General features: G+C 41.5%; 2 protein-coding genes and 1 long non-coding RNA gene across 4 annotated transcripts; 1 reads left to right on the forward strand and 2 right to left on the reverse strand.

Annotated features, from left to right (window-relative positions):
• The first annotated feature begins 14,166 nt into the window (after positions 1-14,166).
• Positions 14,167-23,850, forward strand: LOC117510223. The gene is made up of 3 exons (XR_004560649.1): positions 14,167-14,351; positions 21,767-21,910; positions 21,982-23,850. It is a non-coding gene; the product is annotated as an uncharacterized LOC117510223 (long non-coding RNA).
• A 5,017-nt stretch (positions 23,851-28,867) lies between these two features.
• LOC117510222 lies at positions 28,868-38,225 on the reverse strand. Of its 2 annotated transcripts, none has more exons than XM_034169847.1 (12): positions 38,141-38,225; positions 33,025-33,246; positions 32,767-32,934; positions 32,529-32,676; positions 32,159-32,316; positions 31,892-32,032; positions 31,592-31,814; positions 31,378-31,497; positions 31,126-31,298; positions 30,799-30,996; positions 30,279-30,502; positions 28,868-30,157 (listed from the first exon to the last, which is right to left on the reverse strand). In XM_034169847.1, exons 1-12 carry the CDS (start codon positions 38,152-38,154, stop codon positions 29,994-29,996), a joined length of 1,953 nt encoding a protein of 650 aa, XP_034025738.1. In that variant the 5' UTR covers positions 38,155-38,225; the 3' UTR covers positions 28,868-29,993. The 2 variants fall into 2 exon arrangements, with proteins under 2 accessions (XP_034025738.1, XP_034025740.1); XM_034169849.1 differs by lacking the exon at positions 38,141-38,225 and adding an exon at positions 37,301-37,647.
• Positions 38,226-57,561: 19,336 nt separating this feature from the next.
• On the reverse strand, positions 57,562-58,895 carry LOC117509930 (N-lysine methyltransferase KMT5A). The gene is made up of 3 exons (XM_034169544.1): positions 58,831-58,895; positions 58,309-58,532; positions 57,562-58,187 (listed from the first exon to the last, which is right to left on the reverse strand). Exons 1-3 carry the CDS (start codon positions 58,893-58,895, stop codon positions 57,562-57,564), a joined length of 915 nt encoding a protein of 304 aa, XP_034025435.1.
• Between the last annotated feature and the right edge of the window lie 13,194 nt (positions 58,896-72,089).

Here is a 72,089-nt window from a genome sequence, read left to right on the forward strand (position 1 = left end):
AGGGACTTTGGAAAATACTTACTGGAGGACGTCGACAACGAGAACTACAAACAGGAGGAGTATTTCCATCACATGTTGAATGCCAAGACATAGCTATATTGCAATCAATTTTAGTTAGTCAAAAATGTTTTATGGCTTTTTTAACAAACTGCTTTAGTTTTTTTTTTGTTTACAATAAAAAGGTCACAAAGTCAGAGTGAGGGGAAAAAAAACTAAAGAGCAGGTCCCACTGTTATTCATAAATGTGTATCTAACACTTGTGTTTGTTCCGCAGGTGGAGAACGTGGCAAGGTTTCTGTTTTATATGGACCCAGCCGAACCTCTCTCCTGTTTGTGCGTGACAGAGAGAGGACAAGGAGTACCTGAGGAAGCTCAGTGAGGCCCAACTCACTAAGCAGACTCAGGTGAACTACCTGAAGAGCTTGAAGAGGTTGGAAACATTTGTTTTTTCCCCATGTGACCACAACATCAAACTTGGTTAAATGTTTTAATATTGGACTGACGTGTTTTCTTTTTTTTTTTTTCCAATTCTTTTTATTGAAGACACAGGTAATAAAGTACAGTACATTGTTAAATACAATGTCTTTCTCTTTTCTTCTTTTTTTTCCCCTCTTATTACAGCAATTGTACAAAGTTACACAAATGTAAAATATCACCTGCTATATGCATCCTTTTTTATGATGACTTAACTGAAACAGAACAAGTAGAACAAACCAAAACAAACCCACCCCATCTCAGCTCGTCAGTAATAACATTGATTGCTTTACATTACAAAATATATATAATATATACATCTATACAGAATAGGCTGTATATTTACATGTATACATGTGTCATGTCCAGGCATTGGCAGACGTTCAATCTGGTAGCACAAGCAGATCTGAAAAGTAACTAATAAAGCATTGCCATGTTTGGAAAATTTGTCAGTGCATCCTCTTAAAGTGTATTTTATCTTTTCAAGTTTTAAGAAACACATAACATCTTTTAGCCACTGAGAACAAGAAGGACATTTTGCAGATTTCCAAAATAGCAATATTAAACGTCTTGCAATTAGAGAGGTAAAGGCTATAATATCTTTCTGCTTGGAGGTCAATGCGATTGAAGAATCAGTGATACCAAATATGGCAATCAAAGGACTAGCCCTTATGTTTACACCCAGAATTGTTTTCATAGTAGTGAAATAACTAGACCAAAAACTATATAGAGAGGGACATTGAAAAAACATATAGCTAAGATGGCAAGGAGAGCCCTTACATCTATTACATTTGTCTTCGGTTTCGGGAAATATTTCAGATAGTCTTGACTTGGATAAATGTACCCTGTATAAAACTTGAGATGGTTCGTATTCTATCAATGGATTTGTCCCAAAGTTCCTCATTTATAATGATCCCCAACTCCTTTTTCCCATGTGCTCTTGATTTTCAGACTAGACTGACTCATTTTGAAGACAATATAAAATCATATATTTTTGAGATATGTCCTTTTTGGTGTATATTGTGCGATAGCACAATTTCCCAGGACTGTGTTGGAGGGAGCAGTAGGAAAATTAGGAAAAAGATTTGAAACAAAGCTACGCATTTGAAAGTAGCGAAATAAATGACTACCAGGCAAAGTATGTTAGCAGAAAGATAGCAAAGCTATCAAATATCCCAGATGTATATAGGTCTTTAATTTGCTTGATGCCCTTATCATGCCGAATTGAGTAACTCGAGTCAAATAGTGATGGAGAAATAAGTGATTATTGTTCAGTGGGCCCAGCGATGAGGCAGATACCCATCCAAAACAGCGTCTAAATTGATACCAAATCTTAAGTGTGCCGAGTACCACTTTGTTATCAGTATAGGAGGATAGTTTTATAGGAACAGAGGAAAGATCAAAGCTGAAAGAGATGAACCACTGCAGGATAAGTGTTCTAGTCTGCACCATAGGGATGTTGGAGATTTTAACAAGTAACAAAGTTTATAAATGTGGGCTGCCTAGTAGTACGATTGGAAACTGGGTAGTCCAAGACCACCACCAAGTCTACACCTTTGCAACAATGATTTCCGCACTCTAGGAGGTTTCCCATTCCAAATAAAATCACTAATTATCTTGTCCAATGTGTCAAAGAAATTCTTAGGCAGAAAACTTGGAATTGTCTGGAATAAGAAAAGAAATCTAGGCAAAACATTCATTTTGATCACATAATCTTGCCAATAAGGGATAATGGGAGATAATGCCATTTCTGAAAGTCAGACTTAACTTTTATAATAAGAGGGGTATAATTAACAGAGACTAAAGAAGAAAAAGAACGAGTAATGTTTATGCCTAAATACTTAACCATGAAGGGCTAAATTTAAAAGGAACATTGTTTTGTTGAAGGTTGCAAGCAGCATGGTTAATTGGAAAACATTCACTCTTTTCGAAATTTAATTTATACCCCGAAAAGGAGCTAAAATTATCCAGAATGCTCAAAACAGTTGGAATAGTGGTGGCATGGTCAGTTACATACAGTAGCAAGTCATCAGCATATAATGACAGTGTGTATTGGATATTATTTCGCATTATCCCTTTAAATAATGGGGAAGCCCTTAATGTGATTGACAGTGGCTCGATTGCAATGACAAAAAGCAGAGGCGAGAGAGGGCAACCCTGACGTGTTCCGCGACCAAGGGTGAAGTAATCAGAGTAAACGTTATTGGTATGTACACTAGCTTTGGGTGATGAATATAAGAGACGGATCCATGCGATTAATCTCTTACCGAACCCAAATTTAGACAAAGCTGCAAACAAGTACTCCCACTCCACCCTATCAAAAGCCTTCTCCGCATCGAGAGAAATGACCAACTCTGGATTATCTGATGTGTGTTTTGAGTATATGATATTTAATAATAAGCGAGTGTTGAAAAATAATTGACGCGACTTTATAAAACCGTTTTGCTCGGTGGAAATAATAGAGGGGAGTACATTTTTCATGCAGGATGCAATAACTTTAGCTAACACTTAACATCAGAATTTAACAATGATAAGGGCCTATAGGACCCACAGAGTGTGGGGTCTTTGTCCTTCTTATGGATTAACGTGATAGTGGCTTGCGTGAGCGTGGATGGTAAACAACCGTTCTCTAATGATTCATTAAACATGGCCAAGAGCAGTGGTCCCAATTTTTCAGCAAACTTTTTGTAAAATTCAGTTGGAATCCTGTCAGGTCCGGGTGACTTATTTGATTGTAATGCTTTGATTGAGTTTAAAATTTCAATGTTAGTGAGTGGGGAATCCATACTCTTAGCAATGTCAGGATCAACCACTGGATTATTAAGGTCTCTGAAAAATTCATCCATTTTGGTATTGGCAGGGGGGATTCTGATTTTTATAATGAAAAATAAAATGATTTAAAGGTGTTATTGATTTCAACAGGGTCAGAATCAACAGTGTCTTGGGCATTTCTTATACTAGATATACTACGAGAAGTAGTTTGTCGTTTTAGCTGATGAGCCAAAAGACGACTGGCCTTATCGCCATACTCATAATATGTACCGCGACTTTGTAATAGTAAGCGCTCTGCTTTGCTAGTGGTTAAAAGGTCAAACTCTGTTTGCAAATCCAAACGCTGTTTATAAAGTTCTGGAGACGGGTTCATGGGATATCTTTGATCAATATCGGCTATAGCAGTGGTTAATTCGTTTATTCTAAAATCAGATTTTTTCTTTGATAAGGCATTGTAGTAAATTATTTGGCCCCTAAGATAACATTTATTTATTTATTTATTTGTCTCCCATATCAGTGAATGCAAAGTAGAATTAGTTTGATTAAACAAAAGGAACTCATCGATCGAGTTAGAGATGAAATCACAAAATGCCTTATCTGCCAAAAGAAGTGAATTAAACCTCCATCAAGATGGAGTGTGCATTTGGGTGTTAAATTGAATGTCATGAATTGAATATTGTTATACTCAAATAATCTGATGAGAGTACAAATGGATTTAAAGTTCTATCAATAAAAAATAGTCGATTCTGGAGAAAGAATGATGCACTTGGGAAAAAAATGAATACTTCCGACCTGAAGGGTTAAGAGATCTCCATGGGTCGATAAGGCCATTGTGTTTCATGAAATTAGAAAATACTTGTGCCATAGCTGATAATGCTGTAGTGCGTGGGTTTGATCGGTCCAAATATGGATTAAAAACACAATTCAGGTCAGCAGCAAAGATAATAGAATGAGTATTCAAAAAGGAGAGGCTACTTAATCTATTGGCAAAGGCGGCGGTGTCAAAATTCGGAGCATATGCATTAACTAATAAAACATTTTTTCCCCATCAAAGTACCAGCAACTATTAGGAATCTACCTTCTGTTGGCTATAACCTTAGTGGAGAAGAATTGTACATTTTTATGAATCAAAATAGCACCTCCTCTCGCTTTTGAATTGAAGTCAGAATGAAAAATTTGACTCACCCAAGGACAGTGCAATCTGTGATGGTCATCATTTCTAAGATGCGTCTCCTGTAAGAACACTATAGAAGGTCTCTGACGTTTCAGATGAGAGAACACCTTTGATCTCTTGACAGGGTTGCCCATCCCTCTAACATTCCAACTTATAAATCTGCAAGGTGTACCAAGCCCAGTCATATTAGAATTTAAGGTGGTACTAGCCATTTGACCAAATAACAGAGCTGAGATGGTCCCCCTCCCCCCAATTCCCCTAAAAAACAAAAAACACTCAAAGTCCCCCAAAAACCTTTGAACTGTGGAGACAGCAGTGTAATTGACAAAGAAAAAACATGCTCACAGAGTGTGAGCACTTCGGAGTCAACCAAACTATTCCTAGAAGCCAAAATTAGAGCCAATTAGCTAAGAAACAAAGAGTGAAGGGACTCCCACCAAACACAGATCCTAAAAGTAAAATGCGCATTGTAAAAGCACCCTAATGTTACAAAGACTATGATTTAAAATTATATGAGCACCACAAATTGTACGTTTACATATGTGTCAATAATTGTGAAGAACAAAATTTCAATGTTAATGAAAGTCTGTATTGTTAATCAGTCTTGTATCGACTAACATTCAAAATAAAAAGAAGTGAAAAAGTGTCTGAAAGATGAGGCCATACCAATGTATTCCCAGATTACCCTGCTACCATGGTCTTCACATACCGTCCAGCATCCTCAGCAGAGGTGAACTCCTTCTCCACTCCCCTGTAGGTAATACGGAGTCGTGCTGGATAAAACAGACCATACCGGGCTCCCTCGATGTTCCGGAGTTGTCGCCTCACGTCGTTGAATGCAGCCCGCGCCCGAGCTACTCTGTCAGTGTAGTCAGGGAAAATAGAAATGGTCATATCACTGACCTTTATCTGCCCCCGCTCTCTCGCACGACGTAAAATGTCCACACAATCACTGTAGTAGTGAAACCGACATAATAGCTCGTGGGCGCGAGCGATCTCCTGGTGCTGTTTGACGAGGCGCCGTTCGGTGAGATCGGTCCAAGTGGGGCTCGCTCTCCAACCCGAGGGTCTCTTTGAGCAGGGCAGCGACAGCAGTGATATTGCAGGTGTTGGGACCCTCGTGGACTCCCACTATTCTTATGTTTTGGCGTCTCGATCTGGCCTCAAGATTCTCACATTTGCTTTCCAGTCTGGTTACAGTTGCAGCAAGATGTGCTATGGTTGTTCTCATAGTAGCTATGTCATCCGTACATTCAGACAGAGCCGTCTCCATGTCCTCAACTGTACCTTTCAATGCGGTCAACGTAGCATCAGTAGCGGCCTTATTAGCCGTTAGCTGCTCCTGCAAGGCCTGTAAATCAGACCTCACTGGCAATAGCGCTGGCACAAGGGCATCTTGGAGCTCTTTCTTGATGATTCCAGCAATGTCTTCTTTTAGTGATGACAAAATCTCAAGTTTTAAAGCAGCAGTGTCTGTTTCAGCCTCGGGTAGGGCAGGGACCGGCTCGATTGGTGCTAGCTGCACACCTGAAGCACCAGTGGTAGCCTGCATGCTAGGAGTTAGCTGCGTCTGAATGGTAGTCCGAGTCTTCTTAACTGTGCTCTTTCCAGACATTTTAAAGTGATTCTATTGTCCACTTCAATAATAATGTGCTTCGAAGAAGCAAAAATACAAGATTTAGTAATAAAAGCGCGAAGAAATATCACTTTTAATCGTATTTGGCAGGAGCCCGCAATCACACGTCTTACTCCATGAACAGCTTAGCCACACCTGACTGACGTGTTTTCAATTGCTTATTAATGTCCAACAAAACTGTTTTTACTTGTTTGAGCAGATTCCTCAAATACCACACCGTCTGCACCAACCTGGTGTTTGATGACCGAGATCTCCACATGGAGGCCAAACATTACATCGACTACATCGATGATCTTTGGACACAGTTGAGCAAGGGGGTCAGCGAGGAGATCATTGCGAAGCGGTACGTCTGTCTGTCCGTTGCACGTACACTATGGAACACCTTGAGCAGTTTGAGTAATGTATGTTGTACTGTCACAGGGATAGATTCCTCCGGAACGACGCTGCCATGACTCCCCGTGACTGCTGGGCAGTGCTGAGGGCAGCAAAGCAAGACTTCCTTGCTGTCATGGGGAAAATTGAGGCTGTGCCCTGCTACAGCCTCCAGCTGGAGACTTCAGAGTGCCTCCTGGTGCTGTACTACGTGGAGGCCATCGTGGTCCTGAAGCACCTTCAGAGGCCCAATGTGGTGGAGCACATGACTGTGAGTGTTGTCCTTTGGTTTTCATGAATGCTTTGGCACGTGCCAAAAACACTGACATTAACAATTAATGGACGGTCCCGTGTGTTTTCTGCAGGTGGAAAAGTGGAAGAATAGGATCCAGGTGGAGAGGGGCCACGTTGTCATCGCAGTGAAAGATCACAAGATGGCAAGTATATTGTCCATTGAAATGACTCCAGAACTGTGTAGTTTAAAACACTGCTGCTGCCAGGATTCATGCGTCAGACCGGCTTTGCTAATCTTGTGGTGTTTTTTTTTATTCTCCATCACAGCCCACTTCAACCGTTGCCTCCCCTCCACATCCAGAGTGGCTGCCGGGATTGCCAGACAGGGCACGCTGGACTTGGATGGAAATGAGATAAACGTCCTGCTCTTCCTGGCAGTGAGGGACATCAAGGATGGTGAAGAAATTCTTTTTGATTATGGAGTCAAGAGACATTCTTTCTGTGGGGAAGGCCTGCAGTTGGACTGGATTTGACATTCCTTCTCCCTCCTCTCAACACTGGGACGCCTGTTCCAGTGCAAGACCCTGATTTTTTTTTTCCATATGGACACTGATTGAGGTCAGTGTCCATATGGTGTGAGGTCAATTTATTACATAGTTTTTTTCTATTTTAATATGGACACTGATTTTAATGTTGCACATGATTGTGCAGAATAAGAACATATTTGTATACAGTGAGGTCATTTTTTGGGAATGTGCAATGCTTTTGTAACATGGCTTTAATAATATAACCTGTGCTGTAAAAATTCATACAATGTGGATGGTTTCCTGTAATCGGAGTCTTACTAAACTCTGTCAAAAAATGTGTATCCAACAGTAAAGACTGGAGGATAATTCCCAGAATGACAGTGACCAGTTTTCAGTCCTGTCAGGCAAAGGTAGTCAGCGGGTTTTTAGGGAGCCTTAGGACATATGGTGTTTCTGTAATTGTACACGCAGATGCTCAGGTCCTCTGTAGTGAAGCTCCACAGTTAAAACCCAACATATGGGAATTGCTCCATTCTCATGCCGACCAAACTGTGTAATAATTTTTTACTGAGTAACTGACTGTGACGGACAAACAGCTGTAGACAGAGACTGTAACACTGGTTCTTTTGGGATTGGTGTTATCACTGACGACTTTGACGAATGTACTGCGGATGTGTGTTGTTGTGCGTGTGTGCTCAGGGTGAAAAGCAAGGTTGATACAAAAAAACTCTTTAAATTTTTGGACACACAAAGCTCCTCTGGGCTGATTGTTTTCCTCAGAAAATTGTTGTGTGGGCCGCCAGAAGAGGAGGTACTGCTGGCCCACCACCAGAGGGCGCCCTGCCTGAAGTGCGGGCTTCAGGCACGAGAGGGCGCAGTCGCCTCACAGGAGCAGCCAGGGTGACAGCTGTCACGCATCACCTGCAACAGCTGTTACCCATCATCTGATCAGCAGGGGAATATCAGCAGGAAGACGCCTCCACCTCTTTGCCGAGATATCGTTCTACCTGGAAGGTAACGTGCTCAGCTGACTGGTTAACAGTGATCTTTTGTGACTTTTGTGAGTTGTTTAGCTGACTCCTTTTCCAACGAGTGGTGGAGGTAGTTTTCCTGCCGTGCGGATTCCTGGGTGCAGACGCACCCACATTTAATTGTTCTTTTGTTCCTCGCCAGCAGTACCAGGTCCGACACGCGAAGGCAGTGGCCACCTGGGAGTTCGGGACTTGGCGGCTCCAGTATTCCCGGGGTCTGGTGGCGGAGGAAATCGTGTGGTTCCGGTTCTGCTTTGGACAGACGTCTCCTATCTTCGAGCCTGCCCACACGACACCTTTTGTGATTTGGCTTTTGTCTGTTGTTGTAATCTGATTGTATTTGTTGTGCCCATTCACAACAGTAAAGTGTTGTTATTTGACCTCATCCATTGTCCGTTCATTTGCACCCCCTGTTGTGGGTCTGTGTACCTACACTTTCCCAACAAAAATAACCTATAAAATGATGAAATATGAGTTTTCTGGACCTGCAAGATGTTGCATCCATCCATCCATCCATCCATCCATTTTCTTCTGCTTTATCCGGAGTCGGGTCGAGGGGGCAGCAGCTCAAGCAAAGCCTCCTAGACCTGTTTAACCAAAATGTGTTGGGAACATTGTTTATACAAAATCAGATTCAGCGAGTCAAATGTGCATTAGGTGGCTCTTAGGTGCCCGGCCTTCATGGGAAATGTTAGAGGTCACGATCAGTCTGTGGCAGTTTATAAGAGACATGCCCACAGCAGCTTACTGAGCTATCAATTATTTGATGCATCACAATGAAAATGTTGAACCATTCTGAACTGATTCACAAACGTCAAAAATTAATCCTCTCCCTCCCAACTCTTCTGTACTTTGCTGCACAGTGAAACCGTCTGATAAGACCGATGATTAAGTTGTGCACATATCATTCATCACAGAACCTACTGTGGACAAACTGTATCTGCATGAATTACCTACCAATTCCCATTTAAGTCAAAATGGGAGTCTTGCTACTGTCAAGATGTGAAGTTTGTAAAATGTGTAAAAAAAAAAAATAATAAATTATTTTGCCTGGGCTGAAGAGGATTAATTTATAAATGTTTATTGCAGGGGTCGGAACGTGGCTACTGACCACCATAAAGAACTTCTCTCATTCCTTATGCAAGCCTGGATTTCTACTTTTACTCGTCATATTTTGACCCAGTAATGTACTTTTTTTTACTGAAGAACATTTGCAATATGGCTTCATTGTAGCCAGTCTGCTCCAAAGTCTGGGGGAGGCAGACAGTGTGATGCTGAGCAAAGAGAAAGCCATCTACTTTTGAATTCTGATAAATCTGACTCACCACAGAACAAGAAGCACTGAGATGCCACTTCTAGCTACAGCTGAAGTTTTTACTTCAAAAATCAGTCACATAACAGAGCGCTTGTTGCACCGCTAAAGAAAATTTCTGCTTTATTTATCATGGGTGATTAGTTAAAATAATCTCCGCTACTATTTGCATTTTAATCTGTGTTGTGGCCATGCAGTTTGTGCACTTGTGGAAAGTTCCTGGTTCAAACCCCACCCCTGCCCATTCTGTAATGTGGAGTTGTGTCAGGAAAGGCATCCGTTGTAAAACTGCACAGTTCATCAGGGTGAGTGTGAAGTGACATTAAAAGGAAATATGCTTGCACAAGATGAGAACAGATGTGCCATTTTTTAAGACTGTAAGTAAATCAACAATGGAACAGAGTTTTGTCATTATCACAACATGCCTTCGTGTTTTAGTTATTCTGACACAAATACAATGTGCATTAGCGCAGCACAGTGATGGTACATGCACTCATGTTTCACGATGAGGTGCACATAAAAGCAGGAACAAGCTGCAGGTGTGAGTGGGACCTTTGCTGGAGTGATGATAATCCAAGCAGAGTCAGTCACGTGTTGTACATGAGCACACACTTAAACATGTGGCTTTAACAAGCACACTGAGGGTGACAGCCCTGATGGGTTTTAGAATTTAAAAATATAACAAATGCTAAAATACCCTTGGCCACATCTGACCAGCACCAACTAGAGAAAGGTATCATCAGTGGATGCCAATTTCAGTAACTCTGTTTGCACTGGCCATGAGTATTCTGATCCCCAGAGTACTGTCTTTGTGCAATGACATCAAAAACACAATACAAACCCTGGCAAAAATTATGGAATCACCGGCCACACTATAAGAAATCAAGAAAAAAAGATTGTGGCAGTCAGTAACGGTTACTTTATTAGACCAAACAGAGGAAAAAAAATATGGACTCACTCAATTCTGAGGAATAAATTATGGAATCACCCTGTAAATTTCCATCCCCAAAACTAATACCTGCATCAAATCACATCTGCTCGTTGACATTGACCCTATGTCATGAAATTGACCCTATGTGTCTTTTTGCTCTATGGCAAGATGCATTATCTTCTTGAAAAATGATTTCATCATCCTTAAACATCAGAAAAGTGTCCAAAATATCAACATAAACTTGTGCATTTATTGATGTAATGACAGCCATCTCCCCAGTGCCTTTACCTGACATGCAGCCCCATATCATCAATGAATCAATAAATCCCATTTCCTTTAGGCGGTTTCTTACAGTTCGGTCACAGACATTGACTCCAGTTTCCTCCCATTCGTTCCTCATTTGTTTTGTTGTGCATTTTCGATTTTTGAGACATATTGCTTTAAGTTTTCTGTCTTGATGCTTTGATGTCTTCCTTGGTCTACCAGTATGTTTGCCTTTAACAACCTTCCCATGTTGTTTGTATTTGGTCCAGAGTTTAGACACAGCTGACTGTGAACAACCAACATCTTTCACAACATTGCGTGATGATTTACCCTCTTTTAAGAGGCTCTTTTAAAGGCTACTGCACCAAATATTAACACTGATTTTCACAGGTGTTCAAATACTTATTTGCAGCAGTAACATACAAATAAATTAGTAAAAAATCATACATTGTGATTTCCGGATTTTTTTTTAGATTATGTCTCTCACAGTGGACATGCACCTAAGATGAAAATTTCATACTCCTCCGTGATTTTTAAGAGGGAGAACTTGCAAAACCGCAGGGTGTTCAAATACTTATTTTCCTCACTGTATATGAATGTGTGGAGAGGTTCCCTGGCCTCCTCCAGGACAGGCTTTATCACAGAAAAGAGAGGGAGAAAAAAACCTTGTGCCTATCACGCCTCTTGGTTTATACATGGTTGTAAAGTGGGGTTTCATGGGATTCAACTGGGAGTGACTGTGAAGAAGTGTCTCATCAATGGTTGCAACTATACTCAACAAAAATATAAATGCAACACTTTTGGTTTTGCTCCCATTTTGTATGAGATGAACTCAAAGATCTAAAACTTTTTCCACATACACAATATCACCATTTCCCTCAAATATTGTTCACAAACCAGACTAAATCTGTGATAGTGAGCACTTCTCCTTTGCTGAGATAATCCATCCCACCTCACAGGTGTGCCGTATCAAGATGCTGATTAGACACCATGATTAGTGCACAGGTGTGCCTTAGACTGCCCACAATAAAAGGCCACTCTGAAAGGTGCAGTTTTGTTTTATTGGGAGGGGGATACCAGTCAGTATCTGGTGTGACCACCATTTGCCTCATGCAGTGCAACACATCTCCTTCGCATAGAGTTGATCAGGTTGTCAATTGTGGCCTGTGGAATGTTGGTCCACCCCTCTTCAATGGCTGTGCGAAGTTGCGACGATGAACTGGAGTCAGGTCGAGACACCGGTGAGGATGACGAGCATGCAGATGAGCTTCCCTGAGACGGTTTCTGACAGTTTGTGCAGAAATTCTTTGGTTATGCAAACCAATTTCAGCAGCTGTCCGAGTGGCTGGTCTCAGACGATCTTGGAGGTGAACATGCTGGATGTGGAGGTCCTGGGCTGGTGTGATTACACGTGGTCTGCGGTTGTGAGGCTGGTTGGATGTACTGCCAAATTCTCTGAAACGCCTTTGGAGACGGCTTATGGTAGAGAAATGAACATTCAATACACGAGCAACAGCTCTGGTTGACATTCCTGCTGTCAGCATGCCAATTGCACACTCCCTCAAATCTTGCAACATCTGTGGCATTGTGCTGTGTGATAAAACTGCACCTTTCAGAGTGGCCTTTTATTGTGGGCAGTCTAAGGCACACCTGTGCACTAATCATGGTGTCTAATCAGCATCTTGATATGGCACACCTGTGAGGTGGGATGGATTATCTCAGCAAAGGAGAAGTGCTCACTATCACAGATTTAGACTGGTTTGTGAACAATATTTGAGGGAAATGGTGATATTGTGTATGTGGAAAAAGTTTTAGATCTTTGAGTTCATCTCATACAAAATGGGAGCAAAACCAAAAGTGTTGCATTTATATTTCTGTTGAGTGTACGTAATGCTTCACACACTCTCTCATTAGTAAAAGCTGAGGTTCACCGGAGAGAAGTTAATCAATTGAGACATTTTCAGAGGAACAAAATAAAAATATTTTATATATATATAAAGCTTAGACCTTGTTTTGCACAACCCCATTTAAAATTGAATACATTCAATGATGTAGATTAATAAAATCTGGACTTTTGGCAAATGTTCATTTCAAATTCAGTGAGGGTGCTGATAGACCACACACTTTTTAGTTTTTCCCCTTTGTTATGGTCCTAAAACAGGTTTTTAAAACATGGATGCAAAGCTATTTTAACAGAACCAAACTACTACTACTTTTACTTTTGCTCACTCTGTTACTCATAATAAAATAGTCATAATGTCAGATAAGTTGCATTAAATGTGACATTCAGTGAGGGTACTGATAGATCACGCCCCCTTTTAGTTTTCCCCGTTTGTTATGGTCCCAAAAACAGATTAAATTGCATTCAATGTGACCAAGTCAATTTCAGATCACATGACTGTTTGAGATCCAAACACAAATTTGGTTAATGTTGACAACTGTGTTTGCAGAACACAGCTTGAGTAAATATGATTTCAGCTTAGACCTCGTTTTGGACAACTCCATTTAAACAGAAATGCAGTCCATGTTTGTTGTAAAAGATATTGTTATGAACCAAATAGGTAGATTTATCCTAAACTACTTTAACCCGAACCTAAAACTGAGTGAAAGGGGGTGGAGCTTAACAGCACCATAAGTTAAGTTGACACCAGAAGGCTTGCAGCTGGAGCTCAGTGACTAGCTGCTGTGAGGATTTGTGTGGAAAACACACCTACGTGTATTACCTGGAAGTTTCACTTTGACGATTTATCAACAGGACTCACCTGGAAGACTCAGCTTGAAGATTTTTTTTCCTGCTCTGAAGAATCACCTTGAACTTTTATTGATTGATGTCTACTACGTTTTAATCCTTTTCATTTATTTATTTGCAAACAGTTCTCTTGATGTAGTCAACCTGATGTTGCTAAGCTATTTGAACAGAAACTGTCTTCTCTTTAGTTTTCTATTTTAGCCAATATGACTAGCTAGCATGTTAGCCAACATGGCGGCTTCCATGTGACTAACATTTTAGTGAAAAAGTGAGAAACGTAACACTAAAGAGAGCAAGGTTTGTGTTAAAACAGTTTAGCAACACCAGGAGTTATTTGCTTCCGCCTTTCCCGCACATGCGCACACAGACAGCCGGCAGAGTGGATATTTTGCCAAACCCCGCAAAATTACATCAAACGATGTTTTGCCGGATCTCCTATCTGATTGGTTAATCCAAACTGCGTTATCGGTACCAGAACCTGCGATGAAGTCAGCTACGGAAAAGTTGAACTGGACGATATTTCGCCGTACGCGGCTTGCGCTGTTTTGTCGGCCGTCTAAGGGCACTTTTCTACTTCACAGAACTACCACTACTCGGTTCTCGGTTTGGTTCCAGGCGCGTCTTTTCCCACGACAAATATAACCTTCTCAAAGTGGGCGGGGTCAGAAGAGCAGACTGCAGTGACGTCGTTATATACGCGACACAACCATAAACAATGGCGGACTCCGTGTGTTTACTGCTGTGAGTTTTTAAGAGAAATCTGTTGGCGGCGAGACGAAACACGCTTGAAAAATACAGAAGATTTTGGGAATTCATATAACGATATGAAGACGAAGGCGAGAAGATACAAGCTGCAAAAGAGACGAAGCATGACGGTAAGCTAATCGTTAGCTTCCTAAGTAGCTCGTAAATAACTGCAGGCTGTCGCTATTAAGTACAGTCGGTTGCCCAGTTTCGGAACACCTTTTTTAAAGTCCCGCTATACGGAGCCATAATGCAACTGAATATCCTTTATTTGGGTATTGTTGAATTGGGTATTTGGAACTTAAAGTGTGAGCAGCAGCCTGCCAACGGGTCAATAGTCCCTCCCCACGCAGAGCAGACCGTGTGTTTTTAAAAATAGACAAGCGCACTGCTTTGCTTTAAATGTACAGTAAGTCTATTTCAGATGATCAGCGTGGATCATCTTTCTCTTAAAAGGCTTTATTTTACTCTGTGTCACGTTGGAAAGTGGTAGCTATCGTTGCTAATTTGATTAGCTGTTATGCTCGTCTTCTTCTGTTTTTCTTCTGCAGATATTGCAGCGCCACACAGGCCTGGCATATGTACTACAACGTTAAACGAAGCTTCGAGGCACAGAATTTGCCTCGAACATTTTTTGTAATTGAATTATTCGAGTTACTTGACTGATCGTTTCAGCCCTAATTTGGATGTTATCTAGCTGAAAAAGTCTGGATGTGGTAGCCCTTCTACTTAAAGTGTGAAGCCACATTATGTGTGGTGCAAATATTTGCCAGAAATAGATCGTTTTGCCCAGTTCTGGATCACGACGCTCTGTGTCACTTTGGGGGCATTCCTGGCATCTGGATGGAGCCCTTCTAATGCAGAATGAGACACACTGTGCCTGAGAATGTGTTTTGAACACAAAATGCTATAAATTATACTTATTAAATAAGAATTTACTTAGTTTCAAAAGGCACTGTTATACATTTTTACAAGCAAAAAATGAAGTGTGGAGGTGAGATTTCTCCCGAATTAAAAAGTAAAAGCCCCCACATTCATGCCCATTCGTGATGTTGAGATGACCCCCAAATTACACATGGCTCACAAGTACTGACACAAGGCTGCTGCTTCAGTGATCCACAACTGGCCAATTTTCGCGTCGGAGATAAATGCGTGCAGCAATTAAACAGCAAGACATAACACTCTGACAGTTTCTACCCAAGTAAGCAAGTATTTTCCCACTCTAGAACCAAAAACACCAAATGGCTATCTCACCTTTTCTACGTCTTAAAGATTGTTACTTTCAAACATGCAGGAATGAGTGAGTGAGAAAAAGCGCACACACCACAGACACCGGGATGTTTTGATTCCGCTGCTGATCACAAAGATGGCTGGATCCGGTCGAGCTTGTGGTCGTTTGTAGACAAAACATCAGTCTTTCCATTGGTACCAAGTATTAGCTTATTCGCGCTGATTACGAGAAACAGTGGCGCAAATACTACGGCAGTGATCCGGAACTGGGCAAGTGACTGTATTAAAAAATGCGGCTGTCAAAATAAAGCGTTAATTTAGATTAATTAATTACAGCACTCATCACACCTTCAGTCACACGTTGCTTCATTTTGTTTTGACGTCAGTGACTTGGTCTGTAAATAAAGACTCGTTTCTGAGAGCAATAAATGTTAGATGTCAATGCTTTTCATACCAAAGTAACTTCTATGATAACTTTTGTTAAATCTCATGTGTTTGTGCGTTTACTGACGTTCATGCACAAAATGTTGATTTGTTTTTAATGACCGTTAATTAACGTTGTCACTGAACTCGAACAGGCTGAAAACCCATTAAAAGTTTGATTTATGTTTTCATCCAGATTTTAATGTTCAATGGACAGATTTAAATATGAAATCTAAGATAATTATTAAAGGAGTCATATGGTGCAGAATCAGTCTCCAAACTCCCACAATTCTGTTTTATAGACATTCTATATAATATAGCCTTTTATTGTCATTGTACACATTATACATACAATGACATTGGTCTGCATTTAACCCATCCAAATTAGTTACAGTTCTCCCAATTTAAGATCAATTTACATCACAGCTTGTTTAATACCTCCTTGATGTGTAACAGAAATAACCCGGATCTCCCTTTTTTTTTTACCAGATTATTAAATGCCCCAAACACACAGATGTGAGTTTTTTCATATACATGCAATTAAATGATTCATTTAGATTAACTAATCACAAACCTTGTAATTAATTACATTATTTTTTAATAACCTGGTGGTTTCAGATGGTTTTCTCAGAGTCACCGCTGCAAAAGCTCATATCACAGAATGGGATAGATACCTTTGTCATTTGCCTACACCTTATACATCGGTTATGTTTCACTGTGAATCTTGAATAAACTTTTGTACTTTTTGCTAAAATGTCTGCACTGTTGTGTAACATCAATTTGATTTGTAAAAGTTACCAAGGTTTACTGATTTAAATGAAATGCTAACAGTTTGAAAAGCTGTTTAAGCATAATCCAGTAGTAAAATAAGTTTTACATTTAATGGGGATATAAATGTAAATTGAAGTAAACAGACAGTAAAACTGGTTGTTTAAAATATCTGAATAAATTACTTCTGGTTTGGTTTTAGTCATCCAGCAGAATTATACACCACAGTACAATAGTTGGTGGTAAAATGTTACATCTCAATCAAACCCTAACCCTTGTATAGCCAGAATTCCTTGATGTAATGGTGCTATCACTGAAGTGACTAAACCTTTGTATGTTAAATACCGTTTGCTAAAATCTCAGTTTAGCCATGATTATTCCAGCATCTTTGTAAAGATTTAGACAGGTGTAGTGTGTGGTGTCTTCTGCAGTAGCAAATCCCAAATTAAAATTCTTCGACATCAACCATCATCATACCAAAACATCAATGACAAAATTATTTTTACTGTTGACTCAGCCAGAAATGACAAATTATGATGGAATACATAAGTCAAATTGTTTACTGCAACTAAAACAGCAAGTACAAAAAAAAAAATCTGTGCAACACAAACTATACAAAGGTTTCATGTGTCTATTTTCCTGGATTGGGGATGCAGGACACACGCCACGGTCACGCATCGCGTTGACAAGCCCAGCACACCTGATTAAACACAGCTTCCACCTCCGTTGCTTCTTCGAGTATCAGTCGGATGTGTTGATCACACTGAGCCCAGTTCAGCTTCAACCTCAAGATTGCTCAGGATGGAAAGATTCTCCTGCTGGAACAGGCTCTATTTTCTCTTGCCTGGACAATAATGAAGGTAGAAATGGGAAGTGATTAGCAAAAGCAAGTTTTAAAAAATTTTATATACACGTACATACAGAGTGGACCCCCACCCAAAAAAAAAACAAGAATTATAATAAATCTGAAAAAAAAAACCTTCAGTTTCTGTATGATCATTCCCCAGAGTTTCAGTTATCTTGGTCACTTTGCATAAAAGTTATTTTATTTATTTATTTATTTCCAAAATTATGTTCCAACAAATCAGACCATTTGGAGCATAAATTGAAAGAACATGACTTTTATGCAAAGGGACCAAGATAATTGAAACTTTGGGAAAGGTCCAGCAAAATTTGCTGGATCTCTGTGGGATTTTCTTTTTTGTTTTTTCTTAATATTTTTATGGCTTTGTTTTCTTTTGGGGGGGGTGTCACCCTGTGTATATATGTGTATGTGTATATATATATATATATATATATATATATACGCAACACTTCTGGTTTTGCTCCCATTTTGTATGAGATGAACTCAAAGATCTAAAACTTTTTCCACATACACAATATCACCATTTCCCTCAAATATTGTTCACAAACCAGTCTAAATCTGTGATAGTGAGCACTTCTCCTTTGCTGAGATAATCCATCCCACCTCACAGGTGTGCCATATCAAGATGCTGATTAGACACCATGATTAGTGCACAGGTGTGCACTAATCATTGTGCCCACAATAAAAGGCCACTCTGAAAGGTGCAGTTTTGTTTTATTGGGGGGGATACCAGTCAGTATCTGGTGTGACCACCATTTGCCTCATGCAGTGCAACACATCTCCTTCGCATAGAGTTGGTCAGGTTGTCAATTGTGGCCTGTGGAATGTTGGTCCACTCCTCTTCAATGGTTGTGTGAAGTTGCTGGATATTGGCAGGAACTGGTACACGCTGTCGTATACGCCGGTCCAGAGCATCCCAAACATGCTCAATGGGTGACATGTCCGGTGAGTATGCCGGCCATGCAAGAACTGGGACATTTTCAGCTTCCAAGAATTGTGTACAGATCCTTGCAACATGGGGCCGTGCATTATCCTGCTGCAACATGAGGTGATGTTCTTGGATGTATGGCACAACAATGGGCCTCAGGATCTCGTCACGGTATCTCTGTGCATTCAAAATGCCATCAATAAAATGCACCTGTGTTCTTCGTCCATAACAGACGCCTGCCCATACCATAACCCCACCGCCACCATGGGCCACTCGATCCACAACATTGACATCAGAAAACCGCTCACCCACACGACGCCACACACGCTGTCTGCCATCTGCCCTGGACAGTGTGATCCGGGATTCATCTGTGAAGAGAACACCTCTCCAACGTGCCAAACACCAGCGAATGTGAGCATTTGCCCACTCAAGTCGGTTACGACAACGAACTGGAGTCAAGTCGAGACCCTGATGAGGACGACGAGCATGCAGATGAGCTTCCCTGAGATGGTTTCTGACAGTTTGTGCAGAAATTCTTTGGTTATGCAAACTGATTGTTTCAGCAGCTGTCCGAGTGCTGGTCTCAGACGATCTTGGAGGTGAACATGCTGGATGTGGAGGTCCTGGGCTGGTGTGGTTACACGTGGTCTGCGGTTGTGAGGCTGGTTGGATGTACTGCCAAATTCTCTGAAATGCCTTTGGAGACGGCTTATGGTAGAGAAATGAACATTCAATACACGAGCAACAGCTCTGGTTGACGTTCCTGCTGTCAGCATGCCAATTGCACGCTCCCTCAAATCTTGCGACATCTGTGGCATTGTGCTGTGTGATAAAACTGCACCTTTCAGAGTGGCCTTTTATTGTGGGCAGCCTAAGGCACACCTGTGCACTAATCATGGTGTCTAATCAGCATCTTGATATGGCACACCTGTGAGGTGGGATGGATTATCTCAGCAAAGGAGAAGTGCTCACTATCACAGATTTAGACTGGTTTGTGAACAATATTTGAGGGAAATGGTGATATTGTGTATGTGGAAAAAGTTTTAGATCTTTGAATTCATCTCATACAAAATGGGAGCAAAACCAAAAGTGTTGCGTTTATATTTTTGTTGAGTGTGTGTATATATATATATATATATATATATATATATATGTATGTATATATATATATATATATATATATATATATATATATATATATATATATATATATATGTATATATATACACACACACAGTAGTGTTTTTTTTTTTTTTTTTCATGATTTCTTCACATCTGCGAGGCAGTACTTTTGTTGGTTTGGAACCAAGATTTTGCTTGTTTACAAGTGTGCTTGGGGTCATTGTCTTGTTGAAACAGCCATTTCAAGGGCATGTCCTATTCAGCATAAGGCAACATGACCTCTTCAAGTATTTTGACATATCCAAACTGATCCATGATACCTGGTATGCGATATGTAGGCCCAACACCATAGTAGGAGAAACATGCCCATATCATGATGCTTGCACCACCATGCTTCACTGTCTTCACTGTGAACTGTGGCTTGAATTCAGAGTTTGGGGGTCGTCTCACAAACTGTCTGCAGCCCTTGGACCCAAAAAGAACAGTTTTACTCAATCAGTCCACAAAATATTCCTCCATTTCTCTTTAGACCAGTTGATGTGTTCTTTGGCAAATTGTAACCTCTTCTGCACGTCTTTTATTTAACAGAGGGACTTTGCGGGGGATTCTTGCAAATAAATTAGCTTCACACAGGCGTCTTCTAAGTGTCACAGCACTTACAGGTAACTCCAGACTGTCTTTGATCATCCTGGAGCTGATCAGTGGGTGAGCCTTTGCCATTCTGGTTATTCTTCTATCCATTTTGATGGTTGTTTTCCGTTTTCTTCCATGCGTCTGTTTTTTGTTTTTTTTGTTTTTGTTTTTTTTTTTTTTTTTGTTTTTTTGGGGGGGGGGGTTTTTTTGTCCATTTTAAAGCATTGGCGATCATTGTAGATGAACAGCCTATAATTTTTTGCACCTGCATATAAGTTTTCCCCTCTCCAATCAACTTTTTAATCAAACTACGCTGTTCTTCTGAACGTCTTGAACGTCCCATTATCCTCAGGCTTTCAAAGAATAAATCTTGTTCAACAGGTGCTGGCTTCATCCTTACATAGGGAACACCTGATTCACACCTGTTTATTCAACAAAATTGACAAACTCACTGACTGAATGCCACACTGTTATTGTGAACACCCCCTTTTCTACTTTTTTTTTTACTAATAACCCAATTTCATCGCCTTAAGAGTGTGCATATCATGAATGCTTGGTCTTGTTGGATTTGTGAGAATCTACTGAATCTACTGGTACCTTGTTTCTCATGTAGCAATAAGAAATATACTCAAAACCTGGATTAATCTTTTTAGTCACATAGCACTACTATTATTCTGAACACTACTGTATATATACACTGTATTTGGGAAATACATCTTGGAGCTAAAAGCTATGTGGTCTGAGCTCTTTCTGCTGTCTGGTCCTGTCTCTGTGGGCTGAGTGCAGCAACAGGATGTGCTTTGAAGTTTAGGAACTTTTTAAACGCGGCCCAAAAAAGACAAACTCGCAGAGTCCGGCTGGTGTACACATCATGCATCAGGCTGCAGTTCACCTGAGTTCGTCATTAAGTGCAGTTCTGTGTGTGTGCATGGTTGAAAAAACGAGCTAAAGGTTTCTCTGTGACCAAAAAAAAATTGCTCTTTTGCGCTTTAAACTGTTTATTTCACAATAAACCAAAAATCAGATCCTTGTTCGTTTGCAGCCCTCATAATAACTTCAGCCACAGTTTATCGCCTAAATGTGGAGCTGCACAGAGAAAACAAAGAAAAAAATATAGATGGGGAGGTTTGTTTTAATGTGATGAGTCTGAACACAGGGTGAGCTCATGTGATCCCATCTACCACCTGTACTGGACACAATTCTGAGCCAAACCACATCCGATCCTTGAGGCTAAATGCTGAAAAGTGAACATCTTCAAATATTACACACAGTCAGTGGCTGCAGAAGAGCTTTCTGCCTACTGGTGTGGGCACCGCCCAGCGTGTGACATCATCGCGATTCCTTCTGTTGGTTGAGTGCACCAAGAGAGTTGTTTGCAAATAAACAAATGAACAGGAATTAGCTAACATATGACTAACCCTAACTGAAACTACTGAATTTACACCCTGAAGGTAAAACCTGAAACTGCTTTATTTCTTGTATTTTCTTTAATGCTGTTTTCCCACTTTTTGACTAACTGTGTGTGTTTTCAATTGGTTATTAATGTCCAACAAAACTGTTTTTACTTGGTTGAGCAGATTCCTCAAATACCACACTGACTGCACCAACCTGGTGCTTGATGACCAAGATCTCCACACGGACGCCAAACATTACATCGAGTACATTGATGATCTTAGGACACAGCTGAGCAAGGGGGTCAGCAAGAAGATCGTTGCGAAGCAGTACGTCTGTCTGTCCGTTCCACGTACACTATGGAACACCTTGAGCAGTAATGTATGTTGTACTTTCACAGGGATAGATTCCTCCAGAAGGACGCTGGCATGACTCCCCGTGACTGCTGTAATATCCCTGTTGCAGACACTGTGCTGAAAGCATGGAAACCCAGCAGCAGCATGGAAGACATGCCTACTTCAAAACACATCTGGCGCCTGTGACTACCATGGCCAGGTAGTTACAGGTGCAGAGGGGGAGGAGATCATAAAAACACCACTGAAGAAGAGACTGCTTTCATGTTCTTCTACACCAAGGACGATCAGCGGATGTGCTTCAACATGTACATGCCACCCTGACCAGCAGACTTTTGGGAGGATGATCAGTCATTCCAGGAAGAAGGCAAACGTCAGACCTCGGCTGTACACGCTGGACTTGAATGGAAATGAGAGAGACGTCCTGCTCTTCCTGGCTGTGAGAGACATCAGGGATGGTGAAGAAATTCTTTTTGATCATGGAGTCAAGAGACATTCTTTCTGTGGGGAAGGCCTGCAGTTGGACTGGATTTGACATTCCTTCTCCCTCCTCTTAACAGTGGGGCCCCTGTTCGCGTGCAAGACACTGATTCCCCCCCCCAATATGGACACTGATTTTAGTGTTGCACATCATTGTGTGGAATAAGAACATATTTGTATACAGTGAGGGCATATTTTTTTTTGGGGGGGGGGGGTGCAATGCTTTTGTAACATGGCTTTAATTATATAACCTGTGCTATAAAAATTCATACAATGTGGGTGGTTTCCTGTAATCAGTCTTACTAAACTGTATCCATCAGTCAAGACTGGAGGATAATTCCCAGAGTGACCAGTTTTCAGTCCTGTCAGGCAAAGGGAGTCAGTGGGTTTTTTAGGGACCCTTAGGACAGTAGTAAAGTGAGAATTAAAAAATGGTGTTTCTGTAATTGTACATGCAGATTCTCAGGCCTTCTGCCATGAAGCTCCACAATTAAAACCCAATATATGGGAATTGCTCCATTCTCATGCTGACCGAACTGTGTAATAATTTTTTGCCGAGTGACTCAGGGACGGACAAACAGCTATTTATAAGGAGAGACTGTAATGCTGGTTCTTTTGGGATTGGTGTTACCACTGACGACTTTGACGAATGTACTGTGTGTGTGTGTTCAGGGTGAAAAACAAGGTTGAAACAAAAAAACTCATTAAATCTTTGGACACACAAAGCTCCTTAAAGCAGACTGTTTCCCTCAGAAAATAACCTATAAAATGATGAAATATGAGTTTTCTGGACCTGCAGGATGCTGCATACATGTTTAACCAAAATGTGTTGGGAACACTGTTTATATAAAATCAGATTCAGCGAGTAAGACATGCATTTGGTGGCTCTTAGGTGCCCGGCCTTCATTGGAAATGTCAGAGGTCACAATCAATCTATGGCAGTTTATAAGAGACATGCCCACAGTAGCGTACTGAGCTATCAATTATTCGATGCATCACAATGCGGATGTTGAACCATTCTGAGCCGATTAACAAACTTCAAAAATGAATTTCTAAATGTTTATCGCAGGGGTCGGAACGTGGCTACTGACCACCGTAAAGAACTTTTCTCATTCCTTATGCAAGCCTGGATTTCTACTTTTACTCGTCATATTTTGACCCAGTAGTGTACTTTTTTTATTGAAGAACATTTACGATATGTCTTCATTGTAGCCAGTCTGCTCCAAAGGCTGGGGGAGGCAGACAGTGTGATGCTGAGCAAAGAGAAAACCATGTGTTTTTGAATTATGATAAATCTGACTCACCACAGAACAAGAAGCACTGAGATGCAACTTCGAGCTACATCTGAACAGTTCTTACTTCAAAAATCAGGAAAAAAAAAAAAATCGGTCACATGACTAAATTTCTGCTTTATCATGGGTGATTAGCTAAAATAATCTCCGCTACTATTTGCATTTTAATCTGTGTTGTGGCCATGCAGTTTGTTCACTTGTGGAAAGTTCCTGGTTCAAACCCCACCCCTGCCCATTCTGTAATGTGGAGTTGTGTCAGGAAAGGCATCCGGTGTAAAACTGCACAGTTCATCAGGGTGAGTGTGAAGTGACATTAAAAGGAAATATGCTTGCACAAGATGAGAACAGATGTGCCATTTTTTAAGACTGTCAGTAAATCAACAATGGAACAAAGTTTTGTCATTATCACAACATGCTTTCGTGTTTTAGTTATTCTGACACAAATACAATGTGCATTAGTGCAGCACAGTGATGGTACATGCACTCATGTTTCACGATGAGGTGCACATAAAAGCAGGAATAAGATGCAGGTGTGAGTGGGACCTTTGCTGGAGTGATGATAATCCAAGCAGAGTCAGTCACGTGTTGTACAGCAGTGTTCAGAATAATAGTACTGCTATGTGACTAAAAAGATTAATCCAGGTTTTGAGTATATTTCTTATTGTTACATGGGAAAAAAGATAAAAGTAGATTCAGTAGATTCTCACAAATCCAACAAGACCAGTCATTCATGATTTGCACAGTCTTAAGGCTATGAAATTGGGCTATTATTTAAAAGTACAAAAACTGGCATCAAAAAAGCTGTTTCTGAAGCAAAACCAAGAAATGTGAATGAATTGTGGAATGTTGTTAAAGAATCTTGGAGTGGAATAACGCTACACCCTGGATAACATTAAAAATAGTGATTATGATAAAATGAGACTAGGACGCTCATTAGCTTTCTAGATCTTTTAAATGTTGATGCTAATTGGTAAATTTTCAATGAGAAATTTTGATTTCAGTTGGCTTACTACAATAAGATTAATTTATAATTATATTTAATGCTTATCACCTCTATATAAAATAAAAGTATCACAACAAATCATTCCATTAATTAAACAATGGATTTTATTACAAACATACCTGCAATTAAGTATCAAAATGTAAGTAGTTGTTTAAAATGCACATTTTACAAGTTATAAGAGAAGCACCGGTATTACACGTCATACAGTATTTATGTAGTAAATTTACATTTTCCACAATAATTAAACTCACTGATACCCTTTGATACCAATAATGCACAGAAATTTCACCCCTAAGATCAGATCAAACATTATATGTATGAAAATCTGTTATGTACAACCAGAGCATTTTCCTGTTGCATGTGAAGTCACTATCAAAAATAACAAAAACTACAGTTGAGTGTACTCATTTCATACCAAAAGGACTACTCGTCACCATCATCATCTTCCCAACCATCTGTACTTTGTGTTACATTTTCACAAATTCCACTGACATTTACATAGGGGCGTGCAAAGGATCTTGTTTTTGAGACAAGTGCACTGGGACCCCTTGCCAGACTGTGACTTACAACCTGTTTTGCAGCCACACTTTGCAAGTTCAATGACAGCTTTAGGAGCTGGGGGCACCAGACATCTGACTGGAATGAATACACCATTTTCAAGACTCCATCTGTTATCCTCAATACGGGGTAGGTTAGGACATGTTGTGGTGTACAATTTGTCTCTCATGGAAATGGAATTGGCTCTAGCTATGTGTGGTAGCAGGGAGGCTCGAGTTGGAGGCAACATTTCTCCTTCCAACAGTTCCCATCGCAGTGCCGGAAGTGTGTAGGGTCCTGTTGTGCTGTATACCCTACACACAAACCTCTCCAAGCCTTTGAACTCCTCAGGCATCTCTCCATTTACAAGTTCCATTTGAATGGGGCCATTTCCAAGTGCTTGACGTTCCTTTATTGCTTCATTGCACAGAGATTGGATCAGAGGCACATTGCTGTGGCCCTCAGAAAGACAGGTTGTCTGTGCTGACCGTAAGCAGTTTCTGTGATAGAACTTTTCTTGAGCAGCTGCATCACCAGCGTCAATCAGATCAGAAACACAAGTTCAGACATGATCATCACGTGTTCAACTTTATCTGAAGCAATGTTTCACCCATTCTATCAGTAAAAACCTGATGCAAAGGTTCTTTGGCATCAGATGCACAGAAAGAGCATGAAGAGAACACACACCTCTGCTTTAGATAGACTTTTTGGACAGTTTGGGGCATTTGAACATGAGGGACGACCTACAGCAGGTAAGAAACCTATGGGGGAGTCAGATCTATCACGCTTTTCGGCACCCTCCCTGAGTCTTTTAATTACACATTTATTCACAAGGGGTTTACAGCATTCATTGTGATATAACAAGTCTTTTCTTTTTGACTCCTCCAAACTTTGATAAGCTCTCTGTGAGGTTTTGAATGCTGGTATCCCCAAGGCTGTCTTTCTTTACAACAGTCCAGGAGTTCTTAAACCATCTGTGGATTACGAACAAGTCTTTTGGATGATGTTTCACGCTCATTGCAGATGATACAAGCAATCATTTTGCAGACACAGCTGCAAAGATGATACTTTTTACAGCTTGCACTCACTTCACCATCATGCATAATCTACAACACACAAATATAAATATATTTTAATATAGTTACCTATAGATATTATTTTGATAATGTGTGTTGTCTTACTCTAACTTATTCTGTATTATCTCGTGGAAACTAATTGTGAATCAGAAAACATTTACCTTATTCATTTATATAACTTGTGTTATGTCACATTATATAAAAATAAATATTACTTAACTGGTCATGAAACCAAATGTTAACACTGAAATTATTATTCCCTCAAAAACACAGCATCTCCAAAGATTACTGTCTGTCCAAAACCGACTGTAATCACTGAAAAAACTTATGAGTAACATTTAGTTGATAAAACAGGTAAATTGTAACAAATCCTTATCCCATTAATGATATAAAGACTTAAATATCAGTCTGTGTTGATTCTGCAATTTATAAAAATGTTTTATTTGAAATTAGCAACATTGAAAACCCATAAAAAGACTCCCAAGTTTATCAGAATTGACTAAGAACAAGGGAAGATAGTAATATAGAGGGTTTTTTGCATCCTCTGCAAACAAGTCCCTCCAAAAGTGGGTCAGAAAAATTGTACCCCACTATTTTCAGTTAACTGGACCCCTACCCAAGTCAAATCAGCAAAAAAAAAAATCAATTTTGGCACAAAAATCCTACGGGAACCTTTTTTTATGACATATCGCACCACACTATTTGTCCTGGCTGATTCTGCACATATTTAAAATATCACAATGTCATGTCAGCTGCATAGTGGGACTGTGTGTACATTATGTGTGAACATGTGATGGATCTCACTGTGTGGTTGCCTCGTGAAACCATCAAAGCAACATGGCCAAAAGCTTTGAGACAGCACTTTGTGAACACAACCTGTGTAATTGACTACACAGTTTTACAGAAAGCAAAAAACCTGCTTTCAAGAAGTGAGATAAATTATTAATTCTGTTGTTGTTGACCAGCTTTTACCCTGAAACAAAAGTCTCCAACGTAATAAAAGAATAAAACGAATGCAGCATGTCTAGTAGATTTTCCACATCTGGTGTTTGTCATTAAAAATAACAAAATTATCCTCTTGTATTGTGTTTTTGATGTCATTGCACAAAGACAGTACTCTGGGGATCAGAATACTTATGGCCAGTGCAAACAGAGTTACTGAAATTGTGCATCCACTGATGATGCCTTTCTCTAGTTGGTGCTGGTCAGATGTGGTCGAGGGTATTTTAGCATTGAGTTATATTTTTAAATTCTAAAACCCATCAGGGCTGTCACCCTGTGTGCTTGTTAAAGCCACATGTTTAAGTGTGTGCTCATGTACAACACGTGACTGACTCTGTGCTTGGCTTATCATCACTCCAGCAAAGTAAAAGGTCCCACTCACACCTGCAGCTTGTTCCTGCTTTTATGTGCACCTCATCGTGAAACATGAGTGCATGTACCATCACTGTGCTGCGCTAATGCAAATTGTATGTGTCAGAATAACTAAAACACGAAGGCATGTTGTGATAATGACAAAACTCTGTTCCATTGTTGATTTACTGACAGTCTTAAAAAATGGCACATCTGTTCTCATCTTGTGCAAGCATATTTCCTTTTAATGTCACTTCACACTCACCCTGATGAACTGTGCAGTTTTACATCGGATGCCTTTCCTGACACAACTCCACATTACAGAATGGGCAGGGGTGGGGTTTGAACCAGGAACTTTCCACAAGTGCACAAACTGCATGGCCACAACACAGATTAAAATGCAAATAGTAGCAGAGATTATTTTAGCTAATCACCCATGATAAATAAAGCAGAAATTTTCTTTAGCAGTGCAACAAGCGCTCTGTCATGTGACTGATTTTTTTTCCTGATTTTTGAAAAACTTCACATGTAGCTATAACATGCATCCAAGTGCTTCTTGTTCTGTGGTGAGTCAGATTTATCATAATTCAAAAACACATGGTTTTCTCTTTGCTCAGCATCACACTGTCTGCCTCCCCCAGCCTTTGGAGCAGACTGGCTACAATGAAGACATATCGTAAATGTTCTTCAATAAAAAAAGTACACTACTGGGTCAAAATATGATGAGTAAAAGTAGAAATCCAGGCTTGCATAAGGAATGAGAAAAGTTCTTTATGGTGGTCAGTAGCCACGTTCTGACACCTGCTATTAACATTTAGAAATTAATTTTTGAAGTTTGTTAATCGGCTCATAATGGTTCAACATCCGCATTGTGATGCATCAAATAATTGATAGCTCAGTAAGCTACTGTGGGCATGTCTCTTATAAACTGCCATAGATTGATTGTGACCTCTGACATTTCCAATGAAGGCCGGGCACCTAAGAGCCACCAAATGCACGTCTTACTCACTGAATCTGATTTTGTATAAACAGTGTTCCCAACACATTTTGGTTAAACGTATGCAGTATCCTGCAGGTCCAGAAAACTCATATTTCATCATTTTATAGGTTATTTTCTGAGGGAAACAATCTGCTTTAAGGAGCTTTGTGTGTCCAAAGATTTAATGAGTTTTTTGTTTCAACCTTGTTTTTCCACCCTGAACACACACAACACACATCTGCAGTACATTCGTCAAAGTCGTCAGTGGTAACACCAATCCCAAAAGAACTAGCGTTACAGTCTCTCCTTATAAATAGCTGTTTGTCCGTCCCTGAGTCACTCGGCAAACAATTATTACACAGTTCGGTCAGCATGAGAATGGAGCAATTCCCATATGTTGGGTTTTAATTGTGGAGCTTCATGATAAGGCCTGAGAATCTGCATGTACAATTACAGAAACACCATTTTTTAATTCTCACTTTACAACTGTCCTAAGGGTCCCTAAAAAACCCACTGACTACCTTTGCCTGACAGGACTGAAAACTGGTCACTCTGGGAATTATCCTCCAGTCTTGACTGTTGGATACAGTTTAGTAAGACTGATTACAGGAAACCACCCACATTGTATGAATTTTTATAGCACAGGTTATATAATTAAAGCCATGTTACAAAAGCATTGCACCCCCCCCCCCAAAAAAAAAATATGCCCTCACTGTATACAAATATGTTCTTATTCCACACAATCATGTGCAACACTAAACTCAGTGTCCATATTAAAATAGAGAAAAAAAAAAACTCAACTATGTTAGAAATTGACCTCAATACAAATATGTTCTTATTCTGTGCAATCATGTGTAACATTGAAATCAGTGTCCATAAAAATAAATTTCTCTCTATCTCAGGGTCTTGCACTGGAACAGGCGTCCCAGTGTTAAGAGGAGGGAGAAGGAATGTCAAATCCAGTCCAACTGCAGGCCTTCCCCACAGAAAGAATTTCTCGACTCCATAATCAAAAAGAATTTCTTCACCATCCTTGATGTCCCTCACTGGCAGGAAGAGCAGGACGTCTCTCTCATTTCTATCCAAGTCCAGAGTGTACAGCCGAGGTCTGACGTTTGCCTTCTTCCTATTTGATACCGTGGATCATCATATTTTGCTCAATAGGTTGGAGAACTCTTTTGGGATTACTGGAAGTGCCCTTGCCAGTTTGACGTCATATCTGTCCAGAGCATATCTGCTGACCGTTCTTGGTGTAGAAGAACATGAAACCAGTCTCTTCTTCATTGGTGTTTTTATGATCTCCTCCCCCTCTGCACCTGTGACTACCTGGCCATGGTAATCACAGGCGCCGGATGTGTTTTGAAGTAGGCATGTCTTCCATGCTGCCGCTGGGTTTCCATGCTTTCAGCACAGTGTCTGCAACAGGGATGTTGCTTCTCCAGCCCTGTCTGGCAATCCAGGCAGCCACTCTGGATGTGGAGGGGAGGTGACGGTTAAAGTGGGCTGTGATGGAGAATCAAAAACACCACAAGATTAGGAAAGCCAGTCTGACGCATGAATCCTGCCAGTAGCAGTGTTTTAAACTACACCGTTCTGGAGTCATTTCAATGGACATTATACTTACAGAGGACATGCTCAACTCTCATCTTCATCTGCATCTTCAGCCAGCGCTCATAAATCTTCCGTTGGTATTCCTGTGATGCAGCGCAGCGTGAATCCCGTGCTGGAGGCGTTCCATCAACAGTCACAGGAAATTCCTCCAGGAACTTATCCCAGAGCACCTGGAAGTCCATCTGGATGTTGTGGGACTTGACAGATGTGCAGGCTGCATCATCTCCAGATTCTCCGCTGTTTACAACAAAAACAGAACACAGAATTTGGCCCATGTCCACACTGATATGCGCACAATGTGAATGTAACATCTGATGCACCTTCAGCCATCAACTGAGACCACCAAGGTGCAACATAAAATGTCTGTGGCAATTGGCCTGTATAATTGCTAAACGTATTCCAGTTATTCATCATAATTTTATCTTATTTTTATCTTAGTTATTGCACATAAATAAAGTGAAATATTGTCTCCCATTTCTGTGCTCTGGTAAAATATTTCCATCAGGATAAATAAAGTTGTTCTTTATTCTTACCTCGAGTCAGAACCCAATGTGTGGATGATCTGGTAACCCTTCAACAGGCTGGCACCTGTCTTCATCTCGGAGTGCTTCTCTGTCGTGGAGTGGGTCAGGTATTCTGCTACCAGGGACTTGTCCACATCAGGCAGCTTCTTTGCTGCAGTCTCAAAAATGCGCCTCGCCAACTGACTGGTCACCACTGGGACATCGTATCTAAAATGAAATTACAGAGTAAATCATAAATGAATGCTCTCATCCCTCCTGCTGCTAGGTTACGTAACTCAGTAATCAAGTGAAGAAATGTCTCAAGATTCCATTATTCCATTATTATGATTCACTTACTTCTTGTGCAGTCGAGCGAGGTCATTGGACGCATTGTACACCGGCATCCCAGATGTGGAAAGGAAAAACCTCTCCTGAGGGTTTTCTTCCATCTTGTTGCCCTCTGGCTCCTTCCTGAACCTCTTTGATGTCTTCATAATGCTCCTCACAACATCAAAGTAGTAAAAGAACCACTGTGGAGAAAAAGGAGCACAGAGATCAGTTTCTAACTCAGTTTACCAACATTACGCTTGTAGTAAAAATCCAACTTACTGTCTCCTCTTCTGGAGAGAGCACAAAACTGGCCACCTGCCGTGTTGCCGTCTTGTGATCTTTCACTGCAATGACAACGTGGCCCCTCTCCACCTGGATCCTATTCTTCCACTCTTCTACCTGTGGCAAACACACGGGACCATCCATTAATTGATGATGTCAGTGTTTTTGGCAGGTGCCAAAGCATTCATGAAAACCAAAGGACAACACTCACAGTCATGTGCTCCACCACACTGGGCCACTGAAGGTGCTTCAGGACCATGATGGCCTCCACGTAGTACAGCACCAGGAGGCACTCTGAAGTCTCCAGCTGGAGGCTGTAGCAGGGAGCAGCCTCAATTTTCCCCATGACAGCAAGGAAGTCTCGTTTTGCTGCCCTCAGCACCGCCCAGCAGTCACGGGGAGTTATGCCAGCGTCGTTCCGGAGGAATCTATCCCTGTGAAAGTACAACATACATTACTCAAACTGCTCAAGGTGTTCCATAGTGTACGTGCAATGGACAGACAGACGTACCGCTTCGCAACGCTCTTGCTGACCCCCTTGCTCAGCTGTGTCCTAAGATCATCAATGTACTCGATGTAATGTTTGGTGTCCGTGTGGAGATCTCGGTCATCAAGCACCAGGTTGGTGCAGACGGTGTGGTATTTGAGGAATCTGCTCAACCAAGTAAAAACAGTTTTGTTTGACATTAATAACCAATTGAAAACACATTAGTGAATATTAAAACATTTAATCAAGTTTGATGTTGTGGTCACATGGGGAAAAACAAATGTTACCAACCTCTTCAAGCTCTTCAGGTAGTTCACCTGAGTCTGCTTAGTGAGATGGGCCTCACTGAGCTTTCTCAGGTACTCCTTGGTCCTCTCTCTGTCACGCACAAACAGGAGAGAGGGTCGGGCTGGGTCCATATAAAACAGAAACCTTGCCACGTTCTCCACCTGCAGGAAACAAAACAAGTGTTAAACACACATTTATGAATAACAGTGGGACCTGCTCTTTAGTTTTTCTCACTCTGACTTTGTGACCTTTTTATTGTAAATAACAAAAAACTAAAGCAGTTTGTTAAAAAAGCCATAAAACATTTTTGACAACTAAAATGGATTGCAATATAGCTATGTCTTGGCATTCAACATGTGATGGAAATACTCACCTCCTGCTTGTAGTTCTCGTTGTCAAGGTCGTTCAGTAAGTATTTTCCAAAGTCCCTCAGCAGAGGATGGTCAAGGGAGTGTTTTTGGTGGAGACCCATCTCTGCCATCAGTGCCCTCTTGTTCACTTTCAATTCAGGGTTGCGACCACTAAAGTTTTAAAAAAAAAAAAATTATAATAAAGACCACACACAAGGAATTCTAAATACCAAAGGTTCGTTGCAGTAAATAAGGTCTTACCACTGAAAGGTCTCTCCACTGCTTTCACTTCCAGCTTCACGGGCCTCCCCAGGAGTGTGGCACTGGCCTGTTTCCACAGCAGTGGAACGTCCAGCCTGGACGTCAGGACTTTCAGTAGATGGCACCTCACTGACCACCATATGGCGTTTCTCCAGCTCTTCAATCAGCCTTTAAAATAGAAAAAAAAAAGTTTAGTTTGTGCTGTTCATTCAATGAAATACGAAGCGATTGATTAAAGTCACTGTTTTTGCCACCTACCTCCCGAGGGGGTCACAAGATTCAACTATCCCACGCAGCAGGTCGTAGTGGAAAACCCGGCCAGTCTTCAGCAGCTCAAACACATCATCTTTTGCTTTCTCAATGGCTTCCGTCATGGTCTCTGGGGTTGCATTCTTCATGCATGTCCGGCGGAGGTGCACTCCAAGGGCCTGCTGGGTCCTCTGGCAAACCGGGCACAGCAGAAAGTGGCGGTGGGCGGCACTGCAAGGACAAATAACATGTTTGTTCATGGCTTAATAAGATTGCAGTCTCTTTCACTCAGGCTGCTACTGGGCTCTCTTCTGTCAGGGTGATGCTCTTTTCCTTCCCCTTTCAGGAATCACCTTAACTCAGTGTGTAAATTCAGCAGCTCCAGTTTGTGTTAGTCGCATGTTAGTTATAAGTTAGTCAAAAAGTGGGAAAACAGCATTAAAGAAAAAACAAGAAGTAAAACAGTTTCAGGTTTTACCTTCAGTAGTTTCAGTTAGGGTTAGTCACATGTTAGCTAATTCCTGTTCATTTGTTTATTTGCAAACAACTCTCTAATAAAAGATCAAGGTGACTTTCAGGGCTAATTGGGCTTGGGTCGCAAGCTCAGGTCTGATCATCCTGCAGCTGGCCGCCTCTGGAAAGGGTGTATAGTGTTAAGGGCTGAAACACCCCATGACCCAGAGGAACACTACTGATGATGCGTACCCATTAATTCAATTTAACTTTTGTACCCGTAAAATCAACTCCCCTTCAAGTCTGCCATCCACCATTCACCTACAAGTTTACCAAGCGGATGTGCTCGCACAAGAATAATAACATCTCATTCTGTGTTTCTGGAATCTTGATGTACTCAACCAACAGAAGGAATCGTGATGATGTCATGCGCTGGGCGGTGCCCACACCGGTATGCAGAAAGTTCTTATACAGCCACTGACTGCGTAATAGCTGAAGATGTCACAGTTCAAACTGTACACTCGGTGATCCATCACACACTGACAGATCAGCGCTGTGCATAAAAATAACAATATAAATAAAAATCACATTCAGATGGATGACAATCCGTTTGAAAACTTTCACTGTGCAGCATTTAGCCTCAAGGATCGGATGTGGTTTGGCTCAGAATTGTGTCCAGTACAGGTGGTAGATGGGATCACATGAGCTCACCCTGTGTTCAGACTCATCACATTAAAACAAACCTCCCCGTCTGTATTTTTTTCTTTTTGTTTTCTCTGTGCAGCTCCACATTTAGGCGATAAACCGTGGCTGAAGTTATTATGAGGGCTGCAAATGAACAAGGATCTGACTTTTTGGTTTATTGTGAAATAAACAGTTTAAAGCGCAAAAGAGAAATTTTTTTTTTTTTTTTGGTCACAGAAAAACCTTTGGCTCTTTTTTTTTTTCCAGCCTTGCACACACACAGAACTGCATTTAACGGCGAAATCAGGTGAACTGCAGCCTGACGCACGATGTGCACACCGGCCGGACTCTGCGAGTGTGTCTTTTTTGGGCCGCGTTTAAAAAGTTCCTCAACTTCAAAGCACATCCTGTTGCTGCACTCAGCCCACAGAGACAGGACCAGACAGCAGAAAGAGCTCAGACCACATAGCTTTTAGCTCTAAGATGTATTTCCCAAATACACTGTATGTATATATACACATAACCCTAACCCATACATATATACATACCTACACACACAGGGTGACACCCCCTCCCAAAAAAACAAGGCCATAAAAATAGTTAAAAAAAAAATCCCACAGAGATCCAGCAAATTTTGCTGTACCTTTCCCAAAGTTTCAATTATCTTGGTCCCTTTGCATAAAAACATGTTCTTTCAATTTATGCTCCAAATGGTCTGATTTGTTGGAGATAACTGAAACTGTGGGGAATGATCATACAGAAACTGAAGTTTTTTTTTTTTTTTTTCCAGATTTATTACAATTCTTGTTTTTTTGTTTGTTTTTTTTTTTTGTTTTTTTTTGGGGGGGGGGGGGGTGCGTCACTCTGTATGTACGTGTATATAAAATTTTTTAAAACTTGCTTTTGCTAATCACTTCCCATTTTTACCTTCATTATTGTCCAGGCAAGAGAAAATAGAGCCTGTTCCAGCAGGAGAATCTTTCCATCCTGAGTGATCTTGAGGTTGAAGCTGAACTGGGTTCAGTGTGATCAACACATCCTACTGATACTCGAAGAAGCAACGGAGGTGGAAGCTGTGTTTAATCAGGCGTGCTGGGCTTGTCAACACGATGCGTGACCGTGGTGTGTGTCCTGCACCCCCACTCCAGGAAAATAGACACATGGAACTTTTGTATAGTTTGTGTTGCACAGATTTTTTTAATTTTTTTTGTATTTGCTGTTTTCGTTGCAGTAAACAATTTGACTTATGTGATTGTATCACAATTTGTCATTCCTGGCTGAGTCAACAGTAAAAATCATTTTGTCATTGATGTTTTGGTACAATGATGGTTCATTTCTCAGAATTTTAATTTGGGATTTGCTACTGCAGAAGACACCACACACTACACCTGTAGTAACGTGTAGGCAAATGACAAAGGTATCCCATTCTGTGATATGAGCTTTTGCAGTGGTGACTCTGAGAAAACCATCTGAAACCACCAGGTTATTAAAAAAAATAATGTAATTGATTACAGGGTTTGTGATTAGTCAATCTAAATGAATCATTTAATTGCATGTATATTAAAAAACTCACATCTGTGTGTGTTTGCGGCATTTAATAATCTGGTAAAAAAAAAAAAGGATCTGGGTTATTTCTGTTATACATCAAGGAGGTATTAAACAAGCTGTGATGTAAACTGATCTTAAATTAGAACTGTAACTAATTTGGATGGGTTAAATGCAGACCAATGTCATCGTATGTATAATGTGTACAATGACAATAAAAGGCTATATTATATAGAATGTCTATAAAACAGAATTGTGGGAGTTTGGAGACTGATTCTGCACCATATGACTCCTTTAATAATTATCTTAGATTTCATATTTAAATCTGTCCATTGAACATTAAAATCTGGATGAAAACATAAATCAAACTTTTAATGGGTTTTCAGCCTGTTCGAGTTCAGTGACGACGTTAATTAACGGTCATTAAAAACGAATCAACTTTTGTGCATGAACGTCAGTAAACGCACAAACACAGAGATTAAACAAAAGTTATCATAGCAAGTTACTTTGGTATGAAAAGTATTGACATCTAACATTTATTCCTCTCAGAAACGAGTCTATTTACAGACCAAGTCACTGACGTCAAAATGAAGCAATGTGTGACTGAAAGTGTGATGAGTGCTGTAATTAATCTAAATTAATGCTTTATTTTGACAGCCGCATTTTTTAATACAGTCACTTGCCCAGTTCCGGATCACTGCAATAGTATTTGCGCCGCTGTTTCTCGTAATCAGCGCGAATAAGCTAATACTTGGTACCAATGGAAAGACTGATGTTTTGTCTACAAATGACCACAAGCTCGACCAGATCCAGCCATCTTTGTGATCAGCAGCGGAATCAAAACATCCCGGTGTCTGTTGTGTGCACGCTTTTTCCTCACTCACTCATTCCTGCAAGTTTGAAAGTAACAATCTCTAAGACGTAGCAAAGGTGAGTTAGCCGTTCTGTGTTTTTGGTTCTAGAATGGGAAAATACTTACTTGGGTAGAAATTGTCAGTGTGTCATGTCTTGCGGTTTAATTGCTGCACGCATTTATCTCAGATCACTGAAGCAGCAGCCTCGTGTCAGTACTTGTGAGCCATGTGTACTTTGGGGGTCATCTCAACATCACAAATGGGCATGAATGTGGGGGCTTTTACTTTTTAATTCGGAAGAAATCTCACCTCCACACTTCATTTTTTGCACTTTTCATTGTTTTAAAACGTATAACAGTGCCTTACGAAACTAATTAAATTCTCATTTAATAAGTAGAATTTATCATTTTGTGTTCAAAACACATTCTCAGGTACAGTGTGTATCATTCTGCATTAGAAGGGCTCCAGCCAGATGCCAGGAATGCCCCCAAAGTGACACAGTGTTGTGATCCAGAACTGGGCAAAACGATCGATTTCCGGCAAATATTTGCACCACACATAATGTGGCTTCACACTTTACGTTCCAAATACCCAATTCAACAATACCCAATAAAGGATATTCAGTTGCATTATGGCTCCGTATAGCGTGACTTTAAAAAAGGTGTTCCGGAACTGGGCAACCGACTGTACTTAATAGCGACAGCCTGCAGTTATTTACGAGCTACTTAGGAAGCTAACGATTAGCTTACCGTCATGCTTCGTCTCTTTTGCAGCTTGTATCTTCTCGCCTTCGTCTTCATATTGTTATATGAATTCCCAATATCTTCTGTACTTTTCAAGAGTGTTTCGTCTCGCCGCCAACAGATTTGTCTTTAAAACTCACACAGCAGTAAACACACGGAGTCCGACATTGTTTATGGTTGTGTCGCGTATAAAACGACGTCACTGCAGTCTGCTCTACTGACCCCGCCCACGTTCAGAAGGTTCTTTTTGTAGTGGAAAAAGACGCGCCTGGAACCAAACCGAGTAGAGTCGAGTAGTGGTAGTTCTGTGTAGTAGAAAAGTACCCTTAGACGGCCGGCAAAACAGCGCAAGCCGCGTACGGCGAAATATCGTCCAGTTCAACTTTGCCGTAGCTGATTTCATCGCAGGCTCTGGTACCGATAACGTAATTTGAATTAGCCAATCAGATAGGAGATCCGGCAAAACATCCACTCTGCCGGCCGTCTGTGTGCGCATGTGCGGGAAAGGCGGAAGCAAATAACGGCGATCCCTTCTACTCCTGGTGTTGCAAAACTATTTTAACACACACTTTGCTCTCTTTAGTGATAGTTTTCTCACTTTTTCAGTAAAATGTTAATCACATGTTACTAACATGCTAGCTAGTCACATGGAAGCCGCCATGTTGGCTAACATGCTAGTTAGTCACATATTGGCTAAAATATAAAACTAAAGATAAGACATTTTCTGTTCAAACAGCTTAGCAACATCAGGTCGACTACATCAAGAGAATCGTTCGCAAATAAATGAAGAGGATTAAAACGTAGTAGATGTAAACCACCAAAAGAAAATGAAGAGTTGATACTAACCTTGCAGAAGCCATTGAATTAGGATAAAACTACAAACTAACAGGAAAAAAGAAAGTCTGAGATGAAAAATCTCAATCAACAAAAGTTCAAGGTGATTCTTCAGAGAAGGAAAAAAAATCTTCAAGCTGAGTCTTCCAGGTGAGACCTGTTGTTGAATTTTGTTGATAAATCATCAAAATAAAGGTTCCAGGTAATACTTGTAGGCGTGTTTTCCACGCAAATTCTCACAGCAACTGTGCACTGAGCTCCAGCTGCAAGCCTTCTGGTGTCAACTTAACTTATGGTGCTGTTAAGCTCCACCCCTTTTCACTCAGTTTTGGGTTCGGGTTAAAGTAGTTTAGGATAAATCTACCTATTTGGTTTCATAACAATATCTTTTACAACAAACATGGACTGCATTTCTGTTTAAATGGAGTTGTCCAAAACGAGGTCTAAGCTGAAATCATATTTACTCAAGCTGTGTTCTGCAAACACAGTTGTCAACATTAACCAAATTTGTGTTTGGAGCTCAAAAGGTCATGTGATCTGAAATTGACTTGGTCACATTGAATGCAATTTAAACTGTTTTTGGGACCATAACAAACGGGGAAAACTAAAAGGGGGCGTGGTCTATCAGCACCCTCACTGAATGTCACATTTAATGCAACTTATCTGACATTTATTTTGAATAACAGAATGAGTACATGTGAAAGTAGTAGTTTGGTTTTGTTAAAATAGCTTTGCATCCACATAAAAAAAAAAAAATGTTTTGGACTATAACAAAGGGGGGTGAAACTAAAAAGTGTGTGGTCTATCAGCACCCTCACTGAATTTGAAATGAAAATTTGCCCAAAGTCCAGATTTTATTAATCTACGTCATTGAATGTGTTCAATTTTAAATGGGGTTGTGAAAAACAAGGTCTAAACTTTATATATATATATATATATATATATATATATATATATATATATATATATAAATTTATTTATTTATTTTTATTTTTATTTTGTTCCTCTGAAAATGTCTCAGTTGATTAACTTCCCTCTGGTGAACCTCAGCTTTTACTAATGAGAGGGTGTGTGAAGCATTACGTAGTTACAACCATTGATGAGACACTTCTTCACAGTCACTCCCAGTTGAACCCCACGAAACCCCACTTTACAACCACGTACAACCCCTGGCAAAAATTATGGAATCACCGGCCTCGGAGGATGTTCATTCAGTTGTTTAATTTTGTATAAAAAAAGCAGATCACAGACATGACACAAAACTAAAGTCATTTCAAATGGCAACTTTCTGGCTTTAAGAAACACTATAAGAAATCAAGAAAAAAGATTGTGGCAGTCAGTAATGGTTACTTTTTTAGACCAAGCAGAGGAAAAAAATATGGAATCACTTAATTCTGAGGAAAAAATTATGGAATCACCCTGTAAATTTTCATCCCCAAAACTAACACCTGCATCATATCAGATCTGCTCGTTAGTCTGCATCTAAAAAGGAGTGGACACACCTTGGAGAGCTGTTGCACCAAGTGGACTGACATGAATCATGGCTCCAACACAAGAGATGTTAATTGAAACAAAGGAGAGGATTATCAAACTCTTAAAAGAGAGTAAATCATCATGCAATGTTGCAAAAGATGTTGGTTGGTCACAGTCAGCTGTGTCTAAACTCTGGACCAAATACAAACAACATGAGAAGGTTGTTAAAGGCAAACATACTGGTAGACCAAGGAAGACATCAAAGCGTCAAGACAGAAAACTTAAAGCAATATGTCTCAAAAATCGAAAAAGCACAACAAAACAAATGAGGAACGAATGGGAGGAAACTGGAGTCAACGTCTGTGACCGAACTGTAAGAAACCACCTAATGGAAATGGGATTTACATACAGAAAAGCTAAACGAAAGCCATCATTAACACCTAAACAGAAAAAAAACAAGGTTACAATGGGCTAAGGAAAAGCAATCGTGGACTGTGGATGACTGGATGAAAGTCATATTCAGTGATGAATCTCGAATCTGCATTGGGCAAGGTGATGATGCTGGAACTTTTGTTTGGTGCCGTTCCAATGAGATTTATAAAGATGACTGCTTGAAGAGAACATGTAAATTTCCACAGTCATTGATGATATGGGGCTGCATGTCAGGTAAAGGCACTGGGGAGATGGCTGTCATTACATCATCAATAAATGCACAAGTTTACGTTGATATTTTGGACAATTGAAAGGATGTTTGGGGATGATGAAATCATTTTTCAAGATGATAATGCATCTTGCCATAGAGCAAAAACTGCAAAAACATTCCTTGCAAAAAGACACATAGGGTCAATGTCATGGCACAGGGTCAATGTCAACGAGCAGATCTGATTTGATGCAGGTGTTAGTTTTGAGGATGAAAATTTACAGGGTGATTCCATAATTTTTTCCTCAGAATTGAGTGATTCCATATTTTTTTCCTCTGCTTGGTCTAAAAAAGTAACCGTTACTGACTGCCATAAGATTTTTTTTTCTTGATTTCTTATAGTGTTTCTTAAAGCCAGAAAGTTGCCATTTGAAATGACTTTAGTTTTGTGTCATGTCTGTGATCTGCTTTTTTTCTACAAAATTAAACAACTGAATGAACATCCTCCGAGGCCGGTGATTCCATCATTTTTGCCAGGGGTTGTATAAACCAAGAGGCGTGATAGGCACAAGGTGCATACTGTATCTACAATACAGCAAAACATGGACGGTCAGCTTTGTGGAAGAGGGGTGAGGATATGTGGAGGAAGGGGACAGAACCGAGGAAGAAGAGGAATAAGAGGTCAACCACATAGGCAGATTCCTGATGAAATCAGGGCAACACTTGTGGAACATGTTGTCAGTCACGGCCTCACAATGGCTGAGGCTGGTCGAAGTGTGCAGCCAAATGTTGGGAAAACCACTGTCAATTCAATCATACAAACATTTCGTCAGGAAAACAGATGAGAATATTGTATGTAATTGAGAGTAATTCAGCACTAACTAATTTGCTCTGCACTACTGTCATACATGAGACTTGCACTGGGACATAACCATGTAACATTTTACATGTAGACTTACAACTTTATTGTAGCATAGATTTGGTGTGGTATAGTGTGTCGTAGTGTCATAGTGCTGAACAGTATTGTCGTACTATAGTCCTGTAGAGATCTGTCATATTTACTATACTTTTATTCTGCACCACATAGGACTACAAGACAACCTCGCAGAGGTAGAAGAGGTCCCCTTTTGACTCTGCAGCAAGAAGAAGGCATTTGTGCAATATTGGTTGCAAACAGTGCCATAAGACTGAGAGAAATACAAAGTGCTGTGGTAGAAAATGACAACATTTTTGGAAATATTCAATCCATATACACCGAGTCTTCAGAAGGAATGAAATGTACAAGAAACAACTGTACAATGTGCCATTTGCACGGAACAGTGACAGAGTGAAGGAGCTCCGTCACCAGTATGTACAGGTACAGTAAAACACGTCTGTGTTCTTTACTCTATTGTAAATGCTGAAATCCTTTTATGTACTTTACATATTGCCATGCAGTGCACTTGCATGGCATGTTTACTATTGTTACAGTGTATACTGGACAATATTTTGTCCAAAATTCACTGTTATACTGAATGTGTTTCTTTTTTTCTCCCTCTCTTTTCTGTGATAAAGCCTGTCCTGGAGTTGGAGGCCAGGGAACCCCTCCACACATTCATATACAGTGAGGAAAATAAATATTTGAACACCCTGCGGTTTTGCAAGTTCTCCCACTTAGAAATCATGGAGGAGTATGAAATTTTCATCTTAGGTGCATGTCCACTGTGAGAGACATAATCTAAAAAAAAAAATCCGGAAATCACAATGTATGATTTTTTTTACTAATTTATTTGTATGTTATTGTTGCAAATAAGTATTTGAACACCTGTGAAAATCAATGTTAATATTTGGTACAGTAGCCTTTGTTTGCAATTACAGAGGTCAAACGTTTCGTGTAGTTTTTCACCGGGTTTGCACACATTGCAGCAGGGATTTTGGTCCACTCCTCCATACAGATCTTCTCTAGATCTTTCAGGTTTGGAGTTTCAGCTCCCTCCAAAGATTTTCTATTGAGTTCAGGTCTGAAGACTGGCCAGGCCACTCCAGGACCTTGAAATGCTTCTTACGGAGCCCCTCCTTAGTTGCCCTGGCTGTGTGTTTGGGGTCATTGTCATGCTGGAAGACCCAGCCATGACCCATCTTCAGTGCTCTTACTAAGGGAACGAGGTTGTTTGCCAAAATCTTGCAATACATGACCCCATCCATCCTCCCTTCAATACAGTGCAGTCATCCTGTCCCTTTTGCAGAAGAGCACCCCCAGAGTATGATGTTTCCACCCCCATGCTTCACGGTTGGGATGGTTTTCTTGGGGATGTTCTCATCCTCTAAACATGGTAAGTGGAGTTGATTCCAAAAAGCTCTATTCTGGTCTCATCTGACCACATGACCTTCTCCCATGCCTCCTCTGGATCATCCAGATGGTCACTGGAGCGTTCTCAGAATCATCCTTACCCCACAAAGTGAGATCTTGCATGGAATCCCAGACCGAGGGAGATTGACAGTCATCTTGTGTTTCTTCCACTTTCTAATAAATAATCATAACAGTTGTTGTCTTCTACCAAGCTGCTTGCCTGTTGTCCTGTAGTCCATCCCAGTCTTGTGCAGGTCTACAGTTTTGTCCCTGGTGTCCTTAGACAGCTCTTTGGTCTTGGCTTTGGTAAAGGTTGGAGTGTGATTGATTGAGTGTGTGAACAGGTGTCTTTTATACAGGTAACAAGTTCAAACAGGTGCAATTAATACAGGTAAAGAGTGCAGAATAAGAGGGCTTCTTAAAGAAAAAATTAACAGGTCTGTGTGAGCCAGAATTCTTGCTAGTTGGTAGGGGTTCAAATACTTATTTGCAACAGTAACATACAAATAAATTATTAAAAAAAAATCATACATTGTGATTTCTGGATTTTTATTTTTTTTTAGATTATGTCTCTCACAGTGGACATGCACCTAAGATGAAAATTTCAGACCCCTCCATGATTTCTAAGTGAGAGAACGTGCAAAACCGCAGGGTGTTCAAATACTTATTTTCCTCACTGTATCTTGATGAGGCTGGATTCAGTCTGTCTAAAGGCAGAAGGCGTGGAAGGAATCGCATTGGAGAGAAAACCACCATTGATGTCCCAGGCCAACAAGGAGGGAACATAAACTCAGGCATCCTGAAGATATTTTTAATGGCATAAAAATTTGTCAGTTTTTCATGTTATTTACTCAACATCCGATATGCAGCTTGTAGCCTAGGTTGGTTCACATCATATTTTAAAAGCATATATAGCCTAGTATTTCGCTTTTAATAAGGTTTCATATAGGCTATAAATTATCACAATAGCCTATCCCATTATTTTAAGGTTCGGTGTTTGCAGTACCCACAAGAATTATAGCGGCACCTCCGTGCCAAACATAGGGTGGTGCTGCTGCTTCCACATCAACCTTCAGTGCTCCTGAACTGAGTCGATTCAATGTCAGTGCTGATCGAGGTTCATCTTTGTTTTCTTTTTAATTATTATAATCATAGTAGCCTACAGTAGCCTACTATTGTCTACTAATTGTGTTCCATTCCACCAGGAACAAGCACCTCTGTCCCTTGTGAGAGGATTTTTTCCAAGGCTTGGGAAATTGTAAACAAACGGAGAAACTGTTTAAAACCCACTGTTGTGGAACAAATATTTTTCTTAAATAAAAATTTGGAAAAATGTAACCCTGTTTCACAAAACACTCAGTAAACACATTACCCCAATATCACCCTTTGTTGTACAAGCACATTCCACACTTCCCCCACACTGATAAATTTGTATAGCACTTTACTGTATATAGCACAAGCACTTGCAGCCGCCGCGATGCGCCGCCACAGGAAAAACACCTCCGTGTTGATAACCATTTGTAAAATCCAGGCGGCTTTTGATGGCTTTCAGTGGAGTGAGTATATGAGAAATTGTTTAACAGTTGGGCATGTTCCAACTTGTCCTTAAGGCTTCCAACGGAGGTGTTTTTCCTGTTGCGCTGTGCTGCGCCGGCTGCAAGCCGACATGCAAATCCGCCCGCACGTCTTTCATTAAAAAAATCTCCTTTAACAGTGGAATATCCAGATAAAATGCTGAAACTGACTTCTTCTGAAACTTCTCTGTTCTCTCACGACGTCCCGGGTCAACAGAGGCTTAAATGTGGAGGTTTTCAGCTTGAAACAGGCTGACGACGGTGCCTGGGAGCGCTGCGCGACGTCCTGCTCCGTGGGAAGTCCTAAAAGCGACAGAATCACTTCAAAATCTCTCATCAGCCGTTAAAATTTTCACCGAAAACCAGCTGAATTTTTCAAACCGTGTCCACTTCGATGTGCCTCACAGGTTTTGAAAAAATTTTGATCAAACAAAGCGCCAGTCTCTCAGCAACTTCTCAGACAAAGGAATTCCAACGAGGGGGCTGGACCACACCTCCCACAAGGAGTGCTCACAGGCAAATGACGTCACCGACAGTTGTGGAAAAACTCACGCATGCGCACGAGGGTTCAAGCATGTCTGACATACAAACATATGAATGAAATCCATATAGTTTTTGAAAAAAAATAAAAAGGACCTATACTTTATGGACAGCCCTCGTATATTTTTTTTCTTTAGCTGCAGCAAGAGGCTGCAACAACTATCAGGCGCGCAAAGAATTATCATTTATGGGATATCTCAATACTTAGGGCTAATCATGCCAATAAACACTACTGGCCAGTAGATGGCAGTAGAGACCGTAGAGCAAACAGGAAACTATTGGATAAGCAACCTGAGCTTCTTCTGACATTTAAAACAAACACAATAGAAGTAACAACGTCTATAAACCCAGAGAATATATTTATGAGAGTTACAAAGAGTTTAATGCTGTTGTCCATGTGGAGCCTGATCAGAGCGTATGAAATGCATTTTTTCTGTCGTGAATGTACTGGGATTACCCATAATGCACCACCTGCACACAGCATGTCCACACTAAAACCTTCACAATTAGTGCAGTACTTTAAAACTAAAACATAAAGCTGATATTTTCGCATTATAAAACTTCACGTGACGTTAATTTAAGTAACATGTCCAAAATAAGTTTTGTTAAAATTTTAACCACAAGTTAAAACTATTTGCCGCTGGATGACTTGGGTGATATTGTGAGTCATGCTATTGTTTTTGTGTTATTTAATGCTGATTTAACATGTCATGTGATAACTGTGTTTTCATGTTTAAAGATCTCCCAGGTTACAATTAAAGTTACATCTGTTTGATCCTTTAAAAGATTTACAGTTTAAGATAAGTTTGTGTTTACATTGTGCGCAAACCACTATCCCTCCCTTCTCTGCCTCCACCTCCGTTAACCGCATTCGTCTGGTTCTATGTTCAGAACACTTAATAAAACTTTTTTCTTTCTTTTACTTTACATATTTTATTATGCACAGGTAAAATATACATATCTGTTTGTTAATAAAAAAATATTTATTAAAATAAACAGGACGTGCAAACTTCACTTTCTCCCCGAACAACATGAACAGGAAGCAATCGCAGCTCGCAGCAACTCCCATTGAAAATAACGGAGAAACAACCAGAGCGTCTGACATTTTTACATAAAACAAACGCAGTAACAACATCTAAAAACCCAGTTAATATATCCAGGAGAGTTTTAGGCACAATATACAAAGAGTTTTATGTTGCGATGTTAATGCTATTGTCCGTGTGCAACGGTGTAAGTGCAGCCTGATCAGAGCGTCTCAGTGCAGTTTTCAATGTTAATGACAGCGCGCCTTTTTTGTTTGGAGCCGGAAGTTGAAAATCACGATGCGTTACGTCACACTTAACAACCAGATTAGGGATCCGTGGCGGGGTTTTAGAGCGAACAGTGTCGTCCGTCGAGCTCAATGTTTTCCTGTATGACAACACGGTTTCATTTGCATAAGTGGTAGGAAATTTAGGATTTCTGATTACTGTAATTGGTTGCCTGTGGGGTAAGAGGGAAGTGGTTGTGGGGATATCTGCCGACGGCCTGTATAGGCCCGGTACTTTGGTGTGCAAGCACTACTTTTCTTCTCTACCGCCTGTTCGTGTATTTGATTAGGTCTTTGTGCCCATCATGCCCTCCTCGTTAGGGGGTGGTGACAGGGACAAGTTAAAAGTATTGGGAAAGCGGGCGAGATCAGATATTTCTCTGGAGAAGGACGGTAGTAGAGGGGCGAAAATGGCAAAATCTACAGCGGAATTTAAAGCTGTTTTCAAGCTTAAAGATCAGACTGGTGAGGGTTTCAGGGCTCTGAATCCTCTAAAAATTGCAGAATCGTTAAGGAGTATTGGTGATAACCTGAAAGCTCAAACTGCTCCTAATGGGGCTCTTTTGGTGTTCTGCTCCAGTGCGGATCAATTGGCTAAGGCCCAAAAAATTGGTAAAATCTGTAGGAAAAAAGTGGAGAAAAGTTTTCATCCCAGAGCAGACTGAAGTGGTCAAAGGTGTAATATATAGTGTGTTTGCTGATGTGACAGAAAATGAAATTATGGAAAATATCAGTGGAGAAGTCACTGAAGTGAAGCGTTTCAAAGCCCGTGAAGGGGGCAGTCTTCAAGGGAGCGTTCTTCCAGTGAGAGTGTTTATTGGCTGTGTCATATCTGGTTAGGGCCTATGTAAGACCCCCACAGAGGTGCTTTAAATGCCAGCGGTTTGGTCACATGGCAGCTGCTTGTAGATGTGACAGAAGATGTGCAAAATGTGGGGGAAGTCATGATATCTCAAACTGTGAAGGTCTTCCTCCTAAATGCTGCAACTGTGGGGGAAGTCATATGGCATCATCTAAAGTGTGTACTCATTTCATAAAAGCTAAGCAAGCACTTGCCCTCTGACACTCCAAAACGGAGGCGTTGTCTCGCTCCATCAGCGGCTCCGTCATGACGCACAAAGCCTCTGCGCGGCTTTCCATGACAAAATCTCATTAAAAGTGAAAATGGCTGATGTCCAGCTTTTGTGATAAGCAGAGAAATTGCACACGATGGTCCCAGATCCATACAGCTATCTGTTTAGAAATGAAATGGTCGTTTCAGCCTGTCGATCGCGGCTCGGAGCAGGGCGCGCAGTGCGCCATTGTGGGCCGTCCTTAAAGCGGTAGTAACACTCCTTAATCTCTGTGAAGCCCATAAAATTTTCACCGAAAGCCATGTGAATTTTCCGAATGGTTTCCTTATGCCTGTCTCTAACAGTTTCTGAAAAAATTCTGATGGAACAAAGCCCAAATCATTCTGCCATTTCCTCGCAATGAAAAAACGATGAGAGGGGTGGACCAGTGCTCACTCAAAGCCTGCCCACAGGCGAATGACGCAACTCACTCACGCGCACGAAGATTCAAGCTTGGCTGACGTAAAAACATATGAATCAAATCCATATATTTTTTGCATAAAATAAAAAGGTCGGATACTTTTCTCACAGACCTCGTATAGTATGTGGAGGGAAGTGTTGGGAAAGTGTAGGTACACGGACCCACAACAGGGGGCGCAAATGAACGGACAATGGAGTAGGTCAAATAACAACACTTTACTGTTGTGAATGTGCACAACAAATACAACAGATTACAACAATAGACAAGAGTCAATTCACAAAGGTGTCGTGTGGGCAGGTTTATTACATAAGCTATCTTGCTGGCATCAGTTGCGTACATGACAGGACGTTGTGCGAAGACGAGCAAACACTGCATAAGGAAGTCCGCGCACGTCTCCACACAACCTCCGTACGGCTCTGGAGGGCTTATGTATGCTTCCGGGGAAGGTGGGAGGGGTCGTTGAACGACCTGTGGAACGTCACTGTTACGCACAGGGTCGACAGGAGGGAGAGCCGCAGCAGCGCCCTGAGGGCGCGCTTCCACCTGCGCGGCGAGAGTCTCCACCCTGCGGTTAAGGAGGACGTTCTGCTCGGTCATTAAATCCAACCGAGCCGTGAAAGTGGTGAGGATCCGCTGCAACTCACCGATCATTCCTCCTGCTGACGCCTGTGCGCCCTGTTCTTCCATTGGCCATTCAACAGCCGTTTGACGCCCCTCGGGATCCATGACGGTGGCCGAGATATCCTGTTGGGAAAGTGTAGGTACACGGACCCACAACAGGGGGCGCAAATGAACGGACAATGGAGTAGGTCAAATAACAACACTTTACTGTTGTGAATGTGCACAACAAATACAACAGATTACAACAATAGACAAGAGTCAATTCACAAAGGTGTCGTGTGGGCAGGCTCGAAGATAGGAGACGCCTGTCCAAAGCAGAACCGGAACCACACGATTTCCTCCGCCACCAGACCCCGGGAATACTGGAGCCGCCAAGTCCCGAACTCCCAGGTGGCCACTGCCTCAGCGTGTCGGACCTGGTACTGCTGGCGAGGAACAAAAAGCAATTAAATGAGGGCGCGTTTGCACCCAGGAATCCGTACGGCAGGAAAGCTACCTCCACCTCTCGTTGGAAAAGTAGTCCACAATACAACGCACAAAGTCACAAAAGAATACTGTCAAACAGTCAGCTGAGGTACGTTACCTTCCAGGTAGAACAATATCTCGGCAAAGAGGTGGAGATGACGTCTTGCTGATATACCGATGCTGATCAGATGAGTGGTGACAGCTGTCATAGGTGATGAGTGTCAGCTGTCACCCCGGCTGCTCCTGTGAGGCGGCAGCGCCCTCTGGTGCCTGGAGCCCGCACTCCAGGCAGGGTGCCCTCTGGTGGTGGTGGGCCAGCAGTACCTCCTCTTCAGCGGCCCACACAACAGGACCCCCCCCTCAACGGGCACCTCCTGGCGCCCGACCAGGCTTGTCCGGGTGGCGGCGGTAGAAATCGGCCAGGAGGGCCGGGTCCAGGATGAAGCTCCTCTTCACCCAGGAGCATTCTTCAGGTCCGTACCCCTCCCAGTCCACCAAATACTGGAAGCCCCGGCCCATCCTACGGACATCTAAGAGCCGGCGCACAGTCCAAGCCGGCTCGCCATCGATGATCCGGGCAGGAGGTGGTGCCGGACCGGGAGTACAGAGGGGTGAGGTGTGATGGGGCTTCATCCGGGACACGTGGAAAACGGGATGGATCCGCAGTGAGGCCGGAAGCTGAAGCCTCACTGCGGCTGGACTGAGTACCTTGATGATCTTAAACGGACCGATATACCGGTCCTGCAGTTTAGGGGAGTCCACTTGAAGGGGAATGTCCTTAGTAGACAACCACACTGCCTGCCCTGGCCGGTACGTAGGGGCCGGGGTCCGCCGACGGTCTGCATGGGCCTTCGTCCTCATCCGGGCCCTCAGCAAGGCAGAACGGGCAGCACGCCACACCCGACGGCACTTCCGTAGGTGGGCCTGGACCGAGGGCACACCGACCTCTCCCTCAACCACCGGAAACAAAGGAGGTTGGTACCCCAGACACACCTCGAAAGGGGAGAGGCCGGTGGCTGACGACACCTGGCTGTTATGGGCATACTCGATCCAGGCCAGATGGGTACTCCAGGCCGCCGGGTGCGCAGCTGTCACGCAACGCAGGGCCTGCTCCACCTCCTGATTGGCCCGTTCTGCTTGCCCGTTGGTCTGGGGATGATACCCGGATGAGAGACTCACCGTGGCCCCCAGTTCCCGGCAGAAGCTCCTCCAGACTTGTGAGGAGAACTGGGGACCGCGAACAGAGACGATGTCTGTTGGGATCCCATGCAGCCGGACGACGTGGTGGACCAGGAGGTCCGCTGTCTCCTGGGCCGTCGGGAGCTTCGGGAGGGCCACGAAGTGGGCCGCCTTGGAGAATCGGTCCACTATCGTGAGGATGGTGGTGTTGCCCTGGGACGGCGGGAGGCCCGTGACAAAATCCAGGCCGATGTGGGACCAGGGGCGATGGGGCACGGGCAGCGGCTGGAGCAGTCCCGAAGCCCTGCGATGATCAGCCTTGCCCCTGGCGCAGGCCTGGATATAATCCCGGATGTCGGCCTCTAGGGACGCCCACCAGAAGCGCTGCCGGACAACTGCCACGGTTCTTCGCACCCCTGGATGACAGGAGAGCTTAGAGCCGTGACAGAAGTCCAGGACTGCAGCCCTAGCTTCTGGTGGGACGTAGAGTCTGTTCTTCGGCCCAGTTCCGGGGTCCGGGCTTCGTGCCAGGGCCTCCCGGACGGTTCTCTCTACGTCCCAGGTAAGGGTGGCCACGATAGTGGACTCCGGGATGATGGGTTTCGGTGGATCTGACAACTCCGCTTTGACTTCTTCTTCATGTACCCGGGACTAGGCATCCGATCTCTGATTTTTGGTCCCGGGACGGTAGGTGATCCGGAAGTCAAAACGGCCGAAGAACAGTGACCAGCGGGCTTGCCTGGGGTTCAGCCGCTTGGCGGTCCTGATATACTCCAGGTTCCGGTGGTTAGTGAAAACCGTGAATGGCACGGACGTTCCCTCCAACAGATGTCTCCACTCTTCAAGAGCCTCTTTCACCGCAAGGAGTTCTCGATTGCCGACGTCATAGTTCCGTTCGGCCGGGGTCAACCTGCGGGAAAAATAGGCACACGGGTGAAGGACCTTATCGGTCTTCCCGCTCTGGGAAAGCACAGCTCCTATCCCTGAGTCCGAGGCGTCCACTTCAACCACTAACTGGCGACTAGGATCGGGCTGCACCAGAACGGGTGCAGACGAGAAGCGCCGTTTCAACTCCTTGAACGCGGCAACGCAACGATCCGACCAGGTGAAGGGGACTTTTGGTGAGGTCAGGGCTGTCAGGGGGCTAACTACCTGACTGTAGCCCTTAATGAACCTCCTGTAAAAATTAGCAAAGCCGAGGAACTGTTGCAGCTTCCTACGGCTGGTGGGTTGGGGCCAGTCTCTCACCGCCGCGACCTTGGCCGGATCAGGAGCGACGGAGTTAGGGGAGATGATAAACCCCAGGAAGGACAAAGAAGTGCGGTGAAACTCGCACTTCTCGCCCTTCACAAACAGCTGGTTCTCTAATAACCGCTGCAGGACCTGACGTACATGCCGGACATGGGTCTCAGGATCCGGAGAAAAGATGAGTATGTCATCCAGATATACAAAGACGAATCGGTGCAGGAAATCCCGCAAGACATCATTAACCAATGCTTGGAACGTCGCAGGGGCGTTTGTAAGACCGAACGGCATGACCAGGTACTCAAAGTGACCTAACGGGGTGTTAAATGCCGTCTTCCACTCGTCTCCCTTCCGGATCCGAACCAGGTGATACGCATTCCTGAGATCGAGCTTGGTGAACATTTGGGCTCCATGCAGGGGCGTGAACACTGAATCCAACAAGGGCAATGGGTATCGGTTACGAACCGTGATTTCGTTCAGCCCCCTGTAATCAATGCATAGACGTAGTCCGCCATCCTTTTTCCCCACAAAAAAGAAACCTGCACCCATCGGGGAAGTGGAATTCCGGATCAACCCGGCAGCTAAAGAGTCCCGGATGTAGGTCTCCATTGATTCGCGCTCAGGTCGTGAGAGGTTGTACAGCCTGCTGGACGGGAACTCAACGCCTGGAACCAAATCAATGGCACAATCGTACGGACGGTGGGGGGGAAGGGTGAGCGCCAGATCCTTACTGAACACATCCACAAGGTCATGGTACTCCACCGGCACCGTCCCTAGATTGGGCGGGACTCTGACCTCCTCCTTAGCCTGGGAACCGGGAGGAACCGAGGAACCTAAGCATACCCGATGGCAGGTCTCGCTCCACTGCACCACTACCCCGGACGGCCAATCGATCCGGGGATTGTGTTTTAACATCCAGGGGAACCCTAAAATCACACGGGAGGTAGCAGGAGTCACAAAAAACTCGATCTCCTCCCGGTGATTTCCTGACACCACCAGAGTTACTGGTGGTGTCTTATGTGTGATTGGAGGGAGTAGGGAGCCATCTAGTGCCCGCACCTGCACAGGCGAGGTAAGCGCCACCAGAGGGAGCCCTATCTCCCTGGCCCATCTGCTGTCTAACAGATTCCCTTCAGAGCCCGTGTCCACCAGTGCTGGGGCCTTCAGGGTTAAATCCTCATAAAGGATTGTAACTGGGAGTCGTGTGGCAATGTGGGTGTGTCCCACGTGAATGTCTCGGCCCACCCCTAGCCCAGTTTCTAGGGGCGGGCGTTGGTGTTTAACCGCTCGGGGCAGTCTCTTACCTGATGCTCTATCGAGCCACAAACAAAACACGCTCCGCGGGCCAGCCTCCTCTGTCTATCTGGTGCCCTAAATGTGGCCCTGCTCGTGTCCATAGCTTCGTCAGCAGGGGGAGCTGTAACCACACGGAGCGTAGGGGCCGTGGAGCGTGGGGAGGGCAGAACGCGGTCAGAACCGGAAGGGAGAGGGACGGCGCCTGCCCGGCCACGCCCTTCGTCTCGTTCCCGACGGCGTTCTTCTAACCGATTGTCTAATCGTATAACGAGATCAATAAGCCCATCTAAATCCCGCGGTTCGTCCTTAGCCACCAGGTGCTCCTTTAGGACCAACGACAGTCCGTTTACAAAGGCGGCGCGGAGTGCAGTGCTATTCCAGCCGGACCTCGCAGCCGCGATGCGGAAGTCGACTGCATAGGCAGCTGCGCTCCGGCGCCCCTGTCTCATTGACAGCAGCACGGCTGAAGCGGTCTCTCCTCTATTTGGGTGATCGAACACTGTTCTGAACTCCCTCACAAACCCATCATATGTCTGAAGGAGCCGTGAATTCTGCTCCCAGAGCGCTGTAGCCCAAGCGCGTGCCTCACCGCGAAGCAGGTTTATTACATAAGCTATCTTGCTGGCATCAGTTGCGTACATGACAGGACGTTGTGCGAAGACGAGCAAACACTGCATAAGGAAGTCCGCGCACGTCTCCACACAACCTCCGTACGGCTCTGGAGGGCTTATGTATGCTTCCGGGGAAGGTGGGAGGGGTCGTTGAACGACCTGTGGAACGTCACTGTTACGCACAGGGTCGACAGGAGGGAGAGCCGCAGCAGCGCCCTGAGGGCGCGCTTCCACCTGCGCGGCGAGAGCCTCCACCCTGCGGTTAAGGAGGACGTTCTGCTCGGTCATTAAATCCAACCGAGCCGTGAAAGTGGTGAGGATCCGCTGCAACTCACCGATCATTCCTCCTGCTGACGCCTGTGCGCCCTGTTCTTCCATTGGCCGTTCAACAGCCGGTTGACGCCCCTCGGGATCCATGACGGTGGCCGAGATATCCTGTTGGGAAAGTGTAGGTACACGGACCCACAACAGGGGGCGCAAATGAACGGACAATGGAGTAGGTCAAATAACAACACTTTACTGTTGTGAATGTGCACAACAAATACAACAGATTACAACAATAGACAAGAGTCAATTCACAAAGGTGTCGTGTGGGCAGGCTCGAAGATAGGAGACGCCTGTCCAAAGCAGAACCGGAACCACACGATTTCCTCCGCCACCAGACCCCGGGAATACTGGAGCCGCCAAGTCCCGAACTCCCAGGTGGCCACTGCCTCCGCGTGTCGGACCTGGTACTGCTGGCGAGGAACAAAAAGCAATTAAATGAGGGCGCGTTTGCACCCAGGAATCCGTACGGCAGGAAAGCTACCTCCACCTCTCGTTGGAAAAGTAGTCCACAATACAACGCACAAAGTCACAAAAGAATACTGTCAGTCAGCTGAGGTACGTTACCTTCCAGGTAGAACAATATCTCGGCAAAGAGGTGGAGATGACGTCTTGCTGATATACCGATGCTGATCAGATGAGTGGTGACAGCTGTCATAGGTGATGAGTGTCAGCTGTCACCCCGGCTGCTCCTGTGAGGCGGCAGCGCCCTCTGGTGCCTGGAGCCCGCACTCCAGGCAGGGTGCCCTCTGGTGGTGGTGAGCCAGCAGTACCTCCTCTTCAGCGGCCCACACAACAGGAAGGATTACTTATAAAACTACATGATGCAGGGGTCCGTGGAAGGCTGTTTCATTGGATTAAGAATTTTCGAAGTGGTCTCTCAATTCAGGTAAGGGTGGGAAGTGTGCTTTCAGAGCCAGCAGGAGTAGATAACGGTGCTCTGCAAGGGGCAGTTATAAGTCCTGTCTTATTTAATGTTCTGATTAATGGTATCTTTGAAAATGTTGATAGTAGGTTTGGAAAATCTCTTTGCTGATGATGGCACCATCTGGAGGAGTGGGAGGAATTTTAAATATGTGTTTTCTCAAACACAGAAAGCCTTGGACCAAGTTGTGCAGTGGGCAAATAAGTGGGGGCTTAAGTTGTCCGTTGAAAAAAGTAAATTTATGATTTTTGGGTTAAAAAGAAAGATTCAGTCTGAGAGCCTCTGCATGTACGGCTCATCGATTGAAAAGGTTAAAGTTTTCAAATTTTTAGGGGTGTGGTCTGATGAAAAGCTGATCTGGAAAACACATATAGGGAAAGTAATAAACACGTGTGAGAAGGTAATTAACATCATGAGAAGCAGATGGTTTTCTCTTTGCTCAGCATCACACTGTCTGCCTCCTCCAGACTTTGGAGCAGATTGGCTACAATGAAGCCATATCACAAATGTTCTTCAATTAAAAAAAAGTACATTACTGGGTCAAAATATGACGAGTAAAAGTAGAAATTCAGGCTTGCCTAAGAAATGAGAAAAGTTCTTCATGGCGGTCAGTAGCCATGTTCCGACCCCTGCTCTAAACATTTATAAATTATTTTGACCTTTGTGAATCGGCTCAAAATGGTTCAAGATCTGCATTGTGATGCATCTAATAATTGATAGCTCAGTAAGCTACTGTGGGCATGTCTCTTATAAACTGCCATAGATTGATCGTGACCTCTGATATTTCCCCATGAAGGCCAGGCACCTAAGAGCCACCTAATGCACATTTGACTCACTGTATCTGATTTTGTATAAACAATGTTACCAACACATTTTTGTCAAACTTGTATGCAGCATCTTGCAGGTCCAGAAAACTCATATTTCATCATTTTATAGGTTATTTTCTGTGGGAAACAATCAGCCTCGAGGAGCTTTGTGTGTCTTAAAGATTTAAAAAGTTTTTTGTTTCAACCTTGCTTTTAACCTTCAACACACGCACAGCAACAGACATCCGCAGTACATTCGTTATAGTCATCAGTGAACACCAGTCCCGAAAGAACCAGCGTTACAGTCTCTCTTCATAAATACTTGTTTGTTCGTCACAGTGAGTTACTCGACAAAAAATTATTACACAGTTCAGTCAGCATGAGAATGGAGCAATTCCCATATGTTGGGTTTTAATTGTGGAGGTTCATTGCAGAGGACCTGAGCGTCTGCGTGTACAATTACAGAAACACCATGGGCCTCATTTATCAAACAAACGTACGGCAGAAAACGTGTGTTCGACCATTTTTACGCAAACTTCGGTATTTATCAATTTGGACGACAGAGCTCACGTCTGGTCTGAGCTCGTGTACGCAAATCTGAGTGTGGATTTGCGGCGCAGCACTGCAAAATCTGAGTCTGAAAATAATTCTGAAACAAACCTCAGCTGTCATCCAAGCATAAGCAGCCACATATTCAGAACAGATCAAAAAGGTTTTCTTAAAATGGATTTAACAAAATTAATTTAAAAAAGCCCACATTTTTAATGATACTGCTTCCTTTGTAAAATAAATACATATGCCAAATTGCCTAAACATGACAACTAATCATTGCACATTAAAATGCCTAATGCTGCGCTTAAGTGCCGCAACACGTTTTTTGGTGGCCAGCTTTAAATCGGACCACTTTTCCTTGACCTAAATGCAAAGAATTCTTAATCAATTAGCAGGCATAAGCTTTTAAGTGTGGGTGCATAAAAGATTGATTCAAAATCATTAGGCATAGGTTAAGTCAAAGAATTCTTCAAACCTCAGCCAGAGTCCGTTCCTCTGGGGCAACGCTGTTGACCGCCTCTGTTACACTCTTCCACACAGCATTTTTATGAGCACCTTTGACTCCACTTTTCAGACTGCCAAAAAGTGCAAGTTTGTTTTTCTCCACCTCCGATGTTAGGATGCCGATTTCCATCTCCGAAAAGTTTTTTTTCTTCCCAGTGATTCTTCTCTCCATGTTGAGCTCACTGAGCAAGGCTTCCGAACCATTAAGATTTAAGGGCGTAACATGCTAATGACGATTAAATTCAGCCGCCGCATTTATCAAGAGCCGATCATTCGTACGCTAGGATTGGTCAGATACGAATGTTTCGTAAATCACACGTGTCTTGTCATAAGACCAATTATGCACTCAGATCTGCGCCTGTTTTTACGCAATGTTGATAAATGAGGCCCCATATGTTTTAATTCTCACTTTACAACTGTCCTAAGGGTCCCTAAAAAACCTGCTGACTACCTTTGCCGACCCTAACTTCCCAACCAAACTGAAAACTGGTCACTGTCATTCTGGGAATTATCCTCCAGCCTTGACTACTGGATACACAGTTTGACAGTTTAGTAAGAATCCGATTACAGGAAACCATCCACCTTGTATGAATTTTTACAGCACAGGTTATATTATTAAAGCCATGTTACAAAAGCATTGCACATTCCCAAAAAAAAAAAAAATGACCTCGCTGTATACAAATATGTTCTTATTCTGCACAATCATGTGCAATATTAAAATCAGTGTCCATATTAAAATACACTCAACAAAAATATAAACGCAAATATTTTTTTACTAATAGCCCAATTTCATAGCCTTAAGAGTATACGACAGCGTGTACCAGTTCCTGCCAATATTGAGCAACTCCGCACAGCCACTGAAGAGGAGTGGACCAACATTCCACAGGCCACAATTGACAACCTGATCAACTCTATGCGAAGGAGATGTGTTGCACTGCATGAGGCAAATGGTGGTCACACCAGATACTGACTGGTATCCCCCCCAATAAAACAAAACTGCACCTTTCAGAGTGGCCTTTTATTGTGGGCAATCTAAGGCACACCTGTGCACTAATCATGGTGTCTAATCAGCATCTTGATATGGCACACCTGTGAGGTGGGATGGATTATCTCAGCAAAGGAGAAGTGCTCACTATCACAGATTTAGACTGGTTTGTGAACAATATTTGAGGGAAATGGTGATATTGTGTATGTGGAAAAAGTTTTAGATCTTTGAGTTCAACTCATACGAAATGGGAGCAAAACCAAAAGTGTTGCATTTATATTTTTGTTGAGTGTAGAAACAAAAAAAAATATGCAATAAATTGACATCACTTATTGTGCAATCATGTGTGTGTAACATTGAAATCAGTGTCCATATTAAAATAGAAAAAAAGAACTATGTAATAAAGTGACCTCAGACCATATGGACACTGACCTCAATCAGTGTCCATATGGAAAAAAAAAACAAAATCAGGGTCTTGCACTGGAACAGGCAACCCAGTGTTAAGAGGAGGGAGAAGGAATGTCAAATCCAGTCCAACTGCAGGCCTACCCCACAGAAAGAATTTCTCTTGACTCCATAATCAAAAAGAATTTCTTCACCATCCTTGATGTCCCTCACTGCCAGGAAGAGCAGGACGTCTCTCTCATTTCCATCCAAGTCCAGTGTGTACAGCCGAGGTCTGACGTTTGCCTTCTTCCTGGAATGACTGATCATCCTCCCAAAAGGCTGCTGGTCAGGGTGGCATGTACATGTTGAAGCATGGGCGTCGAAGCACATCCGCTGACCGTCCTTTGTGTAGAAGAACATGAAGGCAGTGTCCTCTTCATTGGTGTTTTTATGGATCTCCTCCCCCTCTGCACCTGTGACGACCTGACCATGGTAGTCACACACCACCTCACCAGCGACAAACCTCCTGGCAGCAACCACACCTTTGCCCTTGCCTTCGATGTCTTTAAGGGCAAGCCCCTTCCACTTCTGGTTGCTGATGAGGCGCCGGATGTGTTTTGAAGTAGGCATGTCTTCCATGCTGCCGCTGGGTTTCCATGCTTTCAGCACAGTGTCTGCAACAGGGATATTGCTTCTCCAGCCCTGTCTGGCAATCCAGGCAGCCACTCTGGATGTGGAGGGGAGGCGACGGTTGAAGTGGGCTGTGACGGAGAATCAAAAACAGCACAAGATTAGCAAAGCCAGTCTGACGCATGAATCCTGCCAGTAGCAGCGTTTTAAACTACACCGTTCTGGAGTCATTTCAATGGACGATATACTTACAGATGACATGCTCAACTCTCATCTTCATCTGCGTCTTCAGCCAGCGCTCATAAATCTTCCGTTGGTGTTCCTGTGATACAGCGCAGCGTGAAATCCGTGTTGGAACCGTCCCATCAAGAGTCACAGGAAATTCCACCAGGAACTTATCCCAGACCACCTGGAAGTCCATCTGGATGTTGTGGGACTTGACAGATGTGCAGGCTGCATCATCTCCAGATTCTCCACTGATTACAACAAAAACAGAACACAGAATTTGGCCCATGTCCACACTGATATGCATGATATCAACAGTGTGTGTGCACAATATGACTAACATCTGATGCACCTTCAGCCATCAACTGAGACCACCAAGGTGCAACATAAAATGCCTGTGACAGACTGTATAATTGCTAAACATATTCCAGTTATTCATCATAATTTCATCTAAGTTATTGCACATAAATAAAGTGAAATATTGTCTCGTATTTCTGCATCTGGTAAAATATTTCCATCGGGATAAATAAAGTTGTTCTTTATTCTTACCTCGAGTCAGAACCCAATGTGTGGATGATCTGGTAACCCTTCAACAAGCTGGCACCTGTCTTCATCCAGGAGTGCTTCTCTGTGGAGTGGGTCAGGTATTCTGCTACCAGGGACTTGTCCACATCAGGCAGCTTCTTTGCTGCAGTCTCAAAAATGCGCCTCGCCAACTGACTGGTCACCACTGGGACATCGTATCTAAAATGAAATTACATAGTAAATCATAAATGAGTGTCTCTCATCCCTCCTGTTGCTAGGTAACGTAACTCAGTTATCAAGTGAAGAAATGTCTCAAGAAAATTCCATTATTACGATTCACTTACTTCTTGTGCAGTCGAGCGAGGTCATTGGACGCATTGTACACCGGCATCCCAGATGTGGAAAGGAAAAACCTCTCCTGAGGGTTTTCCATCTTGTTGCCCTCTGGCTCCTTCCTGAACCTCTTTGATGTCTTCATAATGCTCCTCACAACATCAAAGTAGTAAACGAACCACTGTGTGGAGAAAAAAAAGAGCACAGAGATCAGTTTCTAACTCAGTTTTCCAACATTACACTTGTAAAAACCCTACTTACTGTCTCCTCTTCTGGAGAGATCACAAAACTGGCCACCTGCCGTGTTGCCGTCTTGTGATCTTTCACTGCAATGACAACGTGGCCCCTCTCCACCTGGATCCTATTCTTCCACTCTTCCACCTGTGGCAAACACACGGGACCATCCATTAATTGATAACGTCAGTGTTTTTGGCAGGTGACAAAGCATTCATGAAAACCAAAGAACAACACTCACAGTCATGTGCTCCACCACACCGGGCCTCTGAAGGTGCTTCAGGACCACGATGGCCTCTACGTAGTACAGCACCAGGAGGCACTCTGAAGTCTCCAGCTGGAGGTTGTAGCAGGGAGCAGCCTCAATTTTCCCCATGACAGCAAGGAAGTCTTGCTTTGCTGCCCTCAGCACCGCCCAGCAGTCACAGGGAGTCATACCAGCGTCGTTCCGGAGGAATCTATCGCTGTGAAAGTACAACATACATCACTCAAACTGCTCAAGGTGTTCCATAGTGTACGTACAACGGACAGACAGACGTACCGCTTCGCAACGATCTCCTTGCTGACCCCCTTGCTCAACTGTGTCCAAAGATCATCGATGTAGTCGATGTAATGTTTGGCCTCCGTGTGGAGATCTCGGTCATCAAACACCAGGTTGGTGCAGACGGTGTGGTATTTGAGGAATCTGCTCAAATAAGTAAAAACAGTTTTGTTTGACATTAATAACCAATTGAAAACACATCAGTCAATATTAAAACATTTAATCAAGTTTGATGTTGTGGTCACATGGGGAAAAACAAATGTTACCAACCTCTTCAAGCTCTTCAGGTAGTTCACCTGAGTCTGCTTAGTGAGTTGGGCCTCACTGAGCTTTCTCAGGTACTCCTTGGTCCTCTCTCTGTCACGCACAAACAGGAGAGAGGGTCGGGCTGGGTCCATATAAAACAGAAACCTTGCCACGTTCTCCACCTGCAGGAAACAAAACACAAGTGTTAGACAAACATTTATGAATAACAGTGGGACCTGCTCTTTAGTTTTTTTCCCCTCACTGACTTTGTGACCTTTTTATTGTAAATAACAGAAAAAAACCTAAAGCAGTTTGTTAAAAAAGCTATAAAACATTTTTGACTACTAAAATGGACGGCAATATAGCTATGTCTTGGCATGTAACATGTGATGGAAATACTCACCTCCTGTTTGTAGTTCTCATTGTCGAGGTCCTCCAGTAAGTATTTTCCAAAGTCCCTCAGCAGAGGATGGTCAAGGGAGTGTTTTTGGTAGAGACCCATCTCTGCCATCAGTGCCCTCTTGTTCACTTTCCATTCTGGGTTGCGACTACTAAAGTAAAAAAAAAAAAAAAAAAACTACAGTTATAATAAAAACCACACACAAAGAACTCTAAATACCAAAGGTTTGTTGCAGTAAATAAGGTCTTACCACTGAAAGGTCTCTCCACTGCTTTCACTTCCAGCTTCATGGGCCACCTCAGGAGTTTGGCACTGGCCTGTTTCCACAGCAATGGAACGTCCAGCCTGGGTGTCAGGACTGTCAGTCAGTGGCACCTCACTGACCACCATATGGCGTTTCTCCAGCTCCTCAATCAGCCTTTAAAATAGAAAAAAAAAGTTTAGTTTGTGCTGTTCATTCAATGAAATACGAAGCGATTGATTAAAGTAATTGTTTTTGCCACCTACCTCCCGAGGGGGTCACGAGATTCAAATATCCCATGCAGCAGGTCGTAGTGGAAAACCCGGCCAGACTTCAGCAGCTCAAACACATCATCCTTTGCTTTTTCAACGGCTTCCATGATGGTCTCTGGGGTTGCATTCTTCATGCAGGTCCGGCGGAGGTGCACTCCAAGGGCCTGCTGGGTCTTGTGGCAAACTGGACACAGCAGAAAGTGGCGGTGGGCAGCACTGTAAGGACAATAACTACATGTTTATATATATATATATATATATATATATATATATATACACATATATATACATACATATATATATACACATACATACATACATACATACTAAATAAAATATCTGGTCAAACGGCTTAATAGGATTGCAGTCCTCTTCCATCAGGCTGCTACTGGGCTCTCTTCAGTCAGGGTGCTGCTATTTTCCTTCCCCTTCAGTGTTGCCAGATGTACGATAATTATCGTATTTGTACGATAGTTCTGCCCTCTGTACGATGTACTATCAATAATGGGAAAAAATCCAATATGTACGATAATTTCAGTTGGTTGCCCAAACACGCATCTCTCTCTGACACCCAAGAATCATTTTGCAGGCGTTGCACTCAGGCGGCATCAAAGACACACCACACACAGGGCTGCTGCTGGCTTTGGCCGGTCAGGACAAAGTCATTTGAAAGCCCGCCCCCTCTCCATACAAAATAATGAGTTCCCATCCAATCTCTGCAGTGACAGGAAGATTCCCCAACCAACAACATCTTTTTTTTCCTGAAACTTTATTTCAACAAATGCAATAACAAACTAACAAAACACAAGAGCAAAGAGATATACAAGAATAATAAAAAAAGTTCAAGTTCCTTATGGAGGTGTCAACATTTTTTCTGTGTTCAACAAAATCTGCACAAGTGGCCATGGCATCGGATGACGACAGCGACCTCGAGGCTGAATTTGACTATTTCTAGTCTGGTAATTAACACGTTTGTGTGCCTTCACAGAAAAAAAAATATCTTTCTAGTCTGGTAGTGCATTTGCGTTCTTTTTGTGCCATAATTTCCCCATTACTATAATTACTGTTTTAAAATGTGACATAAAATTCTTTGGAAATTAAAAAAACTACGTTAGCTACGATAGCTCCCAAAATACGATAATTTTGAGATTTTGGTACGATAGTTTCATATTTCATATCTGGCAACACTGTTCCCCTTTCAGGTATCACCTCAACTCAGTGTGTACATTCAGCAGTTCCAGTTAGGGTTAGTCACAAGTTAGTCAAAAAGTGGGAAAACGCCATTAAGGAAAATATGAAAAGTAAAGCAGTTTCAGGTTTCACATTCACTCAGGGTGTAAATTCAGTAGTTTCTGCTAGGGTCAGTCACATGTTAGCTAACTCCTGTTCATTTGTTTATTTGCCATCAAATCTCCTGATGTTGCTAAACTATTTTAACAGAAACTTTGCTCTCTTTAGTGTTAGTTTTCTCACTTTCTCCACTGAAATGTTAGTCACATGTTAGCTAACATGCTACCTATCATGGTAGCTAGTCACATGTTATCACAATGGAAGCCGCCATGTTGGCTAACATGCTAGCTAGTCACATGTTAGCTAAAACGTTAGAAAACTAAAAAGAGTTTATGTTCAAATAGTTTAGCAACATCAGGTCGACTACATCAAGAGAGTTGTTTGCAAATAAACAAATGAAAAGGATTAAGACTAATAGTAGACATAAACCACTAAAAAGAAAATACAAAGAGAGTTGATACTTACCTTGCAGAAGCCATTGAATTACAAAGACTACAAAACCATGAAACTATAAACTAATAGAAAAAAGAAAGCTCAAGGTGATTCTTCAGAGCAGGAAAAAAATCTTCAAGCCGAGTCTTCCAGGTCAGTCTTACAAGTGAGTCCTGTTGTTGAATCTTGTTGATAAATCTTCAAGGTGAAACTTCCAGATGATACTTGTACGTGAGTTTTCCACGCGAATCTTCACAGCAACTAAACAGAAACTGTGTGCGCAGCTCCAGCTGCGAGTCTTCTGGTGTCAACTTAACTTATGGTGCTGTTAAGCTCCACCCCCTTTCACCCCCTTTAAAGAAGTTTAAGATAAATTTACGTTTTTGGTTTTCTAACAATATCTTTTACAACAAACATGGACTGTGTTTAATTTTAAATGGAGTTGTCCAAAACAAGGTCTAAGCTGAAATCATATCATTTACTCAAGCTGTGTTCTGCAAACACAGTCGTCAACATTAACCAAATAGTGTTTGGATCTCAAAACGTCATGTGATCTGAAATTGACTTGGTCACATTTAATGCAACTTATCTGACATTATGACCATTTTGTTCTAAATAACAGAGTGAGAAAAAGTAAAAGAAGCAGTTTTGTTCTGTTAAAATAGTTTAGGATCCATGAAATCTCTTTTTGGTACCATAACAAAAGGGGGAATACTAAAAGGGGGCGTGGTCTATCAGCACCCTCACTGAATGTCACATTTAATGCAACTTATATGACATTATGACCATTTTATTCTACATAACGGAGTGAAGAAAAAAAAAGTAAAAGAAGCAGTTTTGTTCTGTTAAAATAGTTTAGGATCCATGTTCCTTGTTTTTGGGTCCATAACAAAGGGGTAAAACTAAAAGTGGGTGTGGCTTATCAGCACCCTCATTGAATGTCACATTTAATTCAACTTATCTGACATTATGATTATTATATTCTAAAAAAGTGAGAAAAATCTGAAAGTAGTTTGGTTTTGTTAAAGTATCTTAGGATCCAAGATTTAAAAATCTGTTTTGGGGATCATAACAAAGGTGGAAAATTAAAAGGGTGTGGCCTATCAGTCCCCTCATTGAATTTGAAACTAAGATTCACCCAAAGTCTTGATTTTATTCAACTAAGTCATCGACTGTTTCTGTTTAAATGGAGTTTTCCAAAACAAGGTCTAAGCTGAAATCATATAATTTACACAAACTGTGCTCTGCAAATATAGTTGTCAACATTAACCAACTTTGTGGTTGAATCTCAAAAAGTTATGTGATCTGAAATTGACTTGGTCACATTTAATGCAACTTATCTGACATTATGACCATTTTGTTCTACATAACAGAATGAGAAAAAAAAGTAAAAGAAGCAGTTTTGTTCTGTTAAAATAGTTTAGGGTAGTTGGGGGGAAAAAAAAAACCTACAAAAATAACCTTTGCTCAAAACATAGAAAGTCTCAGGTTTCCCCTCGTGAATCCGTGGGCAGTGCAAGAACACGCAGACAACAATTTAAATTCAAGTTAATCAATGTCCGAGATCTGTTAGAACGGAACATAATGTAAGTAAGTCCCTTCAGCTGCTCCCTTGTTTGCACTTGGGGTCACCACAGCAAATCCAAGGTGGATCTGCATGTTGAATTGGCACAAGTTTTACGCCGGATGCCCTTCCTGACGCAACTCCACATTACATGGAGAAATGTGGCAGGGGTGGGATTTGAACCCGGAACCTTCTGAACTGATACCAAGCGCATTAACCACTTGGCCACCACCCCTCTTGGCCACCACCCCTCGGAACGGAACATAATGTACTGGGTTTTATTAATGTTTAAAGATAGTTTGTTGCATTTAAGCCAAATGTCCACTTTAGTTAATTCTTCATTAACTGTGTTTTGGAGAAACTGAAGATTCTTATGTGATAAGAAAAGATTTGTGTCATCTGCAGAAATAATTTTGTGTAATATATCTGATGAATTTATAAAATTGTTTATGTAAATAATAAAAAGAAGAGGACCTAATATGGATCCCTGTGGAACACCACATTTTGTTGTTTTATGTTGAGATTTACTGCTGTGTATCTGTACATAATGCTCCCTTTCAAACAGAACCAATTGAGCACAATGCCCCTGACACCATAATGCTCAAGTTTCCCCAGTAGGATGTTAAAATCTATAGTGTCGAATGCTTTTGATAAATCAAGAAATATCCCCACTCCACATTCACCTTTATCTATAGCATCATTTATTTGCTCTAGAGTCTATAAGATCAAGAATGGCCATGCATGTTGTTCTCGTTTTCCTGAAGCCATACTGGGATGTGGTGAGTATGTTCAATTTGTCCAAGTATTCACTTAGTCTATTGTAAACAATTCTCTTGAATACTTTGGAGAGAATAGGCAATACAGATATTGGACGGTAATTATGCATATTGTTTTTGTCCCCAGTTTTATATACTGGGATGACTTTTGCTATTTTGATTTTTTTAGGTACAACACCATGTATTAAGGACAAATTTATACAATAAGCAAGTAATTCAATAATTTCATGAGCCACATATTTTATAATTTTGCTACAAATACCATCCATCCCTTCAGTGAACGAACGTTTCAATCCCATTATGATTTTAAGCACTTCCGCTTCATCAGTTGGCTTCGGGAAAAATGATTTAGAATAGTTACCTTTTAGATACAGGTGATATGTAGCACCCCCTGGTGGCCTTATGATCTTTGATAGCGATTCTCCTAATAGAATTGAAATAATTGTTGAAGCTGTTGGCAAGATCTTCATTTGCCTGTTTGCAGTTGGTGTCAGGAAGGACAGTTGTTTTTTTACCCCGGCTGAGAACTTTATTTAGTACTTTCCAGCATTGCTTTTGGTCACCATGGGCAGCCTTCAAATCTTGTGAATTTTGATTTCTCTGACTTATTCTTATCAAGTTAGTCAGTTTATTTTCATATTTACTTATTTATTTACTTATTTTACTTATTTATTATTATTACTTATTTATTTTACTTATTTATTTACTTATTATTTATTTATTTTTTATATTTACGATACCTGTCTTTGTTTTCATCAGTTGGAATGTGCTTATTATGCTGAACAAGATGATATATGATTTGGGATGCTTTGATGAAGGGACCAAAGGTATTTGGACAAAAGTGGCACTTATTGATGTTTAAGAACTGATGCATTGTTGGCATCATGTGAAAGGTCTTACTCTGATGATGATAATGATGTATTTACTTTCAACAATTCATGGACTGGAGATGCTTTATTCTCATTTTAAGAATTCTCTGTGTTGGTCATCTTTCTCTGAGCCACAGTTTCTTCCCAGGATTTACAGGCACGAAGCTGTATTACAGGCTTGTGATAATGAATATGATTTTTCTCAGCTGTTTTTGCACTTTTTTTTTCTTGATTTTAAACAGGTCCTTATTTTCTGCTTTTAATTTTTGTGCTTCAATTTTTTTATTTTTTTTATTTTTTTTTTTTTTTAACTACTCTGTACTGGTGTTCCAATGCAGTCAGCATTTTTTTTTTTTTCAACGAGTACTGAGAGCATTTTTCATTTCAGGTCATTTTAGCTGCTCTCCTCCCTGCATGTCACTGAGAATTGTCTCTAAAATTTTTTCTTCTGGTTTACGATTTCTCTCTTCTACAGATTTCAAATAGAATGTATTGAAGGCGGACCAAAGGTAAATAAATTATCTGGGTTCAGACATTGTCAATTTTAGTGTTTATATTACTGATACGGAGACACACGAGACGAACTACTCTTGGAAATACACGATGCAAATAGTCCGGATCTTAATCCAATTGAAAATCTTTGGTGGAAGTTGAAGAAAATGGTCCATGACAAGGCTCCAACCTGCAAAGCTGATCTGGCAACAGCAATCAGAGAAAGTTGGAGCCAGATTGATGAAGAGTACTGTTTGTCACTCATTAAGTCCATGCCTCAGAGACTGCAAGCTGTTATAAAAGCCAGAGGTGGTGCAACAAAATACTAGTGATGTGTTGGAGCGTTCTTTTGTTTTCATGATTGCATAATTTTTTCCTCAGAATTGAGTGATTCCATATTTTTTTTTCCCTCTGCTTGGTCTAAAAAAGTAACCGTTACTGACTGCAACAAATTTTTTTTCCTGATTTCTTATAGTGTTTCTTAAAGCCAGAAAGTTGCCATTTGAAATTACTTTAGTTTTGTGTCATGTCTGTGATCTGCTTTTTTTCTACAAAATTAAACAACTGAATGAACATCCTCCGAGGCCGGTGATTCCATATTTTTTGCCAGGGGTTGTAGAATACACAGACAACAATAATTTAAATTCAAGTTAATCCTACCAGGTTTATTAAAACAGCAGAGCAGATCAGTCGTCAAAAATCATTCATCTTTGCACAAAAATGGGTTCAGAATGCATACATCTTTAATAACATCACCAAACCGATACCCACAGCATGTGCAGCAAAAAGAACACTCTTCTTTTCCAAAACAGGGTTTTTTAAGCTTGCAGTTCAGAAATCTGTCCGGGCGGGGCTCCCAGTCCCACACGTCCTCAGTCTAAGCACAAAACATGTAACTCCAGGGAATAAAGCAGGCATTGTTGTTAATCCTTAATCGTCCAACGTTGTGATGGGAAATGATTTGATAATTGCCCTGGGTGCTGAGGTTTACCAGCACATACACCCCGACTTTCTGCCTTTTGCGGCAAAGTGTAACTAATTAATGTAGAATAGTGTTAAAGAATCACTGTTTTCTTGTTTTCTGCTCCGTATGAGAACAGGTCCATGTATTCAGTTTAGTGGCGTTATTGTGTCTCTACAGACACTTTCAAGGTTGCCTCCCCGATAACAAATAACCCAGTCATTGTTCTTCCCTGTGGAAGCAAAGTTCTTTCACAGTCAAAGTATGAAATCACTCACATTTTACAGAATGCAGAAGCAGCAATTAATTTTGAACAATACAGTCATTCAACTGTTCATTATTGATCAGAATAGTTCAAACATAAATGTGCAAACCATTTGATTATAAACAGAGGCAACAACAATATTATTTGCAGTACACATCTTGACCTCATGACCTTTGAACATATCATGAAACATCATGTCAGGCATTAGTGATGAATGGTCAATGTCTGACATGTTTTAAACCAACATGTTACACCCTACTTAAGCATATGTTTTTTATGAAAACCTTAAACCGAAACACTTTACTGATTTGAGAGTCAACACACCTGTCAGCAGTTCAACATGTTCAATACAATTTATCATAAGCACATATTTCAATCATTAATCAAACCGTATAATATTGTATCATTTCAAAACCATCATAAATCAGTTGAACACCTATCAAAGCATAGGCATACACATTTTCATTCATTTGACATCATGATAAAACCCTTAAACACATTATGGCACAAGTATACACTCTATTCAACTTCATTCATTCAATATAATACCTAGTTCATTTAAACCTGCATGGTATACTGCTAAACATTTGTTACTTTTTGAAAATAATGAACACAAAACCTTTTATTCAGTTTGGTAACTTTTAGCATTGTTAGCGTGCAAAGCTAATTGTGAGTAAAATAGCATATATTTTCATTTATTCTTTACAGGATCCATGTAATCTGGTTTTGGCACCATAAGAAAAGGGGAATACTAAAAGGGGCGTGGCCTATCAGCACCCTCACTGAATGTCACATTTAATGCAACTTATCTGACATTATGACCATTTTTGTTCTAAATAACAGAGTGAGAAAAAAGTAAAAGAAACCGTTTTGTTCTGTTAAAAGAGTTTAGGATTAAAAAATTCCATGAAAGTGGGCGTGGCCTATCAGCACACACAATGTCACATTTAATGCAACTTGTCTGACATTTTGACCATTTCATTCTAAACTAGAAGCACTCAGAGAGTGCAAACCTCTGCCAAGGCCATGGGGTCACTGATGTCATAACATCTACACGCTGTGGAATCATTGAACCTATTAAAAAAGTCTAACAATGATGTTTGCTCTGTATTAAAAAAAGTTTCATCTGCTGTGACTGGATAGCATGTATCCTTAGCACTTGGCATCACAGTTTATTGCAACTTGCACCTTTCCCAGAAGCTACTGTCATCTGAGCACTGATATTGATAATGTATGTGCTTATAGACAAAAACAAATAAGAGACAAAATTCAATTTATTATTCAACTAAACTGCAAATATATGAATTTTTTTAACATTTATGAAACACTTCTCTAAACAAGGCCATACGGTCACTGACCCTAAAGAGATTCCCTCCTTGGCACAGTGATCTATTTCTTTTTGTCTCTTTCTCTAAAATTGTATATAATAATCATTAGATTATTAATATATAAACAAAAATAAATTTAAGAAATATTACAATTTGAAAACAAATGCACCCGAACGTGATGACAGCTGCAACTGCTTAATGCTAACTTTTACCATTGAAAATGCCATAGACATGCTAACACATTAGCATCGGGATCCAGATCGTGATCTGGATCACCACTAAAATGTAATCGCTTGTTCCTCTTGTCATTTCCAACCACTCCACAAAATTTCAACAAAAATACATTTAAGAAATATTACAATTTGAAAACAAATGACCCGAACGTGATGATAGCTGCAACTGCTTAATGCTAACTTTTAACTTTGAAAATGCCATAGACATGCTAACGCATTAGCATCGGGATCCAGATCGTGATCTAGATCACCACTAAAATTTAATCACTTGTTCCTCTTGTCATTTCCAACCACTCCACAAAATTTCAACAAAAATACATTTAAGAAATATTACAATTTGAAAACAAATGACCCAAACGTGATGACAGCTGCAACTGCTTAATACTAACTTTTAACATTGAAAATGCCACAGACATGCTAACGCATTAGCATTGGGATCCAGATCGTGATCCAGATCACCACTAAAATGTAATCACTTGTTTCTATTGTCATTTCCAACCACTCCACAAAATTTCATCAAAGTCCGTTCAAAACTTTTTGAGTTATCCTGCTGACAGTCAGACAAACAAACAAACGCGACCGAAAACATAACCTCCTTGGCAAAGGTAACTAAACTGCAAATATATGAATTTTTTTAACATTTATGAAACACTTCTCTAAACAAGGCCATAGGGTCACTGACCCTAAAGAAATTCCCTCCTTGGCACAGTGATCTATTTCTTTTTGTCTTTTTCTCTAAAATTGTATATAATAATCATTAGATTATTAATATATAAACAAAAATAAATTTAAGAAATATTACAATTTGAAAACAAATGCACCCGAACGTGATAACAGCTGCAACTGCTTAATGCTAACTTTTAACATTGAAAATGCCATAGACATGCTAACGCATTAGCATCGGGATCCAGATCGTAATCTGGATCACCACTAAAATTTAATCACTTGTTCCTCTTGTCATTTCCAACCACTCCACAAAATTTCAACAAAAATAAATTTAAGAAATATTACAATTTGAAAACAAATGCACCCGAACGTGATGACAGCTGCAACTGCTTAATGATAACTTTTAACATTGAAAATGCCATAGACATGCTAACGCATTAGCATGGGGATCCAGATCGTGATCCGGATCACCACTAAAATTTAATCACTTGTTCCTCTTGTCATTTCCAACCACTCCACAAAATTTTATCAAAGTCCGTTCAAAACTTTTTGAGTTATCCTGCTGACAGACAGACAAACAAACAAACACGACCGAAAACATAACCTCCTTGGCAAAGGTAACTAAACTGCAAATATATGAATTTTTTAACATTTATGAAACACTTCTCTAAACAAGGCCATAAGGTCACTGACCCTAAAGAGATTCCCTCCTTGGCACAGTGATCTATTTCTTTTTGTCTCTTTCTCTAAAATTGTATATAATAATTATTAGATTATTAATATATAAACAAAAATAAATTTAAGAAATATTACAATTTGAAAACAAATGCACCCGAACGTGATGACAGCTGCAACTGCTTAATGCTAACTTTTAACATTGAAAATGCCATAGACATCCTAACGCGTTAGCATCGGGATCCAGATCGTGATCTGGATCACCACTAAAATGTAATCGCTTGTTCCTCTTGTCATTTCCAACCACTCCACAAAATTTCAACAAAAATACATTTAAGAAATATTACAATTTGAAAACAAATGACCCGAACGTGATGATAGCTGCAACTGCTTAATGCTAACTTTTAACATTGAAAATGCCATAGACATGCTAACGCATTAGCATCGGGATCCAGATCGTGATCTAGATCACCACTAAAATTTAATCACTTGTTCCTCTTGTCATTTCCAACCACTCCACAAAATTTCATCAAAATCCGTTCAAAACTTCCTGCTGACAAACAGACAGACAAACAAACAAACGCGACCGAAAACATAGCCTCCTTGGCGGAGGTAAAAACAGCCAGAGAACAACAAAAAAAAAAGTAAAAAATACAGTAAGTTACTGGGCAGATACGAAGAACATAGTCACTCACAGTTAGTGCAACCTCCACAACTTTTAGTCGTTTGAGCACAACCTGGTAGTAAGTAAATAAGAAGTGGTGGACACAGTTCCGCTAATCCACTAACCACTTATTATTGAAGATAATGTTTTCATTATCAGACAAGTTTTTCAGTTAACTTTGAAAACTATCATTGGACCAATTATCTTCCAATAAGATCTGGTTTGATGATATTCAGTCCGTTACTATCTTTGCAGATGTAATTTTTTGTATGAATTGCACAGCTCTATACTCCACAAACACAGAAGAACAGGTTGTAGAAAAAACTCATCTATCATGTAGATAAACATGAAGTGTTCACAGAAAAGAAAAAAATCATTCATTTTAATCCCAGAGGAATTTGCTGGCAATCACGCCCAAGTCATCCAGAGGCATAGAGATTTAACCTGTGGTTAGAATTGTAACCAAACTAATTTCAGACAAGTTATTTAAATTAACATCACGTTTGAAGTTGTATAAAGTGAAAATATCAGATATATGTTTTAGTTTTAAAGTAAAAGTTCACGACAGGAGAAATGCATTTGAGATGCTCTGATCAGGCTCCATAGGGACAACAGCATTAAACTTTTATTATAACTGTGATATATAACTGTTGTTATATATCACTTTGTACATTTTAAGAGTTTACATTAATGTAGTTATCATATCCTGAATAATTTTCTTTTTAAAGCAAAACCATAATTCAAACCTGCTTTCCATTTCAAGATCTCTGTATCCTGTCAGGATAAATAATGTTCTACAGG

This window comes from Thalassophryne amazonica, chromosome 5, assembly GCF_902500255.1.
Source record: "Thalassophryne amazonica chromosome 5, fThaAma1.1, whole genome shotgun sequence".
Taxonomy (NCBI): Eukaryota; Metazoa; Chordata; class Actinopteri; order Batrachoidiformes; family Batrachoididae; genus Thalassophryne; species Thalassophryne amazonica.

What these genes read in the sequence shown, in the direction of transcription:
- LOC117510222 (XM_034169847.1), bottom strand. An exon ending in AGCAAGAGCGTTGCGAAGCG is followed by an intron (nt 31,815 to 31,891) that starts GTACGTCTGTCT and finishes GTACTTTCACAG; the next exon opens with GGATAGATTCCTCCGGAACG. An exon ending in GTGTGGTGGAGCACATGACT is followed by an intron (nt 31,498 to 31,591) that starts GTGAGTGTTGTC and finishes TGTTTGCCACAG; the next exon opens with GTAGAAGAGTGGAAGAATAG.
- LOC117509930 (XM_034169544.1), bottom strand. Translation starts at nt 58,895, where the DNA reads ATGAAGACAGGTGCCAGCTTGTTGAAGGGTTACCAGATCATCCACACA. An exon ending in ACATTGGGTTCTGACTCGAG is followed by an intron (nt 58,533 to 58,830) that starts GTAAGAATAAAG and finishes TGTTGTAATCAG; the next exon opens with TGGAGAATCTGGAGATGATG. An exon ending in GAGAGTTGAGCATGTCATCT is followed by an intron (nt 58,188 to 58,308) that starts GTAAGTATATCG and finishes TCTCCGTCACAG; the next exon opens with CCCACTTCAACCGTCGCCTC.